The 57,863-nt window shown below is 33.9% G+C and overlaps 4 protein-coding genes across 13 annotated transcripts in view; 3 read left to right on the top strand and 1 right to left on the bottom strand.

Annotated features, from left to right (window-relative positions):
* Positions 1–886: 886 nt before the first annotated feature.
* Positions 887–27,841, top strand: LOC110466519 (M protein, serotype 2.1-like). Of its 5 annotated transcripts, XM_021523063.1 has the most exons (10): positions 889–964; positions 15,922–15,993; positions 16,353–16,725; positions 19,606–19,782; positions 21,798–21,986; positions 22,417–22,605; positions 22,884–23,072; positions 23,957–24,031; positions 24,598–24,828; positions 25,232–27,841. In XM_021523063.1, exons 4-10 carry the CDS (start codon positions 19,764–19,766, stop codon positions 25,441–25,443), a joined length of 1,104 nt encoding a protein of 367 aa, XP_021378738.1. In that variant the 5' UTR covers positions 889–964; positions 15,922–15,993; positions 16,353–16,725; positions 19,606–19,763; the 3' UTR covers positions 25,444–27,841. The 5 variants fall into 5 exon arrangements, with proteins under 5 accessions (XP_021378735.1, XP_021378737.1, XP_021378738.1 ...); XM_021523061.1 differs by lacking the exons at positions 15,922–15,993; positions 16,353–16,725; positions 19,606–19,782; ... (4 more) ...; positions 24,598–24,828; positions 25,232–27,841 and adding exons at positions 1,418–1,479; positions 5,177–5,270; positions 5,648–6,341; ... (3 more) ...; positions 8,591–8,818; positions 9,213–11,430 and having other exon boundaries at positions 938–964; XM_021523060.1 differs by lacking the exons at positions 15,922–15,993; positions 16,353–16,725; positions 19,606–19,782; ... (4 more) ...; positions 24,598–24,828; positions 25,232–27,841 and adding exons at positions 5,177–5,270; positions 5,648–6,341; positions 6,608–6,733; ... (2 more) ...; positions 8,591–8,818; positions 9,213–11,430 and having other exon boundaries at positions 887–964.
* Positions 27,842–28,392: 551 nt separating this feature from the next.
* LOC110466512 (interferon-induced protein 44-like) lies at positions 28,393–36,065 on the bottom strand. Of its 3 annotated transcripts, none has more exons than XM_021523044.1 (8): positions 35,964–36,065; positions 34,899–34,959; positions 32,652–33,198; positions 32,320–32,378; positions 31,963–32,175; positions 31,419–31,562; positions 31,123–31,312; positions 28,393–30,468 (listed from the first exon to the last, which is right to left on the bottom strand). In XM_021523044.1, exons 3-8 carry the CDS (start codon positions 33,175–33,177, stop codon positions 30,161–30,163), a joined length of 1,440 nt encoding a protein of 479 aa, XP_021378719.1. In that variant the 5' UTR covers positions 33,178–33,198; positions 34,899–34,959; positions 35,964–36,065; the 3' UTR covers positions 28,393–30,160. The 3 variants fall into 3 exon arrangements, with proteins under 3 accessions (XP_021378719.1, XP_021378720.1, XP_021378718.1); XM_021523045.1 differs by lacking the exon at positions 35,964–36,065 and adding an exon at positions 35,416–35,501; XM_021523043.1 differs by lacking the exons at positions 34,899–34,959; positions 35,964–36,065 and adding an exon at positions 35,416–35,757.
* Positions 36,066–38,839: 2,774 nt separating this feature from the next.
* On the top strand, positions 38,840–47,526 carry LOC110466547 (intracellular protein transport protein USO1-like). 2 transcript variants are annotated; one of them, XM_021523105.1, is made up of 9 exons: positions 38,840–38,901; positions 39,386–39,470; positions 41,781–42,570; positions 42,952–43,143; positions 43,922–44,110; positions 44,334–44,417; positions 44,614–44,688; positions 44,897–45,124; positions 45,410–47,526. In XM_021523105.1, exons 2-9 carry the CDS (start codon positions 39,408–39,410, stop codon positions 45,628–45,630), a joined length of 1,842 nt encoding a protein of 613 aa, XP_021378780.1. In that variant the 5' UTR covers positions 38,840–38,901; positions 39,386–39,407; the 3' UTR covers positions 45,631–47,526. The 2 variants fall into 2 exon arrangements, with proteins under 2 accessions (XP_021378780.1, XP_021378779.1); XM_021523104.1 differs by having other exon boundaries at positions 42,952–43,155.
* A 5,959-nt stretch (positions 47,527–53,485) lies between these two features.
* LOC110466514 (GRIP and coiled-coil domain-containing protein 2-like) overlaps positions 53,486–57,863 on the top strand; it is a 46,062-nt gene continuing 41,684 nt past the window's right edge. For 2 of the 3 annotated variants that reach the window (XM_021523048.1, XM_021523047.1), the window contains exon 1: positions 53,486–53,620. The gene's annotated coding sequence lies outside the window, so the exon portion shown is untranslated. Of the gene's footprint in view, positions 53,893–57,863 lie in introns of all 3 variants that reach the window. The other variant, XM_021523046.1, reaches the window with a different exon arrangement.

The raw sequence follows: 57,863 nt of genomic DNA, 5'->3' as shown, positions 1-57,863 counted from the left end.
TGGGTGATGTGTAAACAGAATCCCATGGGTGATGTGTAAACAGAATACTTTGGGTGATGTGTAAACAGAATCCCACGGGTGATGTGTAAACAGAATACTTTGGGTGATGTGTAAACAGAATCCCATGGGTGATGTGTAAACAGAATACTTTGGGCGATGTGTAAACAGAATCCCATGGGTGATGTGCAAACAGAATCCCACGGGTGATATGTAAACATAATCCCATGGGTGATGTGTAAACAGAATCCCATGGCTGATGTGTAAACAGAATCATTTGGGAGCAGCCAATAAATAAGTAAATAAGCGCATGGGACTCACTGATTTCCATGATTATAAACACGTATTGTGTGAATCTTACACAGTTTAATATATTAAGATATATGATAAAAATACATTATCCCGTATTTATGAGCGTAGTATTGATCTAATTGTAAGTCTGTCAGATTGATAAGTTGTTCAGCCAATAATTTGACCGCATGTTCACCAAGTGTTGAAAGATGTAGTTAATTAAACTATTAAAATTAATTTCCACTTAATGACGAGATCGATTTTGTTTATACGTAAATGTGTTTAAACATAAAAAGAGAGGTTTGATAATCGACAGCTGCTTAATTGTCATTTTGTAAAAGTTAATTGAAAATAAAAAAACTTACAGCATTAAAGTAATATCTAAGATTGATATGAAATTTAAGGAATGCATAAATAAATAGGTGAATACACAAGGCGAAAGGGAAAGTATCTACAACGGGAAACCCGTCATAACAACGCCCCCAACAACCCTCTGGTATACAAAGTATAGCCATGCGTAGACATCGAACAGAGGAGGTCCCGTGATACCTATATATAGAACCAGATAATACTCAAGGCCAGCATACGTTTCTCGGAACTCAAAACGAAACTAGGGTTTTCCGTAAGTGTTATCCACGTTTCATAATTCTGACAGGACGTGGTTTCAACAAGAAAGGTTTGTTTTAATAATATCTGGCCGTACTTTTATGAACTATTTAAAGTTAATGAAAATCTAAATAAGAGGAAATTCTATGAATTGAGGAAAATCCGAAGTTTACAAAGATTTTGATTCAGGTCTGAAAGATGTAAATATGTGATGCTTTCAAGAGCCGGCTATAAGCCTAGCTGAACTGTGATCGATAGAAATGTATCAATACGTTGCATGTTTCTTTACATCCAGAACTTCCTCTCTTATTCCCTTTTATTTAAATCAAATGATTTACGTTCCAGTCATTTACACAGTCATATCGTGCATACCTTGTAGCAATATCTACTTTCTGCATTATAGTAGATCCGCTTCTAAGACATATCTGTGACCTTTGTCTAGCTAATAAGAATTAAACTTCAAACAGCAACAAATCGGAAAAAAATCAACGACGAATACCCGGCTTTCTACGCGTCTTTGCAGAAACGAAAGTAGCATTCTACGATAGTGGAAACGAAAGAAGACTTGCCCTCCCATTCATACAGGTAAAATTGATCTATCTTTACTTGCTTTTATTTGGCTAATCTTTAATTGCAAAAAGAACTGAAAAAGTACTATATGAATGTTTGGGCAGGTCTGAAGTAAATTTAGAAAAAAGCATGTTTTGAAAGCCTAAACAGGAAGACGACGTAGCATACATCTTATACAAACAAAAATGTATAACAGTTTCTACACATCTACAAATGTGGTATATACTATTGTGTGCGACGCAAACACTGAAGGCATCTAAACATGATTTTGATAATCGACTGTACTTCTCATGTACACAATTTTGTTCCATATTTCAAAATGAATAATGTCACTAATGTTTAAATACAGACTTGAGTTGAATGGGCATTTCTTAAGTTTTACCTTTTTTGTTGGTGCTCGATGTCAGCTTAGGCTAACTATCATTTACTGGTCGGTTTCGGACGTTAGTGGTCAACAACCTTCTGCAAATCACAACATTACAATAATTCTACTTTAATTAATAATAGTAACTTTTATCTGACTAAATCGACAATGATCAAATGAGTAAAAACTCAATCTCTAATCTGAGATAGATGAAGACAATCGCATAAAGAAGTCAGATTAATGCATTAATATATTCTATATTATAATACATACTTTCAACATATGTGTATGTGCATATAAATGTACCATGTACAAGGTGTGCACTAGACTTCTTTATAGCTTAGTATTTATAATTTTTGTTTTGGCTCTACACATGGGCATACGTTCAATCTGCTACAAAACGAAGGGTGTATAGTCAACCTTACACTACTTATACAATATTTTATTTCTTCAATAATGGACACAGAGATTAAAAGTACACAAAACATAAAGGTATAAAAAGAAAACATTTACATTATCAAGACATGTTGATATTACCGCGAATCGCTCCGTCGTTGCTAATGGCAACAAAGTCAACGGATGAAGGGAGATAACCCTTACATTTAAAGAACTAATCACGCCATTAACGACCGGATCATGACAGTTAAATCTTCGCGATACTGTAAATATAGAATAGCTCAACAAGTATGAGTGACAATAACACATACGAGATTGCATACATGTAGGGGAATGTAATTTTACTGAGTCTAAACCTGAGATATCATGCGTGTAGGGGTATGTAATTTTACTGAGCCTAAGACTGAGATATCATGCGTGTAGGGGTATGTAATTTTACTGAGCCTAAGCCTGATATATCATGCGTGTAGGGGTATGTAATTTTACTGAGCCTAAGCCTGAGATATAATACGTGTAGGGGTATGTAATTTTACTGAGGCTAAAACCTGAGATATCATTCGTGTACTGAGAAGTATGTCATTTTACTGAAGCTAAAGCCTGAGATTGCATACATCTAGGGGTATGTAATTTGTCTGAGGCTTAAACCTAAGATATCATTATTGTAACGGTATGTAATTTTACTGAGGTTAAAGTCTGAGATTACATACGTGTAGGGTATCCCGTATTTTATCAGCACAGTATTGATAATACAGTGATGGGTATGTACTTTTTCTGAGGCTTAAACCTAAGGTATCATTCTTGTAGCGGTATGTACATTTACTGAGGTTAAACCTGAGATTGCATACAAGTAGGGGTATGCAATTTTACTGAGACTAAAGCCTGAAACATGATACGTGTAGGGGTATGTAATTTTACTGAGGCTTAAGCCTGATATGTTATACTTGTAGGGGTATGTACTTTCACTGAGGTTAAAGCCTGTGATATCATACGTGTACGGGTATGTAATTTTACTCAGGCTAAAGCCTGAGCTTGCATCCGTGTAGGGATATGTAATTTTGCTGATGTGTCATACGTGTAGGGATATGTAATTTTGCTGATGTGTCATACGTGTAGGGGTTTGTAGTTTTGGTGATGTGGCATACGTGTAGGGGTATCCCTTTTTCTTGAGGCCAAGAGTTGAGATATCATACTTGTAGAGGTATGCAAATTAGCCGAGGCTTACCTATGAGGTAACCTATGCTAAGTTGTATGTAACAGTCTAATTGATTTAACAATATCGCTAAAATAATGAATACTAGGAAGTTAAAAGAAATTATGAGTGAAGGAGGTTATGGTTTATCTGAACGAAATGGTTAATCTGAACTGGCCTCATTTCGTCACCGACCGCACTTTTACTATGAAGTTACTGTTGATGATCTTGTTATATAGATGTACATGTATCATTAAACCATAAACAAACTAAAAAAAAAATCAAAAAAAATCTAGGAGCAAAGTAATTTAAGTTCAGTTATCAAACACTATGCTAATTGACTATGTCATTTCTCTAGTTTGTTGTGATATACAATGCATGTCTACTTGTGTAGTTTCTGGTGAGATAGTTTCAGGAGTTTTGCAAATAACAGTTTTTGCAAGAGATGGCTTCCTGTCAATTTTCCAATCGTTTTAATATACATGTAAGGAAAACAAATCTAAACTGTCTTTATACCGCAAGTGACATCATATCAAACCGCAATATAATTACGACATGTATTATGCTTTTATGTTTTGATTTAATTAACATCTACATCTTTGTAAAAAGAAAACAATGAGCATAGTACATAGAAAAAACCAGATATAAACTGGAACCATCTTTAAGTATATCATGATTGTTTATTAATCTAGGATCATGCTAATGCATGCTCATACGTTAGCTAATTCTACAATGAGTTTGTAGTAACTACATAGTTTTGTCTCTGTCTGTCTGTCTGTCTGTCTGTCTGTCTCTGTCCGTCTGTCTGTCTGTCTGTACTGAGTGACGTTTCTGGGTGACGTAGACGGTGAACACAACCGCATCATAGTTCTGTTATTTTGTTTACGTTTGAATGGTCTTTTCATATCGACTGTGAATTCTACAATATGATAAAACATGATATTGTTAATTTCAAATTTGATTATGGCGTCGTTATAACATTTCACGACAACGGATTGTGACATTAAGTTGATTATTAATTGAGCTGTTTAACAATCGTTAATCAGGATTAAAATTAGTCAGAACTGTGATTATCAAAAATGTTCTTATTAGTGTTTTCATGTAACAGAAAATGAATATTAAAAAACCCACCTGTTTTAGGTTTGAACAAACCCACAAATATTAAGAGATACAAGAACCCACAGTGTACACAAATAGATCAAGTTTGATGAAAGTGGGAGTCAATGTTTGAAAACTGGTACTAGTTTGCTTCTTTGAATCGACATGTTAAGAAGACTTAATTTTATAAAAAAAACTTGACCATATTTCATAGACGTCTGTCTGTCTGTCTGTCTGTCTGTCTGTCTGTCTTATGCACTGAACGGTGTTTCTGAGTGACGTAGACACTGATCACAAACGCATCATAATATATAATTGCAATTCTAAAATTTTATTTTAATGTTTACCTATATAAATTTATGTTTGCCCTTTAGTATCCTCATACTGTTTATACCCCCATATAGAAATATTTACCTATCAACGAAAGACGCAGTTTGGAAAAATGGTTTAATGGTTAACTTTGATATGAAAGCAAAATCGTCGAAGCTGGAATGAGTACAAAACTGTTTACTGGTATACCTTATTTTTCTTCTTAAAATGTGTACATGGGACTGAACGATGTTTAAATCATTTTTACATTATTTGAACATTATCCTCCAAAACGTCAAGTATGATACTGTTCATGTCACTCAAAGATAACCTTAATCGATGTTTTACTTTTATAGGTAACTAGAATTGCTGTAAAAGTGAAACTAAAATATGAATATGGATTTGTCTTGGTCGCCACACTTAAAAGTTGATGCACCCACTATAGTAAAGGTAAGATAAAACGGCTGAAAATTATCAGTTATATAAAATAACCTTATTATACTACCACCTTATCTTATAAAAGCCTATATACCAATTACGAGAAAAATGTGCGTGTATGTGATATTTTATCTGATTTTGTCATTATGATGATTAAAAAACTGATAGATTATTTTCAAAAACGGTTGTTCTTCATTTAAATTATTGTAACCAGATGGTGAAACCTTTATATACATGAATGGTCAATGGAAGCAGGTTGTTGTGTCTTACAAATTGAAGACAAAGACAAATATCATACAATATATTTAAGTTTCATTTATTTATTACATATCTTTCCACGCAAACAAGATTTTTATATTTTTAATTCGGTATACCACTTACTTTTTCAGAATTTAAGAAATGAGGTGAAAAAACACATGGAGTTTATTTCATCAAATATGAGCAAATTTGACAATGTGAATTTTGCATTAAATGAAGGCCAGACAATGCTCAGAGGGATTTTATGCAGAAATTGCAGAGATGCTGTGAAATCGAAAAGACTAGAACTGCATTCTAAAAACGAGAAAACACACAAGAAGAAGAATCTGAAGAAATTGTCACAGGAACGTCAGCAGATTGTGAACGAGATAACCAACAATTTCATACAGTTGGAACGTTCCCAAAACGAGGACGAAGGCGACGAGGAGTATTGCACCGAGGAAGAATACTACCGACAGGAATTGTTAGAAATGGAAAGCATGTATACAAATAAGCTATTTGATAAGCAAGACGAAATGAGAGAAATAGAAAAAAAATGCAAGAAGGAGGTCAAAGACAAAGAGGCTGAATTGCGAAAAGTGACGATTGAAAGAGATGACTATAAGAAGAGAAACGATTCGATGTCAATAAAACTCAAGTCATTTGACAAGACTGAAAGCGAGTTGCGTGAGCTTAAAAAAGAACACAAACAACTTAAAGAGAACCTCGATAGGATGGAGTACAATATAAGAAAACTAAAGAGAGAATTGGAGATAAAGGAAGAAGACAACGAGAGATATCGTTCGTCATTCCAAAGATACAGGAAAGGATCCTCTGCTGGTGCTGGTATGTGTCTCGGTCATTTCCGTAAACACAGTGTCAGGTTGTCTTTACAGAGCATTATCCTCTCAAACGAATTTTTCTATCCTATATAACGGAAAATATACGGTATTAACATAACGAAAATATTATCGTTTTAACTATAATTTGGTTTATAAGATTAAGGTATGAGCAACCCTCTTTGGAGTACAGGTTAGGACGATTTAAATTTTTATATCTCTATTGTTTAATATTTTTAATGTTATTGTAATTTTTTTCCTGGTTTCTTGTAGATTCTAGTGATAGAGAAACACAAAAATCAAGAAGGGACAATGAAAACCTGAAATTGGAACACACTAAATTGTTAAAACAGGTTGGAGAGCTTCAAGATAAGAATAGCTCCTTGCAGGAGAAGTTAGGTGATTTTTAAACTCTTTTAAACTTTTTTTTTACTGAAGAGTAATGTACAAATAAGGCACTCTATTTACTAGCTTTCGAGTAATTTCCGTAGAATAACTCTTTCTTCGTTTTCAATGGGTCTTATAATAACACAAGTAAATCTCGACATGCCTACCAGCAGCTGTATAATCCTTCTTTTGATCACTTTTAAACAATCACTTGGCAATCATATCAAAGTATTGTACTTTCAGACGTAGTAATAATAATAATTATTTTTATTTTACCATGGTTACATATTTAGACAATGTCCAGTTTACAATATGGCCCTACATCAAAATATATATACAAGCATGATAACAATTTAATATAACAGTATAACAATGCAGTTTATTATACCCTAGCGAAACTCCTGTAATCTGATTGGTCGAGACAAAATGTTCATTTCACACTGTCATATTCGGTTTAACATTGCGTCATCGGAAGAGTGCTTCCCAACGCGCTAGCAACGGGTGACAATGTGGTGTGACAGTGCAAAATAGTGACCGCACAAAGTAGATGCACTCACCGCGCCTGTAGGCCAACGGGCATTCCATGTCGCTACTGTGTATAACTCGGTGATTTATACGACATGTTAACGCTAAAATGTTTTTGAAAACTTGTTACAGGCCGCCTGCTAGATAATCACAGGCATAGTCGATAATGTCTAACGTATCTTTATTTCTAATGCAGAGAGCCATTGGGTTTTTCGTGGTGATTTGATGTGAAACCTCCCAACAGATTATTGTCTTTCTGACTCGGACTTATTGACTAGTATATCTCTCACGAATGCAGTCATGATATTAGAATTGATCTTAAGGTCTGGCAACAACCCTAGGGATCTAGTTTCTGAGTCACAGCTTGGAAACAGTTGAGATCCCCACCCCATAACCATACATTAAATTACATTGCATGAAACATCTAATACAGACATACTACAGGAATTGGCATTGGGGTCTGGCATAGTCCCTTGGATCTCATTTGGAGAATATTTTGCCATGATTGCATAGATATCCAGGTGAGCGAAACAGAACCTCTGTGCCTCTTGTTATTCAATTTGATGTACAAATTGTTCACTGTACTTAAATTGGCCCTTTGGGATACACATTCGGCTATTTCAGATTCCAGAGATGAGGAACTACAAAGATCAAGGAGAGACAATGAAAACCTGAAATTGGAGCAAATTGAATTGATTGGAAGCGTACAAGACGAAAACCGTTCTTTGAAGGAAAAGTTAGGTAATTATTAAAGCTTGCCCATGCTTTGAAAATATGGCACCCTGTTTCTCAATTTGTTTACCTTTGATTTATTTTCTATAAAATATCATTTTCCTCGTTTTCATTTGGTCTAATAACATAAACGCTTTAAGTAAATCTTAACGTCAGAAGCTTCATTCATATTATCCTTCTTTTCATCATTTTTAGATAATCATCCGGCAAATACATCAATGCATTGTAATATATTCCTATAGATATTCTTATTTGATAAACATGTTGTACTGTTTTATACACTAATGATTGTATTTTAAAGAGAGGAAAGTTGATGAACTACACTCCATGAAATCACAACTTGAAGTTCTGCAGAAAGCAAAGAGGAAACAAATAGGTATGTTTCATTTAATTCCAAAACATTTACAAATAATGGCATTTCCGAGACTAACATCACGAACTATAATAAATACATATGATTACATCTACATAGATAATAAATTTTGTATGATAAATACATGTACTAAAATAATAGATATCTACACATATTTCCTTGATTCATCTTTTATTCTCATAAGACTAACGGAGATGAACTTAATCAATTTGATATCATTAATTATTTCCCGGATACAGCTATGGGACTATGGAAAGAGCGCAGTGGAATGGGTAAAACTATGGTGGACATGATCACCAAGGAGTTGATGAGAAGCGTGGGAGGACAACTCGGCAGAGACAACATCGATCTGACCATACGACCCTGTAAGACAACGTCAGATATCTCTGGCTCACCACTGCTGGTGTTATGTCTTAACATGTCAAGGATTGGTACCAACATACAGGACGCTATCGAGGGAATCCAGGGTACGTAAAAATACATTTACAATAAGAGTAGTAAAATAAGTAGCATACGTCATAAAGAGAGCACGACACTTCCGATCAATCCAATATTTAAAACGTACGGTTCAGGGGTTAAAAAATGTTTTGTATTACTAATTAAAACTTAAATATTAAGTGCATTTTTCTTTTTCTTTCTATATTTATTCACTTTTTAAAGCATACCTACCTGAAATAACTTTGGTTAGTGAAAAGTTATAGAATACCTGTCTGAAAACGTTGGGCTTCATCTTGTACTCTAGCCATCCTACAACAGATCCCCTCTATTTTACCATCCGGGTCCAATACGAGTGTTGATAGAACCTGTTTATATTTGTTATAAAATAAAGTATAATTTAATAAAATGTCTTATATTTTCCAGCTGACAAAACAAATGTGTTTGTTTTGGTACTTCACCATACCAGCATGGATAATCTATCGTCTCTAACTCCCACAAGTCTCCGCGTTACCGGAAGTGAGTTACGGAAGCTGGGCGGGATCATTGATATGGCGTTCAGCAGTGACAGTGGGCTGTACGAATGTGACCTTAACAATAATGCTGCCGAAAAGATAACTTCGATTATGAGGAAGTATATGACGGCATAATGTATTAACTATGTGTTTCAGTAATGTATATCAACTCGTTTTTAATATCTATTGATGTTAAAATGACATAGCAAAGATAAGTTGGACAAGGACTTACGACAGTATGACCGTCAGTAAGATAATGTAGCAGGTCAGTGAAATAAGGTGTATGTACTGAATCAAACATTAGTGAGCAAGTATTATTTTTGAATGATTACGTATTGTATTATACAAACATCATTCTAACCTTCGGACGAAAGAGTCGCGATATTTCTAAAGGGTAGACTGATATTGGGTACCTGGTGATCTCCGGATTTTTCCCGGTTTCACAGGATGTGGTAATATCTCCACTTACAGTGTACGGACAGTATAGTATTAGTTTAATATAGGCACAAATTAGTTTTGTCATTTAAGCATTTTGTTTTCTTTTAATTATACATATGAAAAGAAAAAAAAAATTGTTACTTTTTAATATTTAATGTAAGGAGAAATAAGATTTTACTCGTTACACAGACCCATTGACAGTACCCATTCAGTAGTAATAGTGTTTGCTATTTAAAGGGAAAGCATCGAATACAGACTGAAAACAGCCTTATTGGCACCGATCATTTATAATAATGAATGATGTGCAACTTACCAAACCCATGCGATGTCCCGTGGTGTGTATCGCTAGCAGTATTCACCATAATATTTATTGTTATTATGATTTAAAGTATTAAACAATATTTATTGCTTGCAGTACCTTGCTAATGTTTGTTGCACTGTTATTTGTAACTCCGTTTTCTTGCCATTTCTAGTCGCTTCTAGGAAAAGTTTTTGTCTGCCCCTCCTGTTGTCCCTACATTGTTATACATGTTTAACCCAAGTTTGAACTGAAGTGTATATTGATAAGACTACCAATTTAAATTGCCTGATGTGTTTTATAAATTTATGAATTATACATCTTAGGCGGACGTTATTCATTTAATGTGTTAAATCAAGCTGTTTTTTGCTTAGGTTCATTATACAATTATACGTGGGCTCTTGTGATTTATATTTGACTGTTTGTTAATAGTGATACATATTGTTAACTCTTTGTGATAAATATAAAATTCGTGCTTTGACTTGGGGCAAACACAAGGATTTGTGCTTACAAAATAGTCATTTACACATTTTCGTACCTTCAACCAAATACAGAACTTAATAAAACAATAGCCAGTTAATGTATATATGTTGATGATTCTAAGAGCTTTCAAATGTTTAGCGTTAAAGGTTGAACAAATGTCATTTTTTTCGTCAAGTTAAAAGTATCCACAGCTCCTGCCACAACACGTCTATTGATATGAAATCTGGATCGCATACAGGATACGAATCATACAAATATCATAACATATAAGACACAGTACAAATTCGACAGATAGTTTTAAGTTTTAAGATGACCAACCTGTCGAATTTGTTCTATATAATATGTAACGATATTTATATGATTCATATCCATGTATATCAACATATTGATATATCTGAATTTTGGTGTCGTGGGTCGTGAGTTCGAGGCCCAGACAGGTCATTGATTTACTTTCCTTCGTCATTTAATATTTTTTGTTATTTCTCGTACTAAGAAAGACAATGTATCACTCGTGTATGTTGATCTAAAGTTTAAGCTATGAACTGCTTGTCGAAATTGTCATGTGTCAATATACAATTGTGTGATCGCACAACTCACCCAAAACACCGTCGTGTGCATATCGTTCATACATCGTGCACACGCCGTTCACACATCTTTCGCACGAAAGTGCGATTTAACAATTTATCACCCCGCTGTGCGATAAAACGCGCACATATGTGCAATATGGTGAGATCGAATGATAGATGTTACGGAATGAAAACAATTCGGAGGGCGTGAAGAAATAAGGTACATAGTATACGTATTTTATATCCGATTGGCATATTTTGCACTTTTACTAATTCTTCAATGGATGTTACTTAAGCATTGAACTGTTTTTGTGTGGTATTTATGATCTATTTGAATGACACAGCTTTGCAAGCAAACTACATAATGCGCGCTAGCGCATTATGACTTGTTTGCTTGCAAATGAAAATGTTAATATAATTTGCATTTTCGGAAATGCAAATGTAAATATAAATTATTACAATAACTGCAAATCTGTCAATAATAGGGTTGTACTGTGAAATACAACGCTAATACATGAACATATACGTAGTTTATTGTATGGAGTTGATCGCTGAATAAAGTTCATTCATTATTTGACATTTATTAATATACAAGTGGACCTCACCTGTGTTAATTGTGTATGATACGCTTTGTGTTGAGATTATTAAACTCCTCCTTTACGGTTGACTAATGATACAAAAAGCACCTTTACCTGGTAATTACATATAGTTGTAACAGATAACTTTGCTTTGTACACACTTTATCTGCGTGTACAGTACGGACGTGTTGATGACGTGGTATATAAATTACTGTTAGATAAATAAAAAGCCATGTAAATCTGTCTGAAAAAAGGTAACATACTTAAATCCGGAAAGGTTTTAGTTTAAATACGAAATCGTATTTATTTAACACGCAATTCCTCAATAGATATAAACCACGATACCTTTCGAACAACTGTGCTATTACCGCACAGTTTTTCATCGTGTACACCCCGTACGCACTGCACACACCACACATCGTGTAACGTTGTGCGATTCCACAACTGTATATTATACACTGTATATATATTTCATATATAATGATGGAAAATTGTAAAAAAACATTTTAATCCATCCACTTCTTTATTAAGGCACAAATATGAACATATTTTCTTTATCTCACAATGTCAATACTAATTCTTTTATTTGCTTTTAGCAATTGCAGATTTTCAGGCTACAGTGTATCCAAACGGGACACATAATTTAGTTTTCTGTGTAAATTAATCTAAAAATGTTGAGTACAATTCATCAATTATATATATAAAAAATGTTCTTTCTGCTTTTTTAAGATATATATTCTATTTTATCACTAAAGATTTTTCAAAGAAAAGGTAAAAAAAAAAAAGGGTTGTGGCATACGACTATGCGGACAATCACATTGGTGTGATATCAATACTATTTTCCTGTGTTAAATATAGAACTGCAGTGATATTCCTGTTTTGTGTTTATTGCTTACGTTACAAAACAAAAGGTACAGTATTGCTGTGATATTATTTCACTTGGAATGTTAAATTATAACACACTGCAAAAGTATGTTGTGGATATGTTTCTTTTTACTGCATATAAAATTGTTATACTTTCCTAAATTGATCAGTTTCCATCTTTATTTTCATGGCTCGTCAATCCCTGTAAATGTCTTTTTGTATGATCACGGGTTGCTCAGTTAAGTATTCATGAAACAAAAGCATGGAAACCCAGAAAAAGGAAAATACTGTACCATGCTTATAATTAATCTCTCTCTCTCTCTCTCTCACACACACACACACACACACACACACACACACACACACAGCACACACACATATATATATGTATATGCATGTAAGTATTCAAAATCCCTTCACAATAAGGTGTGGAGCACAAGCTCACAAGTGACGATGTCACGTGTATATAGCTATAACAAACACAACATAGAGTTCCACGAACACGAGAAGTCGCCAAACGCAATAATGACTTTGCTTCTGAGCAAAGTAAATACTTTCGAAGCTCAAATATCTTGTACGAAAGTACAAATATTTTCCAATGACGAGATGACCTATACAACCGACTGACCCTTCATACCTGCCTGTAAAATAGCAAATCCTTCCTACAGTTGACCTTGACCCTGGTGACTCTATATAAGACTTGGTCAACCCTGATGCTGCCTTGCCGAAGACCTTGAGGATGTAATATTTAACTGGCAGTGAGAAGAAGTCTTTATTGTCTGCCCGTCAAGTTAAGCTATATAAATATACACATAAAACACTAAATACACAATCATTCTTCCATACGCTCGCTGCTTTGAAATACAGGATTTCATCAATAACATATTTTTCAATCTAATCATAATTAGTTATTAATTATTCCACTAAAATACATTTGTTATTGCAAAATATTTTATTCTAAGTTGCGTTGTCGATTTCTACATAAATATAAAACTGAGTTGATATATACTACTGGCACGCGCCATGAGCTGTCTACGGGCTTCCTTACATTTTCTATCTGCGCGCACTCACATAAGCACATGCCAATACAGTTTTACAGCAATTTTTTTCTTTCTGATAATGAATATTCCTTATTAGTAACTATAACTGATAACGTTATGTGTTAGCACTTGTGTTAAGACATATGCACAACGTGGTGGTATGTATGTCAAAAATTTAAATGTTCGAATGACACTTGCTTTGCATCGTTTGCAAGATTAAGTGAAAGAAAAATTGTCCATCTTTCTAACGTTACCAAGCAATTTTAAGTAGCGCGAAGGTTAGATGGGGGCAATTTGTTTTTAAATCTGTGATCATGTTTCATTTTCTACATACTTGGTGAACCATCATTGGGGAATCGCATTATACCGGATGTCCTGTGACAACGGGAGACTTCGAACAGAGGCATGTATCGCAAAGCGATACAGTGTTTTGTCAGCATTGTGCGCGTGCTACAGACACATATTCCATGGTTTCTCATTTCGTATTTAATTTACTTGCCCCAGCGGAATCTCTATTTCATTTTCCAGAACTTGTTTTAGAAAACAGAAACTACTTGATAAATACGTTATGTGATCAATTCCCTACTTGGTCATGGATTAATCGTATCCAAGAGTAGTATCTACTTGACCTTTTCGATGATTGATGTCGCTTATTTTGATGTTGTGTATTCAATTGTACAATGTTTTGATGTTGTGTATTCAATTGTACAATGTTTTGATGTTGTGTATTCAGTTGTGAATCGTTTTTGTTGTTGTTTATTCAGTGGTTGTTTTTTCGTTGTTGTATGTTCAAGTGTACACTATTTCGTTGTATTCAGGTGTACAATATTTTAGTGTTATGGTTTTCATTGGTACATTATTGCTGTGTATTAACAGTACATTGTTTCCTTGTTGTTTATTCAGTGATTCTTTGTTTTGTGATTGTTAATTCAGCTGCTGTGTGTTCATTGGTACAGTATTTAGTTGTTTATTCAGTAGTACAATGTTTTACTATTGTGTATTCAGTGTTGCTTTCTTTTGTTGTTGTGTATTCAGGTGTACGATATGTTGTTGTTGTGTATTCAGGTGTACGATATGTTGTTGTCTATTCAGATGCACGATATTTTGTTGTTGTGTATTCAGGTGTACGATTTGTTGTTGTTGTGTATTCAGGTGTACGATATGTTGTTGTTGTGTATTCAGATGTACGATATGTTGTTGTTGTGTATTCAGGTGTACGATATTTTGTTGTTGTGTATTCAGATGTACGATATTTTGTTGTTGTGTATTCAGGTGTACGATATGTTGTTTTTGTGTATTCAGGTGTAAGATATTTTGTTGTTGTGTATTCAGGTGTACGATATTTTGTTGTCGTGTGTTCAGATGTACGATATGTTGTTTTTGTGTATTCAGGTGTACGATATGTTGTTGTTGTGTATTCGTTGGTACATTATTTCTGTGTACTCAGTGGTACATTGTTTCGTATATGTATCTGATTGTGTATTAAGTGGTATATTGCTTTGTGAGTGTGCATTCAGTGTTACTACATGTTTGTTATTTGCTTTGTATTCATTGGGCAGTTCTTTGCTGTTGTGAATTAAGCAGTACAATGTTGTTTTGTTGTGTATCCAATAGTTCATTGTTTTGTGGTTTAACACATTTATATAATTGTATCAATCATGTGTCAGATTGAAACATTCCTAAGAATTTATTTAAGAACCTTGAATATTTGACTCTATCTAAAATAGTAGATTTGACCCCTTTCTCCAAGTTTTACTTGTATGCTAACCAAAATGTTACCTTAATGAGTTTTGGTATATCAGTTTTTGTTAGCTGGTATGTCCTCAATAGCCTACAGCGTTAATGGACATACAGGATATGTAATTCGTCCTTTTACAGTTCGCGTACTCTTTAACTTCAGTGCTAGAGCAAAGTTATTATTTTATTTGTTTGATAAAACAGCAGTCTTATCAACTACGGATAACATAAAATACGAAATTAAATACAATTGAATAGAAATCCGTGTAAATTTCAAAATACAAATGAAAAAGAAAACTAATACTTGTTGACTTAAGTAAAATATGAACGAAATTATGTACCACATGATAGCCTCAAGCATTGCATATAATTTGTTTCTTTCAACGTACTGTTGTCGTATATATTTAATTATCTATATGGAGAAAGATTTCCAATCTTCCCGAAATACACAATCTATAATATATTCCGTAAATAGCACCATCCATTTGAAATCCTGGTGCGTTTGTAAATATCTTTTGCACTTTAAGTTATTGGGCCTATAACAAACACAAATACGTTTACTTACTGAGATAATTGTACAGTGATAAATAGAAAATCTTACTCGGTTATCTTTTAGTCTCTCGGACGATTGACTACGTGACGAATCATAGCGATGGCTTCAACATTGCCGACGACAGACGAAGTTGCGGTGAGTTTTGTTTTTGTTAGGTACAATTTTTTATGAATCTTAGACCGATTAAGAGATGATTTATGAGAACATCGTTAATTGTATTCACAAACAAACATTAGCCATTGTGTTGCATAAGTGCCTCAGCTCAGAGGTTGCACCGTTTAAGGTATAAAAGTATATTTGTTATACGTGAAATTAAATCAATTATGTAGTTACACTGTAAGATAATTATTTTATGTTTTCAATATAAATGCATCGTTATGACTTGTTTAGTGTTTAAGAGGCAAAACTAATTTCTGGCAATTTATTATCATATATTGGACATATCATCAGCCAAAGGTTAAAAACGTTTTATCAATGATCTCATTTTCTTTTAGGTCATAGCAGAGACTATGAATAAACACATACAATATCTTCAGGCAAACGTCCAAAGCTTAAAGAAACTTCCTAAACCCAAGGACGTTTATAAGGACATGAAACAAGAACTCTGGCACATGTTGTGTTTACCATGCAGATCAACTCTGTATGGTTTATTTAGTAAGGACTTTTCGTTGCGTAGAAAAAAAGGAAGGGTGTCGCATCCACTAGAAGACCAGGAAACGATAAAAGACCTGGAAAGAGAAATTGATACTTTAAGACACATTTTAAAGGACAAAGACAAGAAACTAAATAAATGGGAAGAAGAGAAGAAGGCATATGTTAAAAGACCCAAAAAGATGTTTTCTGAAGGCAGAGAAAAATACAACAATGGTATGAAAAGAATCTTCATCGTAATCCTATAATTAAAAACAAAAATGTCCTTTTGTTTTTCCCATGTCACTATCGTACTTGTACTTCTTAACCAGCACTACTCATATCTTTTGAAATTCTTATCATTAAGGGATTTTATGCAACACCCCCTCTATCTCAAGGGTATTTTCGACCATTTTGGATTTCCCTTTTTTGTCCCCTAGCATTATCGATGAGTCCTAGAAGGACGAAACAGCTGTATGGTGCAGTGTAATAAATTTTCAATCTCTTGAGATTCTGCTGCTCCTGAGTCTTTTAAAGTCACACAAATATATAAATCATGTGTCTAAATTATCTTTCTAAATAATTGTTATTATTAAAGGGACATCACGTGAAGAGCCATATTTTGTTTAATGGATGTATGTGTTGTATGCCCTTCCACTTATGTTACCTCGCTATCCCCATATTCATAGTCCGTTCCAAACATTTGAATTGAATTGGGAAAGCCCTGTTAGAAATAGTGCCAATAACGTCACCTGACGAGGCAGTAAACACAGGTGGTCTGACCGAGATGAAACGTTTCCAAAGAGGCCCCCAGAGAGGGGCCGTTAGGCAAGTGCAACTTCTTACCTTCTCAATAAAATTGAACAAGGGTTGGGCACAATATTTTACAACTTATCACAGCCTTCTCCAATCATACATTTACAATTAAATATCAACAATGATAATAGGCATACACATGGAGTAGATATATATAATTATATGTTAAATTTATTACTGTGACCGATACAGATGGTACGGGGCTAAACACCTTCTCTCAGCTATGAGACAAACCTTTCTGTAAAAAGGAATATTCACGAGACGAATATCCCTTTTGAAATGTTTTCATAAAGCGTGTATATGCAATGACAAGTATAAGAAAGAGAAACGTTTGTGAATTTGTTTATTACATTGTACAACTCAATGTCTTTGGCCAATTTTTGTATAGACCATGCATATTATGTTTATGTATACTCTTTTTCCCACTTTCACTGTCTCCATACGCTAACACTTAGTAAGTCATATTAGTCATCACACACAATAAACTGTATGGCAAAACCACTACGTGTACATGTAGAATATAAGTCAGATATAGAATGTGTTGAGATACTTGATAATTATATGTTTTCAATACTTTGCATAGATTAAAGCATACTTGTAAATGGACCCTTTTAATGTTGAGACAACTTTTCTTTAATCAGATCATTTTTGTCCGAAACAGAAGCCGTAGTTATTGGCAGCACGCGTCATTTTTACAACGCAAACAAAAGTTTTTTTCCCTTTCCCGATCCTATCTGAAGTCGAAAATTAATTATTTATAGAGAAAAAGTTGTTGCATGATTCTAAGTAAACATCAGGTGAAAACATGAACTGTTGAAACATTACGATTTATAAAAAAGTATTTGTTATGCGATCCTATTTACTATAAGCAGGTTCTCCTTCCTCAGTCATTCATTCTGGCTCGTCATTTTGACATATCTAAATCTAGCTGCGATAACGAAGCTTTTTGACGACGAGAGTTTTTTTTATATATTGCGTCGTAACGGCAGAGGAGGCCGGGTATTAATATTAATACAAATTTAAATCTAGCATGTAAATACACAAAAAATCGTTTAATTCAGCAACATAATTAAATCATACCATTTTACTGAACCCGGGAATATTATAAATTATGTAAATCTTACAGCGCACATATCTCATTTGACCCCGAGTACCGACAGAGGAGAGAACAGAATACACCGTGGCCATCACAACAGTTATCCCTTGGAGGGCCTCATAGCAAAATCAAACTAACCACTCACTTATCCATTCCTTTCGCAAAAACTACTATATATAGAAACACAAAGTAAACTCTCTCCGATACATGCCCATTAACATAACAAAATAAGTTCATTTGTGTTCAAACTCAGACAGAGATACAAGCGAGGTAATAATGATTCCGTAACGTACTCCTTGCGCTATCTTTTGACCATTTGGCAACTTTTCGCTTCGTAGCTGATGCGGTACAACGAATTTTTTTCGCTTACTTCAAACGGCCAGTCAATTTGTTTAGAAAGAAATGGTGTGCTATGCGTATGCGCTAGTAGAGGGAAATCCCTGAACAAAACGTTGGTCAGACAGGTAGATGTGTACGTAGTATTTGAAAAAAAATATACACTTCACCGTGATGTCCCTTTAATGTAAATAAAAAATGAAAACATTGATTGATTATTATTATTATTATCATTCCACAGACAAACATTGACCCTCTCACCAAGGGCTGCAGCGAAAGACACAATATCTATATATATAATCATTTCAAAAGTTTGTTCAGAGGTGCGATACGAATTCCAACGACGCCGGAATGAAACAAAATGGGGGCTTTTATAAAAAAAACACTCGATTCCTCTAAAAGACCCATTAGTAAACAAATCAAATCGATCGTGCCCACAACGAGTCTGTACATCACTTATCAACCAGTTGCCAGTTGGTACAATTATAAATAAGGTGGCATAATCGCGTTTCATTGACTAAATCCGTACCCTCATTTTTTCTTTTGTATAAGTTAATATAAAGTGTTAAGTCTCTCTTTTCATCTTTAAAGCGTTAGACTGTGAATTCACGAAATAGGTAACCAAAACATATAACTTCCTAAACATGAGAAAAGAGGATTTATCATCTTCTCTTCTATCGACGGTCTACAGCAGGATATCGATCTATAGACAGAACTCGGAATGACTAAATTGATATTACTGGTACTAATTGATAAAGTATATTTGCCAATGCATACTTCTGCATCATAGATGCCATCTACAGGCCAAAATATTTCAAATCAGTTGACTTTAATGTATCTCATGTTTTCACTATTTCATCTGTCAAAAGAGGAAAAGCAGGATGAATTACACAAGGTTCAAAAGGAAAAAGAGGAGACTGTGCGAGAAATATCACAACAGCTACAGACGGAGAGACATACAGGTTCCCCGAACAGGACAAATGAGGAGTTATCACCCACCATGTAGAGTCTACAGCAAAAAATCGATATGTTGAAAGGAGAACTCGGTATGACAATGCTATCTAATAATTAGGCTAAGAATATATTGAGACCTGTAAATACTGTTTAGCCATGGACTTGGTTGTAGTTTATACTTTGATTTTTGTGTTTGAAAATCATCCACTCATCACTTAAAGCTGACAGTGCAAGTTAAAACGCTTCCAATTGAGATTTTTAAAAATATATATTTTTTCCGGTTTTGAGATCTTCCCCATCTATTCCGACTATCGTTTCCAAGGAAGTGCCGACATTTTAGTTTTCTTTGTTTGTTAACAAGAATGGGTCTCTTTGGGTATAAAAAGCGTATTACCTGTGGAACCGGTTATCATTCTACAACTGTCTGTGTTGCCATTCAATGTACCGCGCACCCTGATCGGCAACCGATATCAAAAATCAAACGCACTCAAATGAAGACTTTGAAACACTGCCAAGCTGGTTGTTACGTATAGCACATTCTCGAAAATCGTGTATCCAAAATAAAAGGTATATTACTGGAAATACTTCAATAAATCGTATATATATCATCAGTCTATCACGTGCATAGAATTGCACCAACACACGAAAACTTTATTATAAATTATTAGTCTTCGTCGTGTAGACGCTTTACTAGTAAAACACGTGGAAAATGCGACACTCCCAGATGTGTAGTCAACAATGGGAAGTTGGATAATTGAACCGTTCTAATGGAAATAATTGGAATTGGTATTGTTTTCATACAGGATGTTATTACTAGTTGGATATCTAAAAGGTAGGCATCAGCGTCAGTTGTTTGTTCGTTTCTCTTTCAGGTACGTTATTGTGGGGGTTTTAGGGGAGGGGGGAAGGGATTGTGCATCAGATCTTTTATTTGGTCGTATTTCAGTATTATTTCCACTTTTCTTAGATTAATGATCGGTTAAAACATGTTTGCCCCTCAAAATTGTGAAAGTGTTCTATTTCTATAGCATATAGTGTCACCTTATGCACACGTTGAACAAATGATAACCGGTTTGACGGGTAATGCGCTTTTTATTCCCAGCGAGACCCATACTCGTTATTAAGCAATGACAAACTAAGATGTCGGCACTTCCTTAGAAACAATATTCGGAAACAAGTTTTTTTTAAAAATCTCAATTGAAAGCTTTTTAACTTGCACTCTTAGCTTTAACGTTTGTTAATGATTTGTCTTTTAGATTCAGATGGGTGATTTAAAATCAAACAGACAGTTCTTTTTTTCTCGTCAACCTGCATTCTTGTCGGAAACTTATAAGCGTAATTCGAATAAGAAACTGTTATACTGTTAGGAGGACTAGGTATGATTAATTGTTAAGATTAACTGCTATTTGTATGACTGATAATTTCAAGTTATTTTAGTTTTGATGTGTGTAATTTATCTGCGTACCGACGTTTTACACTTCATTTTCCAACAGCTATCTAACTTATATTTATCTCTCATGTAAGCCAGGATGAAAGCACGCAGAGGTTGTTACCGGCATTGTTGATACTAATTTTAAAAGTATATCTGTTAATAAATCGTTCTTCAATGTATAACCAAAAGCATCAAAAACCATTTAAAGCGTGACAGAAATTTCATACATTTATTGATGATTCCATGTGTTAAAAGAGAGAAATCAGAGTGATTACGACACAGTTCAAAAGGAAAAAGAGGAGTATGTGAGACAAGTATCACAACTACAGACAGAGAGGCAAACACTAGAAGACCAGACAAGCTCCCTAACCAGGACTAGTGAAGAGTTATCATCCACAGTGGAGGGTCTACAGCGAGACATCGATAGGTTGACAGTGGAACTCGATATGAACAATCCAGTAGATTGATTTAATAACTTACATAACAACAAATTTTGTTTTTTTTCAGATTTGATTCGTTCGTTTTATCAGCGTAACGGTTTTGTTGCAAAAGTATATCTGTTTGTCAATGCATTATGCAGCAGGTGCTTCTAGTGTTGTTAAAAATAGAACGAATAAGCATGACATATGTAGCGATTAATATATTACCTACACTAAAATGTTCATCTGCTTACAGAAAAGAAGCAGGGTGATTTTGACAAAAGCCAACAGGAGAACGAAGAGTATATGAGAGAAGTAGCACAACTACAGACAGACAGACAGACACTACAGGATCAGACAAGCTCTATCAACAAGACCAATGAAGAATTATTATCTTCATTAAAGATTAAACAGCAGAACACTGAAAAGATGACTGGAGAACTAGGTAGGACTATATTATCCAATAAAGCTTAGAATACATATAGGCCATTTAATATTGTTTAGTCGTGGATTTGTAGTCAACATTTTAAATTTAAATGAATAGCATAGACTCATGACATAAAGTTTGTAATTATTTTTTTGGAAAATAAGATGGCTGTAATAAAATCGAACAGACCATGTTCTCTTCTCGTCAAATAACCTGCATTTGTGTCTGAACTTTCATTGTTTGATCTTCTTATAGTCATAAATATATATTGATATATTTTCTGTGTGTTACTTTTTGGTGTAATATCACAATATAAAATTAATCAGTAGACTTTAAAAGAGAAACTTTAAAAAGAGGGTATAAACATACTGTTACTGATACTTAAGATTACTGTTGATACACTTAAAACTGAAACGATATAATGTAATTAAAATTTGGCCTTTCAAAGAGGAAAAGCAAACTGAACTTGACAAAGTTCAAAGGGAAAACGAAATGTTTGTTATAAACATATCCCAGCTACAGACAGATATACAGAAATTTAAGGACCAGGCAAGTTTCCTCAGCAGAACGAATGAGGAGATGACTCCCGCCATGGAGGGTCTACAGCGGAACATCGACAGACTGGCAGGACAACTAGGTATGACTTATCTTGTATATTGACTTGTACCTACGTAACGATAATAAATGTTGTTTCAGTTTTGAAATTTTCATTATATTAGCTTACGGGCTTAATTTATACTAAGTTCAACATTATAAATGAAAGAAACCATTACAATTATGGGATTTTCTAATTTGCGTGATAATTATACAATTATTGTTTCACATCCATCGACTGTCGCATTTGTCTTTTCAAATTAGCGTGACAGTTGGTACAAATAACATACCATGTTCATTGACCATTTCATCTGTTCAAAGAGGAGAAACAGGGGGATTTTGACAAAGTTCAAAACGAAAAAGCGGAGTATTTGAAAGAACAATCACAACTACAGAGGGACATACAAACACTACAGGACGAGACAGGTTCTCTCAACAAGACTATTAAGGAACTATCATCTACTGTTGAGAGTCTTCAGCCGGATATTGATAGGATGACAGGAGAACTAGGTATGTCAAAGCTTAAAAAAATAGCATAGCGTTTATTTTAATACTGCTTAGTCCTGTGTTTTGTTGCAGCTTGCGGTTATAGCCTAACATCATCATATGGTGGACTATTCAAATCGCCCCTTGTAAAAAACGTTAGCGCTATTTGCATCAAGTACTGGATGTATCACTCGATGCTTATCTTAAAATACGGGACTAATCGGGGAACCTGGGAAGCCTTCTTTAATATTGAGAGTGAAAGTTTGTAAGCGCAATTTATCAGAGGGAATTGGAAGGGTTTTTATCAAATTTTACTTGAAGGTTTCCAGTGGTCCCTAGTTATGCATATTGAAATATAGGACTGATCGGGAGAGCAAAGCAGCCATTTAGAATTCGGAGAGTTTAAAATTGTTACCGCTGTTTCAAAGAGGGTACTGCAGGAATCTTTCTCAATTCCACATGTAAGTTCCCCATGGTATCAAGTAATGGATGTTAAATTTTGAGACTGATTTGAAAAATAAGATGGCAGTCTGCCGGCAATCTTGAATTTTGAGACTTTAAGTTTGTTACCGGTATATCCAGATAGAACTGGGGGGATTTTTCCTCGAATTTCACATGTTAGTTCCCTCTGTCTTTAGTTAAGGACGTTGGATTATGACACTTAACAAGTAATGCATATTTGCACACTTCAACATATTATACATATTTAAGAAGTGTGTCATTTTTACAAAGTATTTGATAAACCAGTAATGTCAGATTATGTTCTCACGGTTGATCCAAACTGACTTGATTGATGAGATGAAGCATGCAATATATGTATAGTGTGCTTTATTTTGAAAATGTGAATAAGTTGCAACTTGCATCGATTTAAAATACTATGTCTTGTCACATTGTTTATTTTTACATAGTAAAAAAGGATGAAGAAATAAACAATTTAAAAACAGTGTTGGAAGAAAGTCGACGCTTAAAAAAGAAAGTTGTGGGTATGTTTTAGCTCATATATTACATTCCTTTTACATCCATATATACTTATTGTAAAGTAAATATGAAGCCTGACCATTGTCAATCCCAGGTTGTGGACAACAATTTGTTTTGCCTTGTGTAAAGAACATGTAACAAAAGCACACGTGTAGTAATTTGCTCACTTACAATATGTAAATCTCCCTTAATAAGATGCTCTAGGGAAATCTGACAATTAATGTATCCGCATCGAAAACTATATTTGTAATATATCATATATTATTGTATTTATTTTGAAAGAAGTGTATGCATTGTACGCACGGTTTCCGCATTTAGTCATAATATTTTGACATATTGTGTCTGTAATCTAATCCCCGGCGATCACAGAAACTACCCAACCATTTGAATCTTTGTAAAACGATATTGTTAACATGGTCAAAACGTTTGTATTTAAAAATTCTTATATCATATATGAACGACTCGGCTAATGCATGTCAAAATTCCTGAATTACACTTTTATACGACCAACGTTATGAGGTTGGAACTGTATATTACTGTTTTCTGTATCCCTTTTATTTCGTCGCTTTAGTGATGAGGTTACTACGTACTAGCCGAAGTGGTTTGGGGAAAACAATGGTGGACATGGTTACCAAGGAGCTGACGAGACAGCTAGGAGAAAGACTCGATTCAAAGAGCTTTGATTTTTCAATTGTGCTCAGCGAGACACCAACAGATGTATCCAATGGGCCATTGTTTGTTTTATGTCTGAATATGTCGAGGGTCGGCACAAATATTCAGGACGCATTGGAAGGGACGGAAGGTTATCTATCAAAAGCAAATATTCTCAATTATAAAAGTGCTATCAACAAGACTACCTATTTAAAACTGGAATGAATCACAGAAAAGATGACATGTGGTTGATCACACAATAAAGTTATAAGAAGATATCATATTTGCATAAGTTGATCAATAAACAGCCGGACACCTCATATAAGTATTTCAAGAGAGACGCCTACTTCAGTAACGGTATTTCGTGGTATTTATATAGGGTACTTGTACGATCTTTGACATGTCAATACACATGAATGTGAAATATAAATAACAAACAATACAATAATATATCAATCTACTACACAGCAAACGGTTAGTCTACGTGTCCACATGATTGTTGTAAAGACAGCTATTTAGTGAAAATGTATTAACTAAAGTAATGAACTTTTTAGGTGGTAGAGACGTTTACGTGCTCGTGCTACATCATACCAACAAGGACAACCTATCAACACTGACACCTACCAGCCTTCGTGTGACCGGAAGTGAGATACGACAACTTGGTGGTATCATTGACCTGGCGTTCAGCAGCAATAGTGGACTGTACGAATGTGATCTCAACATCACTGCTATTGGTAAAATAGCAACTGTTTTAAAGAAATTTTGAAAAATTCATTGTAAAATAATAGTTAAGATTTGTAAAGGTACTATAATGATAAAATATTCACATTTATCATAAGTGCGCCATGTTTTAATGTACTTTTATCTAAGAATAAAATGAATGCAATGTAACATTACATGACGGTGAGATTATCAATGATACGTCCTACACACAAAAAACAAAAAGACATCGAGGAATTTATTTCATATGCAAAAATCATAAAATGAGTGAACGATTCTTCCTTATGTAGACCGACATCATCATTTGTTGTCCGTAAAATATTGTCTTTATCATGAATGGCAGAACTTGCTCAACCAATTAATTTACATATTTCGTGCAACCGAGATAACGTACAGTCTGATATATCAAAAGATGACAAGTACATCCAAGTTGAGAGAATAGTTATAATGATTTTCTGAATAAATGGGTTCTGTTTATTAGATAGCCAGGTCTTTTTACTTAGATTAGCTTCAATCTAGACTTTTTTTGGTTTATAATGTTGACGGTCGACGCCATTTGTTCTGTATTAACGTATATACTATTTCAGTGTTTATTATACCTTTTGTATTTATGTTGATGGCTGATATCCTTATTGACGTACATTAATTACTTCATTAGGTGTAAGGTATCGTGACAAAAATAAAATGGTGTATCCCGTTACTATCGGACGATAATGTTTTTATGTAGAAAAGCACGTATCTTTAGATACAATATTCCCTATTTAACCAGCCTTTTTCATGATTTACTAAAATTCTCAAGAATGAAAGTATAAGCAATTAAGTAGAAAATTCTTCAGATTTGAAATTTAGATATGTTGTCGGGAGCCATATACATGTTGTAGCATACAGCATAAGGGTCATTTTATTGACATTTTATCAAAACTTGTTTTTAAGAATATCATAAGATAGATTTTGATCTTTTTCAAAAAAATGCACAAATTGGGCTAAACATGTATCCTGTGACGTTGTTGTTTTATATACGAATATACCTCATGCACTTGGATCAAAAGCCGTTGTTCTTAAAAATGACTTTATTCTTAAAACTATGGACTTATTCTTGGCAGGTTATATCTTTTTGCCATCAACAATGTCATTAACCATAAGAAGAGGTACAGAGATAGGTACCGTAGTGCTCCCTGTGTTTGCCTCCCTTGTACTAAAGTATCTAGAAGAACCATTTTACGATGTTATTTGATGAAATATGGTAACGACTACCCTGATTTGATTTTAAATCAATATATGAATAAATATATAAAACAACATTGTTTACTCTTTTCAACAATTCTTTCATCATCTATCTAGCTGACTTGTGTGTAGATGATTTTCAGAATTAATTCTTTACATCTTTCTATTAGTCTTACAATGTTAGCAAAATAATATTCGTTTCCTCGTTTAGATATGATTTACATATTTAATAAAAAAAAAATCCTCCTGGTTAAATTACACAATTTAAAGAGTACCATACGTATCTATTTTTATTCTATCCATTGTAAATCTGTGAAGGGTGTTTCTTCCAATTAACCATCACAATTCGTTATCTAAGTGAGTCATAAGGTTACCAATGAAATAGGTTCAGTATTTAACTGGCCTTTTTTTTACTTATCCTTTTAAATCTCAAAGATATTCTGATGGCGTACTGGAAAAGGGTACACACATTGTCATCAATAAGAGACTGTTTACATAACTCACTCGTATGGAGGGTACACACATTGTCATCAATAAGGGACTGTTTACATAACTCACTCGTATGGAGGGTACACACATTGTCATCAATAAGGGACTGTTTACATAACTCACTCGTATGGAAGGTACACACATTGTCATCAATAAGGGACTGTTTACATAACTCACTCGTATGGAGGAGAAGATGAGTATTACTCAGAATTACGGACTTTTATAATCTGATACGAAGAATGGAATTTTATTTAGATGTTCGATATCATGCTTATTCTATATGCGTGTTGTGAATGTCGTATTGTATTCTTAAAGTTGTTTTCATAAGTCAGCATTCCAATAAAACATATTCACTATGAATATGCAACTTTATACAAATATTTCACCGAAAGCTGTTTGGCCATGATCGGTCGTCCTTCTGTCAGCGTTACGGCGAACTAGATTAATTGTGACGATGACGTAGTGTAAACTTTCTGATGGTAAGGGGTTATCCAGCAGGTTCACTTCTGCCTCTGATAAGCCCGAGCCATATTAAGCTCATCTCGCACGAATTACTGATGAGTTCATGCCCCAGCGTCCGTCGTACATCATCCATCGTCCACTTTTCCATTCCAAAGATATCTTCTCAATAACCAAACACGCCTAAGTCGGGGATTAGCATGCCATGATGAAGGACTACCAGGTTTGTTAAAATGAATGACCTTGACACACTTTTATTGTCGCATGGGTCAAACTTAACGTAAACCTTTAAAACAACTTCTTATAAATAACCAAAAGGCCTATGGTGATGATGTTTGGACCGTAGCATGCTTGGATGAAGGACAATCGAATCAGTTGAAATTATTGAACATGACTAACTTCAGGGACAAAGAGGTCAAATGTATATAATATTTCTAACAGTCTTTTAAACAACCAAAATATCCTGGAAACTGATATTTGACCATCTTCATGCTTGGATGGAGGACTTCTAAGTGTGTTCCAATAAATAACATTTACATTCAAGGTCATAGGGTGTCAACGCTGCTCAATAAGCAAAAGTCATAGACAACAAGGGATACCTAATATTAACCGTCAAAGTTACAATGGTCAAATGAATTAAAATCCTTTACCGCGTTCCTCTGAATAACAAAGTGTCATGGGTAATGATATTTTGCCTGGAGCTTAATCAATTCCATAGTATGATTTACCATAGTTCACTTTTGTGGTTACGTGTGCATTTGTGTATTTTAGAGAAGAAAATCATCACATTATACTGTCTGTAATTAATAACTTAACGCAAATATATATTTTTGAAATGGGTTTTTTTATTAGAAAGAGAATAGTACATTTGAACATATGAGACAAGAATGGAAAAAAAATGGTTCTGAATATTTATTTTAAAAATGTCTGATGTGATAAAATATTCAAAAGTTCAAATGATATTCGTAGATTGGTCTTCTTGTAATAATGTTCTTTGATCATGTCCTTTCCTATTTTTTAGGTTTTTTTTTAAGTTCGATTGATATAAATGCCTTTAATTGAAAATTATTTCTTTATTCGCCATATCTACCTAACGGTTGTTAGAAAAAAAGCTGTCCCGTCCGGGCATTTTCAAACGGCAATTTAAACATTTGAAGATAAAAAGAAAACAACTATGAAGGCAATATAAATATATTGTTACATGATGCTAAGTACATACAATAGTAAGATGGGTATGCTACAACGTTTTATGATGAATACCTTATTATTATATAGACTCCAAATTACAAATAACAATTGCAGATAATCAATATACATTTAAACTTGTTCTTTTAACAAGCTCAATAAACAGTTGAAATACCCGAACAAAAGGTGATTAGAGTCGGTTTACGTCAGCCAAATGTTTATAACAGTCATCGGGCTTTAATGAAATCTGTGTTAAGAAATTGGCTGGAAGTTCTTTTATCTACACAGAAGACATTTCCCGGTCGTCATCTAAAACCTAATAAATAAATACACTGTACGTCATTTCATTATGTTTGCATTTATTGAAAACGTAATTTAGTCTATTGGTGATCTTTATTTAAAATTGCGATTTTGCCTGTTTAAAGAATTCATTATATGTATATTCATATATATCTTGTTTGTTCTCATTGACGACAATATCGTTTTGCAATAAAAATCAAAACAATACTATTGTCAAACGTACTCCTCTACTCTTATTTCAATTGTATGTATGCAATACATATATATCAATGTAAAAAAAGTGGAGAACAATACAAAGTGAAAACAAAACAAAAATAAAAATGTTAAACGATCTAAGACGAATCCAATATGAACTACTGTTGATTCCTAAATATGAAAACACTATTTTTATTGACAAAATATTACGCCGTTCCTTGCCCAATAATTGTCAAATTACATCGCTGTTCCTGGCTCTGTTATTGTCAAATTACAAAGCTGTTCCTGGCCATGTTATTGTCAAATTACATCGCCTTTCCTGGCCCAATTATTATCAAATTACATCGCCATTCCTGGCCCTGTTTTTGTCAAATTACATCGCCATTCCTGGCCCTGTTTTTGTCAAATTACATCGCCTTCCAGAGCCCTGTTATTGTCAAATTACATCGCCTTCCCGAGCCCTGTTATTGTCAAATTACATGTCACCCCAGGTGCCTTTATTGTCAAATTACAACATCGTCTCTGGCCCGAATACGATCTTATCTTTATTTCTAACATGTGGTTTTCCTGTATATTTTCCTAATACCTACGATAGAAAAGGGGAGCGGACAGATGTATCAAACACTAAATCTCGTACAATATTCAATTACTAAATAAAGCGCAAAACAATTATTTCAGTGGTGTCTAAATTCTGTATACTAATGCATCTTTGACTCGGTGAGTTATATTTATGCGTACATTATTAAATCAAACGCACTGCATGGCATGACAGTTCGTTAAAATACACATATTCGATACTTCAGAGTCGATTCTTTAAACGATAGTGTACGATATTGTTTTAACTTTAGTTACAACAATATTGCTATGTGTCCAATAAAGTTACAGTGATATTACCAAATGCGAGTCGATCTCTAACTATACTGTGATTCGTATTTATCTGATCGGAGTTCGTCGAGGTGATTGACGCGGAGGAAGGTATCAGCAGCACGTAACATCTGCCGGATATTATACAAGGCGAGGATACTGATCTCATCCACATTAGAAGGTTCCATATAGTAGTTCTTCATTGGCAGCACTGCCATTGGAGGAAGGCCCAGACAATTGCCTGCGTCCATACACTTCTGGAGGATCGTCTCACTCCGATAAACATTAGATATGTCCTGTTTGGTCGAGGGACAAGCTATGTCCACTTTGTTGAGCAAGATCAGTTGTGGAATTCCTAAAATAAAAACACAATATCTGTTAACTCGTTTTCGTATTTACTATAATACTAGCATACAGCAAGTTATGTACCACCTTATTTATATCAAGTAGTTTGATTATAAAAGCCAAGTGAGCGGAGACACGCATACATATACCTCACCTTCCACAGCGTAGATAGTTTATGCCCGTGATCTTTGACCCTTTATACTGACCGATGACCACTAGATTATTTTTTCTTTATGTGGCCGTGACCATTGATCCTTTTCACTTTTACTGATAGCCATCGAAATCTAATCAGTAGTAGCACTCAGTATTGTCATACTACGGTGTGAAAATAAAATAAATGGGATTAGATGTTCTTGAGAACACAACTATAAGCTCTGTACGACTGATGGACGGACGGACGGACGCACGCACACACGGACGCACTGACATATTCAATTCTATATCCCCCGACTACATTTAAGTAAATGGTATAACAAGCACATATTGTAACTGCACACGTACTTCTTCAGAAACATGAAATCCATTACTAAAACGAGTTTTGCTTGATAAGCATTAACGAAACATAAAAACATTAGAAAAAAAACAATTATTGTGTCATCATTTTCTTATGGACAATTTCACCCCATTTTATTAACAAATCAAGTTTTGATATATTAATTCATACCTTTTTGGTCAACCATTTCTTGAATATCCTTAATTTGATCTCTGACATCATCGGTAACAAAGGACATTTCAAAGTCAGCAGAATATTTCTCTGCGTCCAGAACGTATACCACACAGTGAATTTGATCTTTCATTTCGGGGTCTTTCCTGTAGCCAGGGGTTGAAGCCGTCATCGGATTGGATATGTTGAACTAGAATTTACAACAGTTAGAAATAATAGTACCAATTTCAACTCGATATTATGAATTAATATTATTTAACTAAGACAAATATGTATCGTATAAAGAGAATACCTACTGTGTAATTATCAGGCATATGTCCCTCCAGAATAGTTTCGATATCCTTGTTCATGTTGTTACCGTCATCTAGACCTCTACAATCACACAGCTGGAATCTCAGGTAGTGTCTGTTATCAGAGGCTGTGATGGGGTACTGGCGGTACTGTCCACAAATTATTGGTTAATTACTTTAATCAATATCATTGAGCGAGTGATCTTTATAGAACGAGTCAATCACTACACGATACATAACTAACAGGTACTGTAACAACATGTTTACAATCTGAACGAAAGTCTACAAAGATAACTTTTGAGTTGTTTTAGTAGGTTTATTTTCAATGATATCAAAAAAATATTAGTCGAGAATAGACACCAAGTAATTCCACTACATGTCACAGGAAACGGTAGCACAGTAGATCAATTAAGGACAACAATGTTCTAATGGTGTTATTCTTAAATTAACAGATATACGATAAAGTTGTAAAGTCAGTTTACTTTATTTGTAATTAAATGTTTATTTGTACTACGTATTGATGGATATAGACTTCCTATTTTTAACTTACTGCTGAAGTCACACTTTTTGTTCGGCTACCGGCACTAGCAGACATTGTCACGTGACCACGGAAAGCTGATTCTACCGAGTTGAGAAAACTTGATTTGCCGGCCCCAATTGGTCCGATGAGGAGAATATTAACGTTTTGCAGAGCATCGTCGGATACACCCATCTCTTTAAGAGGCCAATAGCTTTCAACCTCCTCCATCAAGTCTCTTAGATACTGGAAATAATGTTGTAAAATGTTTAAAAAGTAGGATACATACCTTCATTCTTCCAAGACGATTGAACTTAATACGTTATCAAGACTTTCATATGAGCCACTTAAGAAAGATATCCACTAATTAGACAAACATATTTCGCTTACCTCTTTGTCAAATTTGGGTTCTGATCTCCACTGTAACTCCATTAAAGACTGAGAACCATCTATGGAATCAAAAAAGGGCATATGTCAGTATTTACCATTAAATCCGATTTCGGCCAGGGTTTGATTACACGGTCTGACATGGAAACGTATCGAGCCACCTGCTTGAACAAGTAAACTTTAATTGAACACTCCGGTTTCCTACCCCATCACCCTTTGTGCGCTTCAATCCTAGCCAACAAGAATGCTTAATATACGTAGATAGAATTGGTTTTATAATTCTTGCTATTTTTTTATTTGTTGATTTAAAATGAGCTTTAGTCCTGACTTCTTACCCTCGACACCATAAACAACCACGTCAGTGGCCTTTGCATCACTTGTGACCTCATCAGCAAGGGACTTTGGCATATTGGCGTAACTGATCGGTACCGTGCTGGAGTTTAGGGCGAACGTGCCATCTGTATCCGGTGTGATTTTTCCGGTAAACACCTGGAGGTCTGGACCACTACCAAACGTTGGCCCACTTTGTTGGTCTAAAAGTAAAGCTGACGGCGGAAGGTTTATGGAGAATTTAATTGCCTCTGTGTTTCCTTCTTTGCGTAACAAACAGAGGAACGCATTCTTGTCGTAAACTGGTTGTTTGGTGATAGACTGCCAACTGGCAGAAGTAAAACCCCCGTAAACTTCTCCTGCTGTGTTATATACTAAGGTCAAGGTCGGCCCCCTGTTGTCACACATTTCGTGGAAGATAGCCGCGTCACATCCGTTATCCTTGGCACTGTACAACTTGGTAAACGACTTTTCACCGCTACCAATCAGGTTTTGGAGTGTCTGCTTTTCCCTCTTTGTCAGTACTGCCATTTTTTTCAAATGGATAAGCCACTGAAATTATAAAGAATTTAAGAATTGTTAAGTATTTAAAGAACAAAATTAATGTTTCTTTGAAATAAAAACTTAAAAGGAAAAGAAAAAGGGAAATCAACTCTTTAATGTGACTTTTAAGTGATATATAAAAATATTGCATCGAAGACCGTTTTCAGAAATATTACAGAGAAAGATTTAGGTACAATATCTCAATCAATAATACTGCACGTACTACGTTATTAGAAGAATAACAGCAAAATATTTCAGGTACAAAATTTAAAACAATAATATTGCACGTAGAACGTTATCAGAGGCATTACAGAGAAAGATTTAGGTACAAAATCTAAAACAATAATATTGCACATAGAACGTTATCAGAGGCATTACAGAGGAATAATAAGGAACAAAACCTATAACATTGATATTGCATGTAGGAAGTTATCAGAGGCATAACAGAGACATTATTTGGTTCAAAATCTAAAACAATATAACTGCACGTAGAACGTTATCACATGTATTACAGAGACATAATAAGGTACAAAATCTGAACCTTATGTATCATTAGAGGGTTCCCGGGACGATCCAGACAGAGTTCACATAACTCCGCCTTCTCATCTAGTGAACTACCTGTATAATCATTCTTAAAAACACCCACACAATACACACACGACAAGGTGTACCCGCGCGATTTACATACCAGTCAAAACACCGCTGGGGTTTAAATGGAAATTGTGTTCGTAGCTTGTGTTATATTATGCCTCTAACGAAGATATCTTTTCTGCATAAATTTTATTTTTAAACATCATGGATATAAATGCAAACAAACTGACATCATACTTAAGTAAACTTACATATTCCCTCTTTAGTTTACATGTATTAATGTCTATAGAAGTACTCAGTAGTGGTCCTCCTCGGTTGTCATTGATAAAGGCTCATCTTACAACTATACACACCAATATGGTTATACGCGATCTAGTAGCTAACATATGCTTATAGCGGAAGAATATTTTAGGAATTACCAGTTTTATTTCCTTTTACTATTTAACTTCAGAAAACGAAAGTAAAAGTATGTATCGTACGGAACGTCACTTGACATTGAACAAACTGATAGATAATCTAGACAAGGTTTTGAATAAAAAGTCACATATTTAAGCTGAAATCCGCGTGCTTGGATACAGAGAAATATTGCTGATAAACCGAAAATGTACATTTCAACATTATATAAAACAATTATGAAAGCTTGCTGATACTCCACAACATTTATTTGGTGAATAAACTGATTTTGTTTAACTGCTTCAAAGCATCTATCAGTTATTTAGAGTTTGCTTTATTACATAATTAACCTTTATCCCCCATGATAGATTTCCAATCTCCCTGTACCCACTAACATATAACTGTTTTCCACGTTTTGATATCTGCTTCAATTCAAAAACATTAAACATTACTGTCAAAACAATATACTGGTTTCATTGTTGATATATGTGATATTGCGATAAGTAAAATTAATGTAAATCGAAAAGTTTGAAGAAGATATAAAGGAAACGAACAAATATTTAGCAACGCGTTGACAATATGCTATTTGTTAACGATATTATAAAGTATTTCACGTGCGAAAGCTTTGTAAATGATGGTGGAAATTTTAATAGATGCAGTCAGTTGATAAATGTACTTTCATTAATTTGAACTTTTCTTGAATTCGAATGGCATTAATTACTCACCTGTCTGATAAATGATTTTAAGTAACACCTGTTAGGTTCTGATCTTGCTCTGCCTCTAGCCCTGGTGAATTGAAAGTAGACCTTGCAGTGACGTTGTAAATAATGAGTTAATGATATCTTTGAAATATACAGTAGGTTCAATTACATTAATAGGCTTTTCTTGACCCTTTCACCCCATCACAATGTGATAATCTTGCTTTATTTTCATTTTTCTATTTCGAATGAGATATAAAATAATGGTGTCATTATTTGATGTCCGTAGGTAAAATATATGTAAAACGAAAGTAATATTTTTTTTAAATTATCAATGGGGGAAAGACAGTGGACCATTAAAAGTACCTTGCCATAATCATTTAATAACGCAATAACAATATACTATTTAATAACGACATAAAAACATATTTCATAAGAAAAAATCTAAAAACGACAGTGCGCATTTCGGTAGAAGTGGTCAATGTTATGATCGGTACATTGTGTAATTCAGTTTTCTCGTCGTCCAATTGCATTAATTACTTACCTGTCTATGATAAATGTGGCCGTAAATGATAACTGCTAGGTTCTGATTTTGCCCAGTCTCTCGACTTAGTAAATTGAAAGTAGAATTTCCAATGACGTTATAAATAACATTAATGAACCTGTCAGTTTGTGCGGTATGCTCTATTACCGTTGTTAGCATTACCTCAATTAACCCTTCTCCATTTAATCATCGTTGTTTTTCATGTATATCACTTTTGTAAGATAATGCAATTGTTTGATCAAAGTATATATCTGCTTATACGTTTGTATGTAAACCAAATATGAAACGAAAGTACCTATCTCTCAAGAAGACATCGAGGAACCAAAACAAAGTACTATTTAATATACTTTGTAAAACACATTTAGCAATTTGTTGACATATATTCTATTTGTTGACGATACCACAAAGTTTTTCAAAGAAAATGTTTTCTGAATGATGATACGATTTTCGATAGAAATTGTCAAATAATATGATCGGTAAATTGTAAATTTATAGATTTACTGTCATATTCAATGTTTTTTCCATTTGTACTGACATAATGTACTAACCTGTCTTATATTAAAGTTTCTGTCTGAAAACCTGTTCAGTTCCGATTTGCCCTGTCTCTCACCTTGGTAAATTGAAAGTAGAATTTCCAACATTGTTATAAATAGATCCACGTCACTTAGGGCAGTTTACTTGAGAACCGAAAACGAAAGTGGGTTTGACTTGTATCACCCCGATAATTAGAATCAAAGACATTGCTAAACCAGTTTCTTTCTTTTGTGTATTGTTACACACATGAAGATATTTCGTTGCATTAGTATTTGCTAGTTATTTCTTTTCAAAATTCTACCGTAGTTAACAGGTCAGTAAAAAATTTCATATTCAAAGTCATCGTTTTCACCTTTAGTATAACTTCCTCATATTGTTGATAACGTACCTGATGAACTCACGCATTTCTTCATATCTCATAAATTGTCATTAAATATCGTATAGGACTTACAGCCGCATGAAAATGAATACGCTACATGAGTTATGTCTCCCTCATCGTACATATATTATCAGTCAAGGCCAACTTTAAAGCGAATAATCAACATTTTAAGGTTTGAAATAACCAAATCACTCAACATCGATAAAACTGGTAGAATATAAGGACGCCAGCGATTTTTTTATTAAGTAGTTAAGGAGACACATACCCAACAAAAGCCCTACAAATCAATGATCAGAGGATCGTGACCAGCCACCATTCATTTGGTCTTGTGCGAATAAGAACAAATGAAATTATAAAATGACATTTGGTTTAAAATAAATAAAAATAATATTGTATCAATGTTATCTTTTAAAATCACGTCATTAAAGCAGTAAATGTATTGGCCTTGGGGTTTCTAACTACAAATAAGTAATCCTTTGGGTCTATTTGTTTCTTTCCTCACGAATTCACATGAGCTAGTCCTATATTATGTTTGGCGCTGATAAGTAACAATTTCATTATTTACCAACTGACGCTCGTTATTTCTTGGTTTAAACTTTGTTTTATTCAAATTTTGTTTGACAATACATCGATGTACATGTTTTATAGAACAGAAAAGGAAACAAAAACAAGTGTCGTGACACTTATGTACATTTGTTACCTGCTTAATAATCAACTTTTCAACACTAGCTCCAAGAATAATGTAGTATGTACAACAGAACAATTACGGGAATAGGAGAGGGGGTAATGGATTGGTATGCAGTGGAAACCAGGAATGAATAACATATCAATATGTATATGATCATCAGATGGTAATATCATATTGCTATATTACAATGAGTATGTGGAACACGATTCTTTAAAATATAACAATGCAATAGTAGATGGAAATTTCAGCAATGCTGTAATTGGACACTCGATAAAGGTTAAAATGTATATACAAGTTACATAGCATAAATCACCACTAAATCAACTATTGACAAAATGAGTATGTCACAAACCACCGCCATGATTATTAAAAAACGTTGCAGTTCACATACTAGCCTCGTCCCTGGCACGTCCTGCTCTTTCAAGGTAACACATCACTTTATCAAACTATCATAATCATGGCCAGTTAGTGACATAATGTGGTATATAGAAATGCAATGGCAAAATCACGGAATAAGCACATAAACCCAAATACATTTTTAAACATAGTAGTAAAACGAATGCAACACAACATATATAAATACATATATCAAAATGAAATTATTAAAGGACTATTCGTTTATTTGAAATCTTTTAGTTTCAAGTTTAATATTTTGGTAGGCTAGACAAATGGTAGTGCTTTCTTGATGGGTTAGAGAGTCATCACCAAAGAGTAAAAGATTAGTAGATATTTGATACGGCAAACTCAGAATATGAAGCTGTCTAAGTGCTGTATATTTATTACATTTTACCAAATAATGTGTTGAGTTCTCAATGACACCGCAGGAACAATTCGGGGATGGTATGATGTTTTTCGTAAACAACTGTTCTTTTAGGGAGCTACATGACATACGCAGTCTTGCGTAATAGATTTGACCCAGACGTGAACCCTGCAAGTAGTATGAAGGTGGACATGCTTTACTATTAGATTTTAGAAAGGCTCTTAAATGGGAAATGGAAGGGTTATTTCTAATATGTAATGGAAGAGAATTCCAATTGTTTACAGCAGATGGAAGAAATGCATTTAGATAAATATTTGTTTTACAAAGAAAAGGTGTCAGACATGATGGGTCAAACAGTCTGGTATTATAACTAGGAACATCACTAACTGAATTAGGTAAGAGATTATACAGATACTCTGGAGTATTTTAATAAAACATTTAATGGAATTATAACAATTTATGATGGAGTCTACGGTCTATTAATTTATTCCATCCAACTTCTGTATATAGTTTGTCTAAGCTTACAAGTTTAGTAGCACCGGAAACAATCCTAACAGCTTCCAAATTACCATTCTCTAGTTTGGAAATATATTCTTTGGGAATGCTATCCCAGACCGTATCAGCATATTCTACAAGAGGTCTAATAAACGAAAAATATATATTTTGTAATGTTTGCCTGTCGAGTTTAATTTTTAGAAATAGCATAGTATTGAATCTAGACGTTGCTTTCTTTTATTTGATTATTTGTTTAACATGTTCAACCCAACTGCAATTATTCAAAAAAGAACTGCAAGATGTTTATGCAACAGTACCTCTGATATTTCTTCATTGCACATATGTAAGATTGGATGGGGTTGACTGTTTCTTTTTCTACTAAGGGTCAGGCCTTCCGTTTTTTAGTTCTCAATATTCTTAACGCTGTCAGTAATTTTATACCTAACATGTTACATATTTGATTTTACGATTATAATATCTAGAACGCCGCCCATAACATTTGTGTATGTGTGTGAATACCTTGTGACGAACTACATATGACACAAAGCGGAAATGACGTTTACAACATAAAGCATAAGTGAAAACGAAAGTAAAAACCTAAGCATTGAAAGGAAAGAATATATAATCAAGGTAAGACAGACATGTTTATTACAGATTGACAGGTCATTTGTAGATTTTAATAGTAGCCAGCACGTTACAACTTAATAATGATATTAATTCGAGGCTCTTATATACCGCTTTATCACCACCTAGTTCGTAGGTCGTCTCAAAGCAGTTCACAAATTATTATAACCGAAATGGTAAATATTATAGGCTGTATTAAAGTAGCTGAACAATACAGTACTGAACCGTATGTTACCACACCAAAGTTTTAACTTGACGTTATACTCAGTTTAGGTATCGGGTAGTCAGGAGTTACAGCGATTATTGTCATTCGAAGTGCTCTTTAAAAAAAACCGTCAGTGCGGCTATTAGGCCGACTTGTCTTTGTAAAGAAACAAATCGGTATTTATGTTCACATTGCTGTTATATATTAAAGCATTATTATCAAATTTGGTTATATTTGATTTACTCTTGCAATGGGGCCATTATGTAATATCTTTTTACATAACAGTCTTCATCGTACAACATCAAGCATGGGTTTGGAGCAGTTATTTTGGTCAACGTTTTACAAGAAGGACGCGTCTCTTCTGGTACAGGTATGTACGTCCTAGTTGTTATGGTACATATATGTATGTCCTAGTTGTTATGGTATAGGTATGTACGTCCTAATTGCTATGGTACAAGTATTACGTCCTAGTTATTATGGTACAGGTATGTACGTTAAAGTTTGTAAAGATAGCTGTATCATATATGTTAAAATTTGTAGTTCATACTAGATGTGTTCTACCATTATATTCCATTTTGTACAAAACTGAACTATTTTGGCGCATATTTATAGAAGTTAATGTTAGGTACATATGGACTTTCAGGCTTCAAAATTCCATAATAATGTAATTGAGCCAAAACAATGTATTACTGTTGAGATAAGGAATTATCTTTGGAGTATTTATTCTAAAATCAATTTTAAGAACTAAGATAGCAAATATAGTGACGTATTTAGTCTATAAGATTGTTTCGCTTTTCAAATACAACAGGACAATTTTTATTTATTATACATACACATACACACACACACACACACACACACACACACACACACACACACACACACACATACATGCATACATACATACATACATACATACATGCATTAAAAATTATTAATGTATTATTTGCCTGCCGTCATTTTTTATGTGTAACATTCGTTTTTATTCTTTCATCGATCAAAACAATGTACAATGTATAAAGATGTTGAGAAATAACAACGACAAAAAACAAAGAAAACAAATGCTCATCCATAATGCCTTTTTAATCAGTGTGTAACTAACACAGATACCTTTAGACTTTGTTGAACTGAGTCGAGACAAAGGTGCTATTTATTCCGTAAACACATTTGTATGGTTTAGAAATTGGCATGACTGTATTGAAAATTCCACTGATAAAGGAAGCTAACCTTTCCATTATTCCTGACATGAATCTGACAATATTTTTCTAAAGAAATCGTATCTGTATTGTCTCTGCATTAAAAGTTGTTATGAATTGTTAAATACTCAATGTATGAGTATTATTTCCTGCAATATATCAATCGCAGTAAAACTGATGATTATCTTAAATGAATCTCATTGAAATTCTTGCTGTTTTTGGTTCTTTGTAACTAATCACATAGGTGAATCACTCACACGTGTTTAATTTGTACCAGTCTATACTATTACAATGATATGTTATCATAACGTTAATCGAAGTGATTATCCAACTTTAAAACAATGGTATTATCCTCGTGTCATCTGTTAATTCACTGACAACTCAATCTACTTTCACCTTTTTTTATTTACATATGTACATTCAGTCAGAAAATATTTTAAATTGTTAAAACAGACTTTTTTATATTTAAGTTTTTTTGGATACATTTTACTAAATACAAGAATTATTTTGGAAAGTTATTTATGACTTCCAAGTTGCAATAGGGTTAAACATTTTTTTTCCTCCTTTAGTTTTTTGCATTGACATTCTAATTTTCAAATAGCTGATTCCTTTGTCTTATTGGTATTTACTGCTGTACCTCACAAGGCGGATAATCTACCTGTGGGCCACCAATCCCCGAAGTTGACAGTAACTTCAAATTGTAGCTAATTTCGTTTATCTCAACCTACATAAAAAGACTTATTTCCTTTTGTATCCATTCATTGTAAAGTACACTATAAAGTATTTGTTTAAAATGTAGCCTCATGTACTGTTCATATGTTTCGGAACAGTGAACAAATGGATTGTCATTATTTATTTTAGATTTAGTGCAACTGACGAGTTCTAAAAGGACGAACTGTCATATGAAATGCAAAACTTTACTTTGTTCTTTGTTTTTCTGCGTCCACTGTCTATTTTTTTTAAATAAGTGTTTCCCTCGTCGAATGTCTAGTAATTATAAATAGAGGGTCTTACATAGGTGTCCATAACTTGAAATCGCATGAACACGAGTATATAACATTCATAATTTGAAAATACGAAGTACTCCGATCATAGTATTGGCGTTCTGGGAAGTTCAAAGTAGTTCCAGATTTTTTTCTTTTTTGAATAATGCACAGTTTTACATTCATTGAAAATGATAACGACAAAATAAGGTTTCAAATCATTTAGAATACCAGTTATGTATTTTGTTGTAAAGTAAATAAAAGTAGTACCTGGAGTTGCCTAGGAATATGTTCCCACGGTTTTGACCAATCGCAGCACCTTTAGGTTTTATTGTATGACATAGCAAAATGGTTCAGTGATGTCAACAAAATATTCAACCGCAACACATTTGTTATTTACCTCCCTGGTAAACGATAACCTTACTTTCATTATGAATACTATTATTCAAACATGTCACTAGTTTGGGATACAAATACTCGTATATTCATGTTATGTTTCAGGATATATCATTTCAAGCACGAAAACAAATGCAAGTTGTAGAAGAAGAGGTGAAGAAATTACAAACTGTGCCTCAGGTGATAAATGAAGGTGTAGGAACGCTAAACCAAACCTTATGCCAAGATTGCAAAAGCAAACTGTTGAATAAAATATATCCACCTCAAGGATCAATTACAACGAAAAAGGATCCAAAAACGGTCAAACGACTTCCGATTGAATGTCAGAATGTCATCAAAGATTTGGAAATTCTTCTTATTAAAAAGGAAAAGTTAAACAAAGGAGGTGCGGATGACGAAGAGTACTGTACAACGGAGGAATGGCACGAACAAACGATATCTAAGTTGAGTGCTCAGCACGAAAGGAATGTAGAGGAACTACTTAGGGAGCTGGATAATCTAAAGAGAGAGACAAGTGATGCAAAACGGCGGGAACAACAGTTAATAGATCAACATGAGAGGAAGATTGGTGAGCTTCAGAAGACTATTGATAGCTATGAAATAAGTATTGGGACAAAGAACCGGACCATTGAAAATATTGAAACAGACCGGACAAGGGATAGGCAGCGAATAAAAAGCCTTGAAGACGAAATTAAAACACTAGACAAAAGAATCATTGAACTTAGTCATCCTAATCCACAAGGAAAGTCGACACAGACAGAACTTAGTAAACCTACATGTAATTCACAAGGAAACTCGACACAGACAAAGCTTAGTCATCCTTATCTACAAGGAAAGTCGACAAAGACAGAACCATGCGAGACAGAGAAGAAATCAAAATCATGGTTTTTCTTCGGTGGGTGTAATGTTGAATACTTCATATGTATAGACATAGATATAGATTATATAAATTGAGTAGAACGAAATGTGAAAAATAACTGGGTTGCGATGATGGGGATCACGTCAAAAATACTTTATCAACGCTTTTATATATAATTCGTACATTTAACATGATTTCGGAACAACATATTCTTCGGAGTTTATGAAATGATATTTGACTTGTACGAAACCTCATCTTTGCAGGAATGTGATATATTACGTGGTTTATTGCACTGTGCTGATAACAATACCTAGATGCCTGTTAAAATTAAACATTTTGGTAAACCGTCAACGATTTAATGATTTGATGCATTCAATTGTATTTTGATAAATCTATTATATATAATCAAAACGACAGGTCCGTCGAAAGATGAGCAGCTGAACGCCGAACGGATGGAACACGAAAAACTTCGCTGTAACTTTCGAAGAAGGCTACAGGAGAACGAACACAAGGAGAAAACATTACAGGAAAGGAACAAAGAGCTCTCACGTGCACTTTCACAAAAGGACCAATCCTACCATGAAAAGATGAAACAGATCACGGATCTACGTAAGACCATACGTTAGCATACTCTCTATCATATCGACGAAATAACAAAAGACAATGTTACAGAATTGACCACGATGGATTATATGATTATATTGAATCTAGACAAACACATGAACAAAACAGACGGTTGATTAACCGCTTTCGTTCTTTGTGATTACATGTACAGTTCGCCTATAGATTAACATAGTAGTGCAGTATTAGGTATACGATAGTCAAGCACGTTGTGTCATTACAAATCTCTGTGAAAATAGATCAATAAAAAGTGCAGTCAAATATTTGTTATTCAACTGGTGAATAATGTAATTGACATAATAGTTTCAAACTACTGATTCTAGACATAAAGTGTTTCCATCCCCTTACTCTAGACATATGAGTGTTAACCCTCTCACTCTAGATATTATTAAGAGTTTTAAAACTCTGACTTTAGTCATGATATTTCAGCACTGTCAAGCAAGGCGCTAAAAATAAAAGATATTAAGAAGTAGAGAGATATATAAAGATCAGAAATATGATAATGGATGTAGCAGATTTTTCTGACATTTGAAATACCTCTGACATTAGAGATTGTCGTTTCGAACCTCTGACTCTTAGACACAATAGTTTGAAACCTCTGATTTAGCCATAATAATTTCATACTTCAGACTTTAGACATAATCGTTCCATACTTCTGACTTAACTAATATATTGTACACTTTCGAATATTTATATGTTAAAGCAATCAGCTAGCGTACAAACAGTCTACGAAAATAGTAATGTGCGTTTACATTGTCATTAACAGACGCAAGGATAGAGGAGCTAGATATTGTAAAGGAAGAAAATGCAAAACTACACTCCGACATTCAGAGCATGCTAGGCAAGGAGGGGCAAACGGAGGCAACTTTACAGGAAAAGGACATTGAGCTCGCACGTGTACATTCACGAATGGACAAAATACAAAATGAAAATACGAATATAATCGCTGATCTACGTAAGTCACATATGTAAGGTTAGCGGTGTACAGTCTGTAAAATTGTGTAGAACTCATGGCGTTTGCTTTATGACATGATGATTTGTGAATCTAAATGAACTGGGGATTAAAGGCACATTATTGGTACATATATATATCTGAATTGTGTTATCGCATATTTGTAAGTTCTCATAACATTACACAAGAGTTTTCATATGCCATGTAAATTACTTTTACTCCATAGAAAAGAAGGCTGAGGAACGTCAGAGACAGGAGAAACAGCTTGACGATTATCGTCAGGAAATACAACAACTGCTTAACGATCTAAGTAAGCTGAACACATTTTCATCTCCACAACAACCTCGTACTCAAGAAAGATTTGGAACTTTTTTTATTTTATTTAAATCTTCGTTGAAATCATTACTGAGTAATTTTCTAGAATCATATACATTTCAGTTGAGGTATAGGTACTTGGAGCTCATTAGAGCATAAGCATGTATAACCAGATTCCATATCAATTTCAGATGTGCAGGACAAAGAGCTGAAGACTTTACGTGGGCAACTGGAGGAAATGCAACAACCAAGAAAAAAGACACTCGGTAATCTAGTGGAATAACTTCTTAATTATGCGTAAAGTTGATAGTTTTTTAATCTAACGCGTACCATGTGGCTTTTATGATACATGTTCATGTATCTATATTTGTATCATGCTGTTTATGTTCCAAACACGTTTTAAAAGGTGCGTTGTTTATGACGTAATGCCTTTCAACTGTCTATGAACTATTTTTTTATTCGAAATATTTACAGTAATTGGCCTTCATTGCAATCGAAGTGGAGTAGGCAAGTCTTTAGTTGATATGGTAGTCACAGAACTGACGAAAGGCGTACAGGACCGACTGGATCGGAACAACATCAACTTGACAATACAGTTCTCCCAAACGCCATCTGAAGTGACAAGTTGGCTCCAAATCGTTCTCTGTCTGAACATGTCCAGAGTTGGCACCAATATTCTGGACTCGGTGAAGGGGATAAAAGGTCGAGTACACATGTACAATTTAAAATTTTTGTTCAACTGTAATTCAAGAAATTGTTTGATAACAAAAATTAGTAAACGCCTTTCTGTAGAGTTTAATAATGCCTTTCTCTTTGCATTGATGGTTAATCGTTTTTTATTCATGTTATTTTATCCACTTTGAGCTCCGAAACCATCCTGAAATGTATTTTTCCCGTTATAACTTAAATGTAGGAATCCCATAATCACTGGGAAAGACATGCTGGTTATGACTAACGTATGTATGAACAACACGCTTATATCTGCAGGTGAAAGGGATGTATTTGTTCTCGTACTCCATCATACCAGTAAGAACAACCTGTCATCACTAACCCCCACAAATCATAGAGTGACCGGAAGTGAGTTACGACAGCTTGGTGGAATCCTCGACATCGCCTTCTGCAGCGACAGTGGTCTGTACGAGTGTGACGTAAACAGCAATACTTTTGACAAAATAGCTTCAGTGTTAACGAAATATATCCTATTGTGAACATTAAAAAAATCCTGGATTTGATTTGAGATAAATGTTTTTTCTTAGCTTATGTGCCGTTTAAGTTTGAAAAAGGGTTTACACAATACTAGTACATTCAATGTTTATGCTATTCTTTGCTATATTCCGAGATTATGTAATATAGTATTTTGATACATTTTATTCTATTGACAGCTGTTTTATAAATCATGTGTGTGTTTTACGGGTTCACGTTCACTGTTATATAATGATAGATATAGAATATATGACATATCGTTAGAGTATGATAGTACGGGTCCAGGTTCACTGTGAGAAAAGGTAAGATACAACACCTGCAAAACTGATATATAATTGAATACCTCTTTATCAATTTGTTCATTACCAAAACAGTATAAACGTTACCATAAGTAGAACAAGCGAATAACTTTCAGCTTATATAGATACTGAGTACACAGAGGTAAACACAAACCAATTATAAATGTACCGGGGTGCTTATAAAAGTTCCCTTAAGTGTCCCGTAGTAACAATTGATGCTCCTGAAAGAATTACCGATGTCTACTACAACTTCATACCATATTTGGGCAAAATGGAACAGCATTTGAAGTTCGAACAATCCGATGCTGTGGCGGCCATGTTTAATATTCGATTGAAAAGAAATGCGTTTTAAACATCTTCATAAGCGTATATATACTTATGCTAAGTTTAGTTAGCGTCAAGTAGGTTCAGAGGAAACATCCGTCAGGGTGCCTTAATGATTAATGATAATAACTCGTTTGGGTAATTTATCATGACGTAATTAAATTTTGTTTATATAAGAAATAACTTTTTATCAAATGAATATGCACTTTATCATACATGTTATATTGAAATTTATGCAGATACTTTAACCGTTTCATTTCAATTTTTTCACCCGACACTATCATTTCACAATATCGCATACATTGGACAGTATGCAAAGACTTTTGAAAATGTATTAGATACGCACTTCTTAGCTTGTACGTTATCTGTAATATATATTGAACTATGTGTATATTTTACATACAGATAAATTCAAAAGATGTTTGGTGAGGGGAAGAATGCTCATCTTTTGTTTCTGTTCTCTAGATCTCTAGACGTTTGTAGCTTTATTAATCATATTTAGTTATTATCAGTTATGTTCATGTATGTGTCCAACTGGGAACCACTCAATAAATCCCTTTTTGTATAACACATGTCCATGTACCATGAAGGAATAAAATGCAAGTAAACAGTCAATACAATTGTTAAGTATTGATGATTATACATATAAATGAGATGAGATATGTATTAAAGATTTATTCTGAGACAATTGTTCATATTTACATCTCTACTTTTGTAAATTCTGTAAAATGTAATTCTGTATAATTGATATAATTCAACATTAGCTTCATTCTGCGTGTTTCCTGTAGTTTTATTGTCGTTTTGATGGCTGTTACTGTTACTCATAACGGGCTTTGCTATCGAATTTGCCTCATGATTTTACGCTGTGGCGAAGTTTCTCCTATTGCGCTGATGCCGTGGTGAATGTTATCATTGTATGTAGACACTGTTGTCCTTGTAGGTTGACGTTGTGCCAATTTGTCCGTGTAAGTTATCACTGCTGTATTTTGTCTTTTTTGTGTTATCACTGCTGTATTATGTCTTTGTGAGTAAACACTGCTGTATATTGTCCTTGTATGTTATTACCGCTGTATTTTGTCTTTAAGTGTTATCAAAACTGTATTTTGTCTTTGCATGTTATCACTGCTGTATATTGTCTTTGTGTGTTAACACTGCTGTAAATTGTCTTTGTGTGCGATCACTGCTGTATATTGTCTTTATGTGTGATCACTGCTGTATTTTGTCTGTGTGTGTTATCACTGCTGTATTTTGTCTTTGTGTGTTAACACTGCTGTATATTGTCTTTGTGTGTTATCACTACTGTATTTTGTCTTTGTTTGCGATCACTGCTGAATTTTGTACTTGTGTGTTAACACTACTGTGTTTTGTCCTTGTACAGTTGTGGTATCGCACAACGTTACACGATGTGTGGTGTGCTCACGATTTGTGCACGGTGTGTGAACGATGTGTGCACGAAGTGCGAACGATAAAAAATTGGACGATCCTTGCTTGCGCACATTTCTGTGGACGATCGACGAACGTTGTGCGATAGCAATCGTGGTTGTTGTAAATTGAGGAATGGCTTAACAATATATACGGTTTCGAGTTTAAACATATAAACATTTTAGTATGTTCCTATATTCAAGCTACATCTATAAGCTTATCTTTCTGTCTATACTTTCTTAAATTTAGAAATGGTGTTTTTTAAACGACCTTAATCGACACATATAAAATTACAACACAATCTCGGCAACACAGGTAAACATATCCACTTTGTACATGGACCGTAGTTTTCTCCCGCCCAGGGCATTTTCGTAACTCGCCAAGGTGTGAAAATCAGGCGGGATCCGGGGCTATAGACCAAAACGAATGCAAATAACAAATATTAAACGTCCAGTTGTGTTTTTATAAAGGTCATACGGTATCACATATCAGCTCTATGTGCCAGGCAAAGGCAAGGTAAAACTCCGGTCACTAATCAAATTGTTATATACCTGTTCTGTTACCGAGAAGCCAAACTCATTCTTGACAATCTAACGGTCACTGTATACTGTGTTACACGCGTTGTAAAATGTACATAATCTAAATTATAGTGATGAGATAATTACAGTAATATATACGGTGTACATTATTGCATACGAGCATTCCGTATGTTATCCATTCTGTAATATTGATCAACAAATTGTACCAAATCGCACAGTTGTGCGGAGAGTAGCGCACAACGGGGCGAACGATTGTTAAATCGAACAGTTGTGCGCACCATGTGTGGACGATGTGCGGACGGTGTGTGAACGATGTATGCACGGTGTGCGCACGATATTTTAGGGGCGTGGTGCGGTCACACAACTGTATATTATCACCGCTGTATTTTGTCTTTGTGTGTTAACACTGCTGTATATTGTCTTTGTGTGTTAACATTGGGTGAATTGTCTTTTTGTGTGATCACTGCTGTATATTAACTTTGTGTGTTATCACTGCCGTATATTGTCTTTGTGTGTGATCACTGCTGTATTTTGTCTTTGTTTGTGATCACTGCTGTATATTGTCTATATGTTTTAACATTGTGTATGTTGTCTTTGTGTGTGATCACTGCTGTATATTGTCTATGTGTTTTAACATTGTGTATATTGTCTTTGTGTGTGATCACTGCTGTATATTGTCTTGGTGTGTGATCACTGCTGTATTTTGTCTTTATTTGTTATCACTGGTGTGTTTTGTCTGTGTATGTTTATACTGCTGTATTTTGTCTTTTTGTGTTATTACTGCTTTATTTTGTCTTTATATGTTATCACTGCTGTATTTTGTCTGTCTATGTCAACACTGCCTTATTTTGTCTTTGTGTCTGAACACTGCCTGCTGTATTACGTCGTTGCTTGTTGAAATTTCTGTATTTTGTCCTTGTATGTTGACACTGCTTTATTTTGTCTTTGTGTGTCAACACTGCTTTATTTTGTCTTTGTGTCTGAACACTGCCTGCTGTATTACGTCGTTGCTTGTTGAAATTTCTGTATTTGTCCTTTTATTTTGACACTGCTTTATTTTGTCTGTGTGTGTTATCACTGCGATATTTTGTATTTATGTGTTATCACTGCTTTTTTTTGTCTTGGTGTGTTATCACTGCGATTTTTTGTCTTTATGTGTTATCACTGCTGTATTTTGTGTTTGTGTGTTATCACTGCGTTATTTTTCTTTATGTGTTATCACTGCTGTATTTTGTCTGTGTATGTAAACACTACTGTATTGTGTCCTTGTGTGTTAACACTGCTGTATTTGTCTTTGTGTGTTAAAACTTTGGTGCATGTTGTCCTTGTGTGTTTACCTTGTGCTGTATTTTGTCCTTGTGTATTAACACTGTTGTATTATGTCTTTGTGCCTTACGCTGCTGTATGTTTTCTTTGAGTGTTAACACTCTGGTGCATGTTGTTCTTGTCTGTTAACCTTGTGCTGTATTTTGGTCTGGTGTGTTAACATTCTAGTGTATGTTTTAGTGTGCTTTGACGCCGTGTTGCACGTTGTCCTCGTGTGTTAGACAATGTCTATGTATTCTCTCGTACTGACGGTTTGACATATTTAATCCTTGTGGTGTATGTTGTCCTTGTGTGTTGAAGCTGTGGTTAAAGTTAATTTGTGTGTAAACGATTGTTTTTTGTTTTTGTTCTTGTGTGGTGTAATGTTTTTTATCCTTGTGTAATGACGATGTTGCATATTTTCCTTGCCTTTACTCAATTTAGTACAGATAATAAGTTAAACAGCAGAGGGTTTAATTCATACCGGTATCTCATTTTTATTCATTCATTCATATCGTGTCAATTTTTATGAGTTTTAAGTATACGTGCAGGGTGACTGGATTAGGAAATTGATTTATATTGATTATTCTTGCCTTTTTCCATAATCTGTATCTATGCAATATGGCTATTTTAATCTTGGGGATATATAAACTATGTATTCTGTTTAACAACCAGAGAGATAAGGTTGTGCTCATTATTCTACAGTTATATTTTGTTAAAAGGAAATAAAAAATATTTACATTTGATATCAGTTCCATGTTATACATGTGTAATATGTTATCATATGTTTGATGATGTTAACAACAAATGTTAGCTCTCTCAGCGGGTATAAAGTGCGTAGCGTCCGTTGTTCGTCCATCGCCATCTTTCCCATTAAAGTTTAAACGTCTGAAAAAGACTTTGATTAAAAAAATTGCATGCGCATCCTTTGGTCAGGTAAATTTAATATAATATGCATGAAGTCTTTGCCCGTCTCTCCAAATGACCGAGCATCGGAGCCAAATAAAGGAAACAGGAGTAAATAACTTTAACATACTTGGAAACACTAGAGTTTGGCGATGTCAAGCAAAGGTAAGACTTAACCGTCATTATATTGTTTTCTTTCTACAATGTTTTATCAACTTACTTGGAAAAAAACCTTGTGTATGTGACAGAAAAGCGGGCATCAATTATTTTAGTCCATACACTGATATCTTAGGAAAGGGATATTAAATAAAGAAATGGCCCTTTGCCGCTTCCCCCAACTCCCAGGTCAAAGATTGAGCTGGAAGATATCTTCCCTTTTATGAGAACTATGGTGATAAGAACACCAATTGACAAAGTTTTGCATATTGGTAATGACTACAAATGTTATGTGCCCATACTTTCACAATCCAGATATTGGAATAGGGTTTATATAGTTGGAAATATTATGCATATATTCCCAAAACAGGTATCCTCAAAAATGAAATTAATGAAAATAAAGATCATTGTTTTGAGGAATGACATTAGAAAACTGTTTCGTTGGCAAAGAGGAACCATTGGAGCAATCAAGAGTGCAATTATGTTCCGTTTTTCGAGAAAATGGATCCGCTACAGCTTGGTGTTAGTTCAAACAGATATAACGTTAACATGATAGACACAATAACTGTTAAACATGTTAATAGTAGAAGATTTAAATATTGACATAGTCTACCTCAAAGTTGTAGTTCCAACCCTTAAAGTCATCGGGTAACACTACTGTAGCTTTTAATAATAAGCTTCCTGTGGCAGGAAGGTTCCATGTTGTGTAAATGAATGGCGTGCCTTCTAGGGGCTAACGGTGAAATGGAATTATCTTACCCAAATGCTATAGCTTAAGCATATATTTATGTACACTTTGTAACTTGATTTTATACAACTTGTCAATGGGTAACGTAAATTTATTGTAGTGCAATGTTGTTAGTTTTTCCCTCATAAAGCTTAAAACTACGTTAGACAACTTTTCACCTTTGGTCAGCAGAACCTCGTCAAACTCCTTTCTACGGGTAATCTCCAGACTCACAAACAGTAAACAAGTCTATGTATAAATACATACTGTATTCAACCACTCAGTGATGTGAACAAACGTCAAACATTTTAACGGGGTTTATTTAAGTTAAATGAGTATGACAGCCATAAGATCAACAACATTTCTGTTCATATTGTATTATTGAAATCATTATTATTTATATTTAGTAACTTTTCTCATGAATACCTCTGACGTGTATGCGACATATGTCCGTCCAGAATAACAGTCTTTATTACTTTGATTGCTAGTTTCAATACCTCTACAGTGTCATACAATATAGTCTAGTGGAGTATTGTACCATATCTTTATATTTGTATTCTTTACTTTTCGACTGCCTGGAGTTTACATGTATTCAACCTATGTATTCGGACTCGTTAAATTAAAATGAGTTCTGAACGTGTTACAAAATAGAGGGGATAGTGTATTAGTTAATATGCTTCGTAGTATGGACAGTTTTAAGGTTACAAACATGTAGTGTGATACGGTTGGATGAGTTCATTCATAAACAACTACACACTGTACATGAATCGACACGGTACATACAAGACATGCCGTCCTACAGGTACTTATATATCAAGTCTCAACACTGATAAGGCCATGGACACGGTTTATATAGTGTTTACTAATGCAAGTGTTTATAAGTTACAAGACTGTAGTGCAGACGTTTGAAATATGTCTTTTTGATATGCATAGTTATTGTAAAGAAGAAACAAGATTAACAAAAAATAAATTTTGATTTACCGACTCCACTACTCACACTGTTTTGTTTTACGTCTAAATAATACATTTACCTAATTAGTTAATGAAAAACACAACATCACCATCGAAAAGATATGTGTCATTTATCTTAGAGACTTTTTGTTAATGTTTGATTTTATGTTAATTATTTTCAATCATTTTTGTGATTTGTTTATTAAAATCCCAATCGCTTTAAATTTGTTGCTGTATCCAATTTCCTTAACATGAATAACATAAAAGAGTCTTATGATCTCATATTTATTATTATTACGATAATAAAGCGTTTAATTTTTTATAAATGTGTTATCTCATTCTAAAAGATGCCAGCGATACTCGTGAATAAGTCGTAAGAAGAATATAAGAAATATAAATATGATTTGACGGTATGATGATAATGCATTATCCTAGTATCGTAATTGAAGACAGGTCATGATTTAACTATTTATAATTTGATTGATAATAAAATCCAACTTAAATCTGATTTACGATGTTATAAAATAGATACGCGTGCATTGGAACTAGACACATGCGTAGGATAATTAGTAGTGTTACAAGTCATTCAAATAGCAATATCCCTTTATACAATGCGTGATATTGAGTCTGTATACAGTACACGTGATACGCACGGACACTACGATATGATATATGGAATACTAAGATAGAAAAGGAATGTCAAATTTCAAAATGCTAAAAAGGGATATTTATCCTTATCTATGAGAAATATAAATATGACTTTAAATATGGCATTGTTGAAAACGAAAGTAGATATCCTAGTATCGTAATTGAAGACAGGTCATGATTTAACTATTTATAATTGGATTGATAATAAAAACCAACTTAAATCTGTTTTACGATGTTATAAAATAGATATCCATTGAGTCTGTATGCAGTACAAGTGATACTCACGTACACTTCGATATGTGATATATGGAATACTAAACTGGAAAAGGAATGTCAAAATGTAAAATACTAAAAAGGGATATTTATCCTTTTCTATTATCGAAATGAAATTTAAAGGGCATGCCTATGGTGAATATAAATACGTCCACATTCCATTTATTAACGGAGACATAATGATTATATCTATTAAACTATTTACTTGACATGTTATGTTAATAACATAAAACCATGTATGCCACTCAGTTATATAAAGCGAAACTAGAATTCCCAATCTGGTTATAAATAAACCTTAGCCTATGTAACGAGAAATGAAAACGAAAGAAGGTTTTCCTCAGGAGGCTTTTTACTCTGATGATCGGACAGTGTATCAGAGGCAGTAACGAGGTAATAATAACTTCATACTCTGAAGACTGACCAGTGTATCAGAGACAGTGACCAGGTAATAATAACTTCATACTCTGATACTGACCAGTGTATCAGAGACAGTGACCATGTAATAATAACTTCATACTCTGAAGACTGCCAGTGTATCAGAGGCGTTAACTATGTAATAATAACTTCATACTCTGATACTGACCAGAGTATCAGAGGCGTTAACCAGGTAATAATAACTTCATACTCTGAAGACTGACCAGTGTATCAGAGGCAGTGACTAGGGTATAATAACTTCATACTCTGAAGACTGACCAGTGTATCAGAGGCGGTGACCAGGTAATAATAATTTCATACTCTGAAGACTAGCCAGTGTATCAGAGACAATGACCGGGTAATAATAACTTCATACTCTGAAGACTGACCAGTTTATCAGAGGCGATAACCAGGTAATAATCAAAGTACTGAAAGTACTGAAAGCTAAGGCAAAAGATATATATATTATTTTTGGAATGGAGAACAAAATAAAGACGAAGTTCCCATCATATTGTACAGAAGGATTTACTGTTAATTTGTTATGAATCAAAGTTTTATGTAAAAGTGTACCACTGTGAAGTTATTCTTCTTGTGTGTACAGTATATCTTTATAGGTTTGTCAGAAGAGTGGTACCAAGTTTCCTCTAGAATATATCATTTTAAACCTTTGGATAATTAATTTGCATAGGAATTTGGAATTGCTTCCCTTTGTCCATACAATGTATTTCATAGAACATTAAAAACTGAAACTGGCATTTACCCCTTTGACCAATACCTGATTATTTTAAACCATTGAATAGATTATGCACAGATTGTGAACATCTTTGAACTTTGCCTTTGTTGTTGAATAAGATATCAACCCTTGCCTTATCTAACAAAGTTACTTGGCATAAAACCATTGACCAATCAGAGTACAGTATGCTAATTAATTAGGCATGGATTTCACTCAACTTTGAACTTATCGTCTAAGTTTGTATATTGATCAATATATATTCAAGCAAGTTATCTTGTAAAGTGTGCACATCGACCAGGGTTGGCATGCTTTTTAATACGTGTGAATTTTGTTCAAGTTTCAATTTTGCATCAGTCAGTGTATATTGTTACAGAACAATATTTATAAGGATGTTTACTTGCCGAAACTAAATTGTGGATAAGCAAGTGGATTACTGCTACCCATAAATTTACAAGTCTCTCAATAATTTTGAAAAACTTTTAAATAAAGTGTTTTACATATTCACTGCAGTGAAAAGGTCTCTTCTTATGAAAAATGGAACTATTTTGAATCTGTGTTCCCATGAACAAATAATATAAAAAGCACTCTAATTCAATATGATACATTGTTGTATGTTTCAATATTGAATAAGATAAACAAAATATAAACATACATACTCACACACACACACAAGATTAGGAGAGTTACATTATTTTCCCTCTATTTCCATTGCATAAATTCTTCACAAAGAAAACAACAACTTTATAGCATATGTTCAGCTTTATCATCTTCATAGGCTAGCATTTGAAATAAGATGCACATATTAATTTCAAATACATTTCAAAAGAGTACTGCAAATGTACCAGCTAGAACACATACTATGTTATTACAGTTGTCATGATTGTTGGTTTCAGAACTGATAGCATTGTGCAACAAATGTTGACAACAGGACTTATTGAAAGTTGAGGTTGCTTGTGTATATGCAAACAGGTAGTGCATGATTTAATGTTGAGAATGATGGATCAAGGTTTATAAAATTTGGTTTGAATACTTAGTTAGGAATGCACTGACAATTTCTCTGTCACATGTACATGAACAGGTTGTGAAGCTGTAGCCTTCACCTTGACTGAATGAAATTGACCTTAAAACTGTCTTGAACAATTGATGTATGAAATTTAGAAATGAAGTTTCAAGAAATATGGTTGAAAACTTAAGAAATAATTGCTTTCATTGACATTGATACAATCTTGTGTGCTATCCCTCTCATATATCACACAAGATTTAATATCAAATGTTGGACACAGTAAAATCGAGCGAAGTTAACAAATATCAAGTTACATATTATAACTTTTATTTTATTTTATTGATATTGATCATAAGCATTGTTAAAAGTACAATGTATACCAGGGATCTTACATTTCTTTTACTACTTAACATTTGCGTTGACTTTTAATTCATTGGACAAAAACTAAAAGGAAGCCATGACCAGTATTTCTATCTTTAAAAACATACTTTTAATTTTTTTTCCAATTTGCTCCCACCACCCATAGTGTTATATTGATCAAAACAAACGTTGTTTCCAACATTTGTGCCCTTAGTCAGTAGTGGGTGTTCAATCACATTCATCAGGGTTTCAGCATCAAGTAGGGGCTGTTCAATCACATTCATCAGGCTTTCAGCATCAATATTCACAGATTCAATCTGTTCCAAGTAAAGATCACTGACTTCTCCATTAAGGAAAAGTTTGCGAGGAAAGCATTTGAACTACATTTGAACTATTCGCTGATGGAAGGATCTGTGGACTCGGCTTTCATGTGTCTGAGAGAAAATGATTTAGTCAGAGGTTCCTCCTCTATAAAGTAACTGACAGATTTCAAAATGTCATGTCACTGTTGGTATAGTTCTTGCAGCCTTTTGAAAAAGTTCATGAAGTCCTCAAAGGTATGAGAGAGTTGGTACAGTTCCTATTTCTCATCCTCCTTTCTCCCATCAATAACCATCCCTGTCTGTTGTAATATTGATTGCTTTCCCCCCCTAAAATAGAACATAGTTACCATATAATTTCTGCACCAGCAATAATGTTTAGAGATGATATTCAAACAAATAGGAGGCATAGCAATATGAGCTTGTATAGTGAGAAATAAGGCATTAAAGCTGAGGAGTTCATTAAAATGTTTCAAAAACATTTCAATAAGTCAATCTCTTTGGTAGCAGAACTAAATATAAACAAAATGTACATTAAATTCAACTTATAACAGCACATCATATGGGGGCTTAAGACATCTAATTCCTTAGGTGGTAAAACATGTGTACATAAAAAGGTACCAGTAAAAACAAAACAAAATTAGTTTAAACACACGCACTTAGATATTCACGGTTTTCATTAATACAAAAGATGAAGCAGAACATCACTCTCCCCTGGTTGTTTCCATAAAGAAGAAATTAACCAGGAAACATGGAGATGTCCATTGCACTCCTTTATTTTGCTTACAATGTGCAAATGTGCCTACTATGTGCTAATAAGCTTTCCATGTTATGGTTTTGTTTTTTATGTGCTGTATGCAAATGTTCTAAATGTGCTTAAATTACCATGTGCTGATGTGCTTACCGTGTTCAATGTGCCTATTAAGTGCTTTCCAAGTGATAAACTCTTTTTCTGAGCTTACAGTATACTACATGTACATACATGTTTTTATTTTATTTTTCCATGTTGTAATATTTTGGTCTCTGTTATTATACTCATGTTTTGTCTTTGTAGCTTATGTTGTATGTTTTGCAAAATGGACGTAAAATATATATTTTTGTATCTTGTACGTGCTCAAGGATTTTATCTGTAGTTTTTGGGACTATATATAGAAAAACTTTACCCCAGTATGAGGAATTGTTTTACACATTTATCATAAAACAAGTTATGTTCAGATTTCAGACAGAAGATACTCTAAAATTGTACAACTCAGAAAAGGTTGAAAAATATTTATAGTTCATTTTTTTCTGCTTAGAAATATTTAATCTCTAAATTACAAATGATAACTGTTTTAACAGGTCTAGTTTCCGAATTGGAAACCAAACCCTGTCTGACCTATAAATGATCATTATATAAGGCCAATTAAAAGTTTAAAACAAATATTGAGTTTATGCTAACCCCACAGATACTGGACACACTAATAGTAATATGATGTGTATAAACTATGATATATTATACACACTATACTTATTGGTGTGTTCGACACCAGTGTGGTTAACCAGACTTATCTCAGATTTGTGTTCTACAATACCCTTAAGTTTTTATATGCACTGTTAAAGTCAGAACTCCTGCTCTATATTAGCGCAGTAAAGATATTTTTCAAATTAACAATAAAATGCCTAGCTAATACATACCTACCCTATTTTTTTCTGATAGTAGAAACACAAGTAATTTGTTTGGCCTAATGTTTCTGTCATTTCATAATATTTAGAACTACTATACTTGTTTAAGTTTCCAAAACATCAAGTAGTATAACAATTGAAACTTCAATGAAAGCCAACATCACAATGAATCTAATAATACAATGTTTATAACATG

This window comes from Mizuhopecten yessoensis, unplaced genomic scaffold, assembly GCF_002113885.1.
Source record: "Mizuhopecten yessoensis strain PY_sf001 unplaced genomic scaffold, ASM211388v2 scaffold11135, whole genome shotgun sequence".
Lineage (NCBI taxonomy): Eukaryota > Metazoa > Mollusca > Bivalvia > Pectinida > Pectinidae > Mizuhopecten > Mizuhopecten yessoensis.
The sequence above is the reverse complement of the archived record's forward strand: the minus strand, read 5'-3'. Positions and strand labels throughout refer to the sequence as shown.

Bases quoted from the DNA above. Each gene is read 5' to 3' on its own strand.
- LOC110466519 (XM_021523060.1), top strand. From the start codon at position 5,211: ATGAATATGGATTTGTCTTGGTCGCCACACTTAAAAGTTGATGCACCC. The intron at 5,271-5,647 runs GTAAGATAAAAC...TTACTTTTTCAG, and splicing joins ATGCACCCACTATAGTAAAG to AATTTAAGAAATGAGGTGAA. The intron at 8,819-9,212 runs GTACGTAAAAAT...TATATTTTCCAG, and splicing joins CGCTATCGAGGGAATCCAGG to CTGACAAAACAAATGTGTTT.
- LOC110466512 (XM_021523043.1), bottom strand. From the start codon at position 35,574: ATGCTAACAACGGTAATAGAGCATACCGCACAAACTGACAGGTTCATT. The intron at 32,176-32,319 runs GTAAGCGAAATA...CATTATTTCCAG, and splicing joins AACCCAAATTTGACAAAGAG to TATCTAAGAGACTTGATGGA. The intron at 30,469-31,122 runs GTATGAATTAAT...TTTTTATTTTAG, and splicing joins AGAAATGGTTGACCAAAAAG to GAATTCCACAACTGATCTTG.
- LOC110466547 (XM_021523104.1), top strand. From the start codon at position 39,408: ATGGGTTTGGAGCAGTTATTTTGGTCAACGTTTTACAAGAAGGACGCG. The intron at 44,111-44,333 runs GTAAGTCACATA...TTTACTCCATAG, and splicing joins GAATATAATCGCTGATCTAC to AAAAGAAGGCTGAGGAACGT. The intron at 45,125-45,409 runs GTCGAGTACACA...TTATATCTGCAG, and splicing joins CTCGGTGAAGGGGATAAAAG to GTGAAAGGGATGTATTTGTT.